Source organism: Helianthus annuus, chromosome 11 (genome assembly GCF_002127325.2).
Source record: "Helianthus annuus cultivar XRQ/B chromosome 11, HanXRQr2.0-SUNRISE, whole genome shotgun sequence".
Lineage (NCBI taxonomy): Eukaryota > Viridiplantae > Streptophyta > Magnoliopsida > Asterales > Asteraceae > Helianthus > Helianthus annuus.
This window is the reverse complement of record NC_035443.2, coordinates 139,842,147-139,914,235: the sequence shown is the minus strand read 5'-3', so window position 1 is coordinate 139,914,235 and position 72,089 is coordinate 139,842,147. Positions and strand designations below refer to the sequence as shown.

The 72,089-nt window shown below is 39.4% G+C and overlaps 3 protein-coding genes and 1 non-coding gene across 4 annotated transcripts; all 4 read right to left on the bottom strand.

Moving 5' to 3' along the window:
* Window positions 1-48,454: 48,454 nt before the first annotated feature.
* Window positions 48,455-48,535, bottom strand: TRNAL-AAG. The gene has a single exon. It is a non-coding gene; the product is annotated as a tRNA-Leu (tRNA).
* Window positions 48,536-49,245: 710 nt separating this feature from the next.
* Window positions 49,246-50,910, bottom strand: LOC110892168. The gene is made up of 2 exons (XM_022139456.1): window positions 50,363-50,910; window positions 49,246-49,966 (listed from the first exon to the last, which is right to left on the bottom strand). Exons 1-2 carry the CDS (start codon window positions 50,842-50,844, stop codon window positions 49,393-49,395), a joined length of 1,056 nt encoding a protein of 351 aa, XP_021995148.1. The 5' UTR covers window positions 50,845-50,910; the 3' UTR covers window positions 49,246-49,392.
* Window positions 50,911-57,097: 6,187 nt separating this feature from the next.
* Window positions 57,098-57,766, bottom strand: LOC110888480 (dirigent protein 22). The gene has a single exon (XM_022136006.1). It carries the CDS (start codon window positions 57,764-57,766, stop codon window positions 57,098-57,100), a length of 669 nt encoding a protein of 222 aa, XP_021991698.1.
* Window positions 57,767-59,312: 1,546 nt separating this feature from the next.
* LOC110890593 (F-box protein FBW2) lies at window positions 59,313-61,843 on the bottom strand. The gene is made up of 2 exons (XM_022138204.2): window positions 61,304-61,843; window positions 59,313-59,922 (listed from the first exon to the last, which is right to left on the bottom strand). Exons 1-2 carry the CDS (start codon window positions 61,654-61,656, stop codon window positions 59,424-59,426), a joined length of 852 nt encoding a protein of 283 aa, XP_021993896.1. The 5' UTR covers window positions 61,657-61,843; the 3' UTR covers window positions 59,313-59,423.
* Between the last annotated feature and the right edge of the window lie 10,246 nt (window positions 61,844-72,089).

Genomic DNA, 72,089 nt, shown 5'->3' with positions numbered 1-72,089 from the left:
ACGCTCTGGTTCCAGGCGATTTTCCGCAGATTTCCGACGTCACTACCACGTTTAACAACATCAAGGTTTGATTCTATCATCTTTAGTAGTTAGATTAGTTACTTGCATGTAGTTAAAACATCAAAAAATTGGGGCAAAATCTAGGGTTCTTCGTGTTCATCCGGATCGAACTTCAAATTTTTGATGCAATCTGTTAGTAGTAGTTTAGATTAGTGTAGTAGAAAGTAAATAAACATGTATTGTTGATAGATTCGTTCGATTTCCTACTAAAACCTCAAACCCTTGTTTTTGAACCGAAAAAGACGAAATTGGAAGGGTAAACGGTTTGTTTTGGGAAAAACGACACTTAGGGTTTCATTTTCGGGGCAAACCGCAACTATTTGGCTAAAAATTTTCAGGTTTTCGGAACCGGGACGAAAAATGAAGTTTTTGAGTTACAGACGCCTGGACACGGGGCCGTGTCCGCTGAACACGGGGTCGTGTCCAGCCCACTGTTTGCAGTTTCTTTAAAAGTCTCTTTGTTTCGTACTAACTTTTGGTGTATTCTTTCAGATGTCAAAGTTCACAAGGTTCAATGCAAGCGAACTTGATGCTAGGGCGCGATATGAGATACTCCAAACAAGACCCGAGGAGTACCCTAGGCGAGCATGTACAGACTTGTTAACCATGGTGAACCAACTAGACCGATTCAACAACATCGTGACAGGGCCACTAGCAGTTGCATTGAACACTCGGCTTCGGTCGGTGCCTCAATGTACAATGGAGTTTTACAGTACTTTCGCTTTCAATTCGAGGTGTGAACCGTTTGACAATGAAGGGGTCGCATTTCGGTGTGGCAGGACAAAGTACTCAATCTCCATGGCACAGTTTGGATCTATAATAGGACTATACGGTGGAGAGGAATCGGGAAATGAGGAGAACACTGGGGGATTACGAGACTTGGACGAGACCGAACGTCAAGCCGCATGGGCTCAAATCGGTGAAGGAATCTACAACCCTAGCAGCACTAAGAGCACCAAACTGAGGGACCCGCTATACCGCTACATTCACAGGCTCCTCACCTACTCGCTGAACCAGCGTCACGACAGTAGTGGCGTTGTGGGGTTGAAAGATTTGGTTGTCCTTCACTGCATCCACAACCGAAAGCCTCTTGATGTTCCATACCTCCTGTTGCGAAACATGCATCTCAATCGCCTTACTCGAGCTCCAACACCTATCTTCTTTGGGGGATGGGTGTACCGTCTTTTCAAGCACTTCACGAACATTCCAAGGTCCTTTGAAAGAAGTCTATGGTCGGGACGAGTTGACTACCACATTTGCCGAGCCATGAACTTGCTTTATGAGGCGGAAGACGGGACGGTGAGCTTCCAAAGAACACAAGGCTATGCATGGAACCCACAGGAGGCCCTAGTTCTTCATGCACCACCTCCCCAATACCAGTATCAACCCCATGGCGATCCGGGTCAATCCTCCTCACAAGGAGGCGGTTTTCCTAACTTTCAAAGTTTACATGATCTTTTGCAGGAAAACCTCATGTGTACCAGGAACACCTACAATCTCGCCAACAAAACATACCACCGGGTCGGAGCTATTGAGCGCAACATCAACGATATACAAGATGATATCGGTAGCATCCGGGAGTATATGGCGGGGCATGGGGGTGGAGGTGAGGATAGCGATGAAGACATGGAGTAGGAGGCTTGAAGGAACAAGGAGCAGGTTGGTGGTGAGCCCACAGGTTTAAGTACCCTTCTCTATCGAACAATTTATGGCCTGTGTGCCACTTGTTGAACAATTTACTTTCCTTGACTACTTTTTATTTCCGTTTTATTTTTCTTTTACTTTATGCTTGGAGACAATTAACTATGGTAATGTAGGATGTTTTATGTTTGCTTGGTGTGGTATTGAGTGATGAAACAGGTACAAATCAAGGGTTAGAGTGCTAAACCTTAGCACTTACAGGCCCAAAATGGAGAAACCGGGAGACGAAACCTGTTTTTCAGGCTCACAGACTGTCCCCACGGGGACGTGTCCAGCCGACACGCCCCCGTGTTCATCTCCCAGACTTGCTGTTTGGTTACTGTCCTGCAATTATTTGCCAGACACGGGGCCGTGTCTAACCAACACGCCCCCGTGTTCACCTTCTGTAAGTTTTCGATACTGGCAGTTCACCACGGGGTCGTGTCCAGCGAACACGGGGCCGTGTCCAGACTGCCAGTAACATAAATCTTTGCTTTTTAACACCACATTACACATCCAATCAACCTAAAAATTTATTTTTGGGACACATTGAGGACAATGTGTAATTTAAGTGTGGGGGGAAGCTAACACTTTGAAATTTTGCAAGTCCTAACAACAAGCCTTACACAAAACTCTATTGGAACCACTAAACACCCCAAATTTTTTACAAAAAAAAAAAAAAATTCATTTTTTTTACTTGTCTAAAGTTTAAGTTAGGAATTCCAAGATTAATAAGGTTATATTTTTATAAAATTTACAACCGAGAGCGTCGTGATAACAAGAACCAACATAAGAAAATTATGAAACGGCATAACAAGTCTAGTTAAAATTTGATTATATATACTTGATCACATTAAAAACCCATTCCCACAAAAGTGAGCTTTGAGCCTTTATTGAGCATACAAATTTACATCTTTAGACTAAATGCTCATCTTTCGTTTCTTGTGTGAATAGCCGCTTGGTTCTTACAATTCTAGAACTTGCCACGACGATTCATTCCCGGTCCTTACCAACTTAAACCCAAGTAACTAAATGATGGAGGCATTAGGACTAACCATTTTTCTTTCTACACCATTATTTTTCATTTTTTTTCCACCTACCCAAAAAATCCCCCTAGTTAACCCCTTTGAGCCTAAACCTTTCGTTTCTTTACCCTAAACCCTTTTCACCCACCAAAAACCCTTCTTATTTTTCACCCTTTATTTTAGTAACAAGCTCGGTTTTTCGCAAGCTCGTTCTTTTATGTGACTGAAAAAAAAATATGATGATGAAGTTAAAAACAAACAAGGTATGCAAACAAAAGCTTGTTTGGAGAAATACTTCAAAATAAAAGGTCACTAAAAACAAAGTGTGTTACGAAAACCGATGCTTTTTATGCTTTTCGCCCTTTTACTAACCACTAACCCAACCACCCACCTTTAGCCCAAGCCAAACCCTTCACCCAAAAAGTACTCTTGATATTTACAAAGGTATAAAGTTAAAAAGGAGGAGGATTGATTGCTTGGCAAGCCTATGGAAGGCATAAGTTCCATGCCGCTCTCGAGTGATTCACAAAAAAATACACCTTCGGCCGAGTGTTGAGTGATTTCTCCCGTGAGGTATGTGAACTTGTATATAAATGGAATTTTAAAAAGGCATGTTATGCCCAAATAAGTAATTTATCCTATGAAACGTTCTAAATAAATCATAACGAATAAGATTGTAAATAAATAAAAATAAAACCCAAAAAGATCTTGGATTCCTGACACTCTATGACAAGCCAAAAACCTTCTCTTCTACCCATTCCATTTGGGAGTGTAAGCCACATTTAAAGAGTTTTGCTTGAGGACAAGCAAAAGTTCAAGTGTGGGGGTATTTGATGTGTGTAAAATGCAACATATAAATTACATCAAATAAGGCATAAAACTAACCCTTTTTAAGTACTAATGTCGGAAAAAGAGTGTTTTTGTCTTCCTTTTGTATTTTCAGGATGAAATAAGCTCAAATTCACAAAAGAAGCAAAAAGACAGCTAATTCTAACATAAATACAAGAAAAGGAGTAAAGGTAGACTGCCCGAACCCCCAACGGTATCCTCCAAAGCAAAGAAGAGAAAACAGAAGCCTGTAGAAGCTTCTATTGCCCACCACGGGTCCGTGTCCAGTGAGCACGGGGGCGTGGCGAAAGTACAGCAGGCGCATTAATTGTAATTGCGAACTACAATTAATGAAGAGAGAGAGTGTCAGACGGGCACGGGGGCGTGTCCAGCGGACACGGGGCCGTGCCCAGCCTTCTGTTCAGCCTATAAATAGGAGTGCTTGGCTTCATTCCAAATCATCCCTTGGCACACCACCTCTCTCACACTTCATCCACCACCCACCACCACCATAACACCATCATCCACCACCATCATCCATTGTCCATCGTAGAGTGTGTGAGTCGTCTCGGGATCCAAGATTGATAGTAAGAGTTCTTGACAATCAAGGCCATGTTTGCCTAAGTCTCTTACATCACTTGGTGAAGGCAAGTGTTTAGTATAATACTTTTTATTTTTAATCTTTTGCACTTTTTATTTGGTTTTGTATTAATGACTTTAATAACCAGTTGCTTATGTTGAAGGTGATCTTTCCTTATCGTTTGTCCGTGGTGTCTTGGCATTATTTTATTGTCTATATAAAATAAAAGATTTTCACCATTCATATCTCCACGGTCTATACGGAGGTATGTTGGCTACCTGGTCGGGGGTTAAGGGAACGGTTTGGTAAGGGTCTTGCCCTTGTTCAGCGTTTAGAGGTCCTGCAAGGGACCTGGGTCAAATTTAGTAGGATCTCCTTCAATGCCCATAGGTATTGGATGGCGGGGATCCAAACTCTTTGACCCCCTCATAAGTTAACTACTATTAATACTATAACCCGGGTATTTAGGACTGTATCCCTGCTGACTCAGACTACTTAGCCGAGGGTAACGTCACCGCCAAAAGCGGGGCCTACCATAATTTGCATTAATAACTTAATTCATTATCTTCCAATAATCCAACCCTTTAGGATTGTATCCTTGCTGACTCAAACTACTGGGTTGAGGGTAACGTCGCCTTCAAAAGAGGGGCCTACTACAATAACTAAGATAATCTGTTAAACAAGTGCAAAAGTGCGAAAATAATCAAAGGTTATACTAATACACGAGTCGGATCCAAGTGATTCATCTTGTCTATCTGTTTTTATTTTATTTTTATTTTTCAGCATTTAGTTACTTTTTATTTTCTTAGTTTAAAAACATTTTTCTAACTTTTTGATTTGATTAGACGTTGAGGATAAACCGGTACTAAAAGCTCTTGTGTCCTTGGACGACCTCGGTATCTTACCAACACTATACTACGTCCACGATGGGTGCACTTGCCCATATGTGTGTTTAGTGTTAGTAAATATCGTGTTTTATAAATTTAAAACTTGGCTAAAGGTGTAAAAAAGGGCTTAATTATACATTAAAAATATATTATACTACACACGCATCACCACCCTCTGGAGCGACTTCAAGGATTTGATTAAGGAAGAATTCTGCCACCTGGACGACATTCTGAAACTTGAAATAGAGTATTATGGTTTGAAGATGGAAGGATCAGAGATTGAGGCGTACACAAAGAGGTCCAACGACTTGGCTGCCTTATGTCCTAACATGTCACAACCCATATCTAGGCGAATCAAGCTATACCTCAGAGGCTTAGTCCCGGAAATCCAAGGGTCTGTGAGTGCGGCCAACCTTCCCACAATCCAGCAAGTCGTTCGTTTGGCGCACCAACTCACCGATCAGGCGGTGGAAGAGGGCAAGTTGCCCAAGCGTAGCTCTTCCAATGCAAATGATCTAATGAGCAACAAGTATATTTGGGGTGAGTGCCAAGGTGAGGGTCCTAGCTCTATACGACGAGAACCGCACAGGAAACTCGGGCTGAACTACCAAAATCGGGGGGGATACCTGGGAATAAACCGAGATGCCCCAAGTGCCAACGGCACCACAGCGGGTCATGTGCGGAATCGTGTTGTCATCGGTGCAAGAAGTTGGGACATATGGCTAGAGACTGTAGGAGCCCATATCCTGCAAACCGGAACCAACGGCAACACCAGCAGGGTAATGAGAGATGTTACCAGTGCGGTGCTGAGAGTCACTTCAAGAGGAACTGTACGCAGATGAGACAGAATCGTGACAACAGCGGCAACCAGGGCAACGGGAACAATAACGGAGACAATAAGGATAACCGCAGGACTGGTAAGCATGAGCTTCTGAATGGACAAGAGGAAGAAGGAAACAACCTCAACGTTGTGGCGGGTAAGTTCTATTTTAGTTAATTCGGGTACAGATATGTGTCCCTAAGAGTTAGTCAGGTGCTTAAGCGTACCCCATTACCCTTAAAACATCAAACATGTTATAGAACTAGCTAATGGTGAAAGTCTTAAGGGCACACACGTAGTTAAGGGTTGTAACCCCGTCTTAGCTGGTCAGACCCTCTTTATCGAACTTATTCCTATGGTTCTGGGTAGTTTTGACGTTGTCATTGGGATGGATTGGTTATCTCGACACCAAGCGGAGATTATTTGCAAGGAGAAAATCGTCCGTATCCCTCGTTCTGATAAAGAACCCCTCGTGATTTGTGGCGACAAGAGTGGTGCTGTTGTAGGCATCATATCTTTCCTTCAGGCCCAGAAGTGTTTGCGAAAGGGCCACACCGCTATCCTAGCCCTCGTTACTAATGCATCCGCGGAAGAAAGGAAGATAGAAGACATTCCTATTGTACGCGACTTTTCCGAGGTATTTCCTGAGGAACTACCTGGCCTTCCGCCTCATCGACAAGTCGAGTTTCAAATCGAGCTAGCCCCTGGAGCAGCACCAATAGCTCGTGCGCCTTATCGACTTGCTCCATCAGAACTCGAAGAACTGTCTACGCAACTACAAGAGCTCTTGGAAAAGGGTTTTATATGTCCTAGCTCTTCGCCCTGGGAGCTCCAGTCTTGTTCGTAAAGAAGAAAGATGGTACTTTTAGGATGTGTATTGACTATCGCGAGCTTAACAAGGTGACTGTGAAGAATCGTTATCCTCTTCCACGTATTGACGACTTGTTCGACCAGTTGCAAGGGTCGAGCTATTACTCCAAGATTGATTGAGATCGGGATACCGTCAGCTAAGGGTCCGAGATGAGGACGTCTCCAAAACAGCATTCAGAACTCGTTACGGCCATTACGAGTTTCTGGTTATGCCATTCGGGCTGACGAATGCACCAGCGGTCTTCATGGATCTCATGAACCGAGTGTGCAAGCCTTACCTGGATAAGTTCGTTATTGTGTTCATCGACGATATCCTGATCTATTCTAAGAGCCAGGAGGAACACGAGCAGCATCTACGACTTATGCTGGAACTTCTTCGAAAAGAGCAGTTGTATGCCAAGTTTTCGAAATGTGACTTCTGGCTTCGCGAAGTCCACTTTCTAGGCCATGTGGTAAACAAGGATGGAATTCATGTGGATCCATCTAAGGTTGAATCGATCAAGAACTGGCCTGCACCCCGCACACCAACAGAGATCCGCCAATTCTTGGGTTTGGCAGGATATTAAAGAAGGTTTATCAAAGATTTCTCTAAGATTGCGCAACCTCTCACTTCACTGACTCAGAAGGGTGCCACCTATCGTTGGAGTGATGCACAGGAGTCCGCATTTCAGCACTTGAAGGATAGACTTTGTAGCGCGCCTATCCTCTCATTGTCTGAAGGCACAGACGATTTTGTGGTTTACTGCGATGCTTCCATCCAAGGACTTGGTTGCGTGTTGATGCAACGTGACAAGGTCATTGCCTACGCATCACGTCAACTTAAAGTTCACGAAAGGAACTACACTACTCACGATCTGGAACTGGGAGCAGTTGTTTTCGCGCTTAAGATATGTAGACATTACCTGTACGGTACCAAGTGCACCATTTACACCGATCACAGGAGTCTCGAACATATCTTCAAGCAAAAGGAGTTAAACATGCGTCAACGCCGATGGGTAGAGCTCTTGAACGATTATGAATGCGCTATCAAGTACCGTCCGGGCAAAGCCAATGTTGTGCCCGACGCCCTCAGCCGAAAGGATACTATACCTAAGCGTGTACGTGCGTTACAGCTTACCATCCAATCTAACCTTCCAGCTCAGATTCGCGATGCTCCGGTTGAAGCATTGAAGGCAGAGAACATCAGAGCTGAGTCCCTAAGAGGATCGAGGCAACGGCTAGAACAAAAAGAAAATGGCGCCTACTATGTTAACGGACGCATCTAGGTTCCACTGTATGGAGACTTGCGCAAGCTTGTGATGGATGAAGCGCATAAGTCTCGTTACTCAGTACATCCTGGTTCGGACAAGATGTACCATGATCTCAACACTACATACTGGTGGCCTGGTATGAAAGCCAGCATAGCAACCTACGTCGGTAAATGCTTGACTTGTGCCAGGGTCAAGGTCGAATACCAGAAACCATCAGGGCCACTCCAACAACCAGAGATACCTAAATGGAAATGGGAGCAAATTTCCATGGATTTCGTTACTGGTCTGCCCAGATCTCAACGCGGAAACGATACCATTTGGGTGATCGTGGATCGACTGACCAAGTCTGCACATTTTCTGCCTATCAAAGAAACGGATAAGTTTTCTACTCTAGCAGACATCTACCTAAAAGAAGTGGTATCAAGGCACGGAGTGCCAACCTCCATCATTTCTGATCGTGACGCTCGTTTTACCTCTGAACTATGGCAAGCTATGCATAAGTCTTTTGGCTCACGATTAGACATGAGCACCGCTTATCATCCACAAACGGATGGGCAATCTGAACGCACCATCCAAACCCTAGAAGACATGCTTAGGGCATGCGTAATCGACTTTGGCAATGGCTGGGAAAAACACCTCCCGTTAGTGGAATTTTCGTATAACAACAGTTACGACACCAGTATCCAGGCCGCTCCGTTTGAGGCATTGTACGGACGGAAGTGCCGATCACCTCTCTGTTGGGCAGAAGTTGGTGACAGTCAAATCACTGGCCCAGAACTTGTAGTGGATACAACCGAGAAGATTTCTCAGATACAACAATGAATGGCGGAAGCTCGTGATAGCCAGAAAAGCTATGCTGATAAGCGAAGGAAACCACTCGAGTTCCAGGTTGGGGAACGGGTGCTACTCAAGGTCTCACCTTGGAAAGGTGTAGTTCGTTTTGGTAAACGAGGCAAGCTCAATCCGCGTTATGTCGGACCGTTTGAAATCATTGAGAAAATTGGCAAAGTCGCTTACAGGCTGAATCTACCTGAAGAACTCAGCGGAGTTCACAACGTATTCCACGTGTCAAATCTGAAGAAGTGTCTGTCAGACGAGACCCTCATAGTTCCTCTCAAGGAGCTCACTATCGATGACAAGCTGCGATTCGTCGAAGAACCAGTAGAGATTACAGATCGAGATGTTAAGATTCTCAAGCACACCAGGATATCTCTCGTCCGAGTTTGTTGGAATTCCCGTCGTGGCCCAGAGTATACCTGGGAACGAGAAGACCAAATGAAACTCAAGTATCCCCAGCTGTTTAAGAAAAGTGCAACCACTACTGAGGCTGAAGCTATTGCAGAATTTCGGGACGAAATTCCAAATCAACGGGGGGATGATGTGACACCCCAGGAAAACCAGGAAACCAATGCAACATAACTAGCTTCCTCAGTAACCCCGCACTAAATTTCGGGACGAAATTTTCTTAACAAGGGGAGAATGTGACAACCCTCGTAATTACATGTATCCGTACGATTATTTAATAAAAATTAAAGTGTTTGATGACTGTGCTGAATTATTTAGCTGCTCTCTGATTACTGTGTTATACTTACATGTGCGTGTTAGCATACTAGTAGTATGCAGAAAACTTGACTAAATGGTCCTGAATATTTTCCTATGTGTTAGGAATAAATTGTGTTACAAAAATATATAAATAAGACGCCTTGCGGAATAATTAAACACTTTAACAGAACAGTATCCGACCGAACAACCGGACATTACCCGGGACACCAAATATTTGTCTAACACACTGTGTTATTATTTCTTGACTAGTATGATCCCCGTGTACCATAACACCCACCAAAAATCATCACACAAACATATACTATCAAGATACTTGCACTCTAACTATCAATTACCATTTAGTTGAAATTTTACATCAAGACCCCCCCCCCCCAACCGAAATTTCGGTCCCCCATGGACCCACAAATCATTCTCCATCCTCCATATATTTGATTAGATTTTATGGCAATTGTTTATTTGATTTTTGCTTGTGTAAGTATCCATAATATTTGATTCTTGCTTGTGTAAGTATCCATAATATTTTATTCTTGCTTGTGTAAGTATCCATAATATGTGAAGATGATTATAAGGCATGGCCATAAGATCTTACAATCAATTCAAGTCTTACACACCCTCGCATTACTACTCCCTCTCTCTCATTCGGTTTCCCCCAAAACCGAAATCCATCACCACCACTATCATCATCCATCTCTTCTATTTTTACAAGTTCCATTCAAGTTTGAAGGTGATCTATGGAGGTGGCAACTTGAAGGACTTTCTAAGGAGTTTGTTCTAGTCTTTTTCACCATCATATTCTCAATAGATTCTACCCTAGCTATAAGCTAGTAGTAAGCTCTCGTTTAACCCTTGATTATCTTACTTTTATGGCTAATATTTGTAGAATGATGTTTATTTCACAAGGTTTAACCAAGAAGATGAAACATGATGTACTTGTGTTAGTATGAAGTTGTTTTGATATGTACTGAGTATTTGCTGATTTACTTGTTGATATTGATGTGGGATGTTGTTACAATCACTAAATATGATTAACGGGATCAACCGAACACAAACTAGTAAGCTAGAGACTAGAAACAGCAATCTGTCCATACTTTACAGCCAACTTCAGTTGGCTGTAAACAGGTCATAAACTTAACGAAAAACCGATATTTAGAATCTAAAATATGTTATTATGAAATACGGTTCTAATGGCACCGGAATCGTAATTTCTGGACTCCGTTTACTATTTTTAAAGTGTTAATTTGTAACAGCAACTTAAGCTGGATTTTGACAGCAATAAATGGGTGTTATACTTTCGGTCATAACCTGAGTTTTTTGATGAATCGGACCATGAAATTTGTACAGTAGATGACAGCCAATGCATGTGTAATCACCCCACTGGAATTTCATAAATCGGACACTCGATGAATTTTTAATAAATTGTTCCGTGAACTGTGGTCAGAAAATACATAAATCTGAGTTCAGTCCGGAAAATGATTTTTAATAAAATATTGGCGGTGAATTAGATCCCGAGATTTTTACACAATAATGTTTGGGTCATTTAGCATCTTCTGTAAAAATTTGGGAATTTTTGGAACAAGTTAACTATTTTATTAAAATCCCCGAAAACAGCCCGCTTTTGAATATTTAAGCTGAAACTACATAAGTAGTGATTTGCGTGTCTAAATGTCGAATATGTTATCTGTGAATGATCTAACATGTTATGTGTCGATAAAAGTGTTATGTGCAATATCGTATGTTTAATTGTGAATGGGAATAGATGGGGAGGTTACATGGGCATAAACCGTCAAAGTAATGCATGTTATGTGATAGATACGTGTAGAAACTTTGTGTTCTATTAGAAAGCCACTAAATGACTAACTGGTAAATTATATTAGGACGTGATTGACCGACCTTGACTGTTAGCTATATTTGAGAATCTAACCGAGCAAACCGAGGTGAGTTCACACTTTTCTACAAAGCATGGTAAATTCCCGGTGGGAATGGGAATGGGTACAGGAATAGGGATTCCTCGTCCTTTGAGACGTGTTCAGGAATGTAAATTCCTCGTCCTGTTGGGGCGTGTTAGACTTACTGGACTAGAACTCTATCAGGGAAGTCCCTCCCTTTTTGTATCGACTTAATCGCCGAGGCTATGGCGAGCGGGTCATTAGTTAATAGCGCTATTAGGTTTAATAAACCTCACACCGTGCCAGTCAGACGGGCGTGTACTAATGGACTATGGCAAACCATCAGTGATGATAGACACTGATGTAGGGCACAACTTACTTGCGTAGTAGTCGATACCATACGGTCTAGTAGTTCACATGGGGAAGCCCCCACTAATCATGGAAATGGTTCGGGTAATAAAGAATGAACTGGTTAATCTTACTTTCAACTACGGGGTAACCCCCACGGCAATTACGCCAACGAAAGACAAACCACGTTTTCAGAAACAACTTAAAACTAAACAACTAAATGTGAACTCACTCAACTTTGTTGTTGACTCGTTGTTACATGCCTTACAGGTCGTTAAATGCTTGGAGCTTGCACGAGGAAGGAGTCGTTGTGGGATACGGACTGTCATGTTCCGTAATAAACACTTAATCCTTATGAACTTATTAAATCTACGTTTTGGATTTTAAACTTATGGACTATGAACTTATATTTTGGTATCACGTATTATGCTTCCGCTGTTTAATTTAAAACTTGGTTAACTGGCTTTTGGTCACCAATTGTATTGTGGTTGGTTTTATTTACTTAAATATGTTGCTCAATATGATTGGTGGCTCGATCCTGGTCACGTCACGCCTCCAAGCAGTGGTACTCCGCATGGTGGATTTTGGGGGTGTGACAGATTCTCCAAAGGGGGCAACCCCACTGGAACATAAAACTTTGACCGCCGCCGTAAAATGCCCATCCCTGACCTTCCGCAGGCATTGCTTGATATTGGGGTCCTTTTTAATGTCTTCGCCCCTTCCGGAATCTCTCCTAGGAACCCCAGCGTCTCCCCCACTATTCAGGAGAGAAGAGACCAAATCTGTGAAACCAGACCCATCTTTCCACAATGCAAGCGCCTGCAAGATGCTGCTACACTGTCACACCCCAACCGATGGCGGAATCATCGGGGCGCGGCATTGAGCGAAACAGATTGTTCAAAGAAATTCCATAACAACTATTATTACCGAATAGTTTAAATATCACGTCCCATACCGTGACCCATAAGATAAATTTAGTTATTACAGACATAGGTACTCTTCAAACAAAGCATGTTCCGACAACTCAGATTTAAATACATAAATATAAATTGTCTTGGTTTCTAGACTCTTTCCTAGCCTCGATTTCACAGCAGATAGAGCAAGTAAGAATCCTAAACACCTGTTACATACGCTAAAATAAAGTCAATACATATAATGTAAAGGTGAGCATACAAGTTTGATAATAGCATATAGAGTTCGAATAGTTTACGCATAACCAGCACGTACACAGATAGCAATGATGCATGTAAATTATCGACATGGACCTATCAATACCAGTGACTGCGGGTTGACTGTCCGAGACAGTTCGCAATACATGATTACCACCGTAAATCATGCAAGTAGATTGTCCTTAACAACCCCCGTGTGAACGGGCGCTGAGTCCAAACTATAGTACTACGTTGCTAAGGCAGGTAGACAGCTTTCCACGTGTAAACATAATAACAAGCATACATTCATTCACGTAATACATGCAGTCGGTTAGCGTTCAAATAGTTTGTGTAGTGTGTTCGATTGTGATTTTGATAAGTACGTATGTAACACCCAAAAGTGCTAAAGCAGAAAGGGATCGAGTATACTCACAGTGATTGGTTGTGGATTGAAGGGAGCGCTGAGAGTAAGATTAGTCTGAATAGGTTCGATAGCATAACGATAAGTAACGCAGAAAAGTAAACAAGTATGGATGGATCGAATGGGCTGGTCGATCGAACGGCAGGTTCGATTGGACGGCCTGTTCGATCGGCTGGTATATCCGATTGGACAGCCCTGTTTGATCGGCCGGTTGGCTCGATCGGCTGGACCATTCGAGTGGATTGTTTCTTCCTTTGGTGTGTTTGTGTTAGAGGATTTGAACTTTGGAAGTTTTTGTTGCAGTATTTGAGAACACTTAAGTGTTCCTGCCTTGCAAGTCGTTCGATCGAATGGTTCGTTCGATCGGCTAGCTCACTCGATCGGCTAGCTCACTCGATCGGCTAGGATCTTCAAGTTAGTCCCCAACTGAATGTCACTCAATCGAATAGTCTGTTCGATCGGCTGGCATTCTCTACTACGAACAAGTTGTGAAAACGATTAAGTGTTGAAGCATAGTATCTCATGATCCGAACAGTAATGTTTACCCATCGAGTGACCTATTCGATCGAACATTACTTCGTCAATACTATACTTCAAAAGTTTGGAAAAGTAGGACCATGTGCTAGCCGATTGGTTGGCCCGGTCGATCGGCTGGCATGTCCGATCGGCTGGGCTGTTCGAACAGCCTAGCCGTTCGGCCAGCGTTTCTGACCTGGTCGGCTCTCCGTCTAACACTTGGTTGTTTGTTTATTTGTCATTCTTTCAAGGTGTCTTGACAACGTGTTGAACTATGATAACCTTCGTTCCCACTTGTTCCCTTGGCTCGAACAGGAATCACCCAAGTCCGGCCGGTTGAACGGTTTGGAATGTCGGTTTATAGTTTAACTCGAAATCGGTGAACCTTGCTCATAGAACCCGAATCTTGAACCTTTTAACCGTTTGAATGATTAGTTAGCCGGTTCAAGCTCCGTTTCTATCGGTTTGAAAGCATTGAGTGTAAAAGAGTTGAAAGAAAGTTGGAAATCCTTCTTTCAATCCTTCACATCATGAAAATGTTTAGATCTATGATAGCTCTTAACTTGTTTATGTGGAAATCGGTTAGATCTAAGCTAATCATAGTGGAATGAGGCCAAAACATGATGTCCTTCAAGAACACCATGATGACATCACCCAAGAACACTTAGATCTTGGTGATTTCACGGTTAGAATCCAAGTTTTGAAAGATAGAAAGGTGTAGAATCAAATAATGATCAAGAACGTACAAGAATTAGAGTGAAAACTTACCGGGATTGAGAGAAATCTGGAAAAAGGTGAAGAATATGAGCTGGCCGGTCAGAACTTTCCAAAAGTGGAAATGAAGACAAGGACAACCCTATTTATAGGCTTCCAAAAGAGAAAAGTGGCAGCCGATCGGCTGGGAGATCCGATCGAGTGGGCTGCTCGATCGGCTGGCAAGGTGCTAGCCGATCGACTGGCCTGTTCGATCAGGATGCTTCCTGTTCGATCCGCCACGCACTTCGAGTATTTTGCGATGATTTTCGATGTTTGATTTTTTGATGGACGATGATACGGATACGATAGAGTTCCTAGTCAAATTACTTTTAATCCCAACCACTATATCTAACATACAATCTTCTATAAGTCACGTTTTGATGTCGGTTTCGATTGAGTTCGATTGCTTTTCGAGTTCCGATTCGATTTTCGATTGATTGCTTGAATACCACACCAAACATAAGTAAACATGCACAAGTAACACATAAGGTACACACACACGAATGACAACACCACAATTCGCATAATTCGAGTCTCGAGTTCGATTGATTGTTAGATCGGTTTGATTGCTGATGGGTTAACTTTATCGCATTGTTACTTCCTACTATTCACAGTCGTAGATCGGTTCGCTTTAAACCACATTCGATTACCTCGATTCTTGCTGATTACAACACTTACTCCACATAATACAACTAAGATATAAAATCGACTATCTAGAGTCAAAGAAAGTCAAAGTTGACTTGGACTTTGACTTTGACTTTGACATTCGAAAACACGGGGTGTTACAGCCTCCCCTTGTTTAGGGAATTTCGTCCCGAAATTAGGCTCGAAGGCTACACAACACCGTGATTTACCAATTTGATGCTTCAGATCTATTTATTTAAATAGCTGCGGGTACTTGGCCTTCATGTCGCTTTCGAGTTTCCAAGTGAACTCCGCGCCTCGTTTGCCTTCCCATTGGACCTTCACGATCGGGATGCGAGAGCGCCTGAGCTGCTTGGTCTGGCGATCCATGATTTCGACAGGCTTTTCCACGAAGTGTAACGTTTCGTTGACCTGAAGATCGTCGAGTGGTACGATTAGATCATGATCAGCAAGGCATTTTCGGAGGTTAGAGACATGGAAAGTCGGGTGGACGTTACTGAGTTCCTCCGGTAATTCGAGTCTGTAGGCGACTTTTCCGATTCTTTCCAGAATCCTAAAAGGTTCAACATATCGAGGCGCGAGTTTCCCTTTCTTGCCGAATCGGACTACACCCTTCCAAGGTGATACCTTTAGGAGTACGTAGTTACCAACTTCAAATTCAAGGGGCTTGCGTCTTTTATCGGCGTAACTCTTCTGTCTGTTCCAAGCTTTTACCAAATTGTCTCTTATCTGGTGGATTTTGTCAGTCGTTTCTTGTAGAATCTCGGGACCGGTTAGTTGCGAGTGACCGATCTCGTGCCACACAATAGGCGATCGACATCTTCTACCATACAAAACCTCGAAAGGTGCCATTTGAATGCTGGCATGATAGCTGTTATTGTACGAGAATTCGACCAATGGCAGGTGTTTGTTCCAACTTCCACCAGAATCTATAACACACGCTCGGAGCATGTCTTCAAGAGTACGGATCGTTCTTTCAGTCTGTCCGTCGGTTTGGGGATGGAATGCAGTACTCAGATTAAGCGACGTACCAAGGGCCGCTTGAAACGTTTCTCACAATCGCGAAGTGAACCGAGCGTCACGATCTGAAATGATGTCACGAGGCGTACCATGATTACAAATGATCTCGTCGGTGTAGATTCGGGCTAGTCGCTCCACCTTGTGGTCTTCTTGTATAGGCAGAAAGTGGGCTGATTTCGTTAGACGATCAACTATGACCCAAATACTGTCGTGACCTGATGGCGTGGGCGGGAGCTTCGTTATGAAATCCATAGCTATACTCTCCCACTTCCATATAGGTATCGGCGGTTGTTCGAGTAAGCCAGAAGGTCTTTGATGTTCAGCCTTGACTCTTGCACAAGTTAAACAGCTTCCAACCTACAGAGCGATATCCCTTTTCATACCCGGCCACCAGTACTTATAACGAAGGTCCTGGTACATCTTGTCTGCACCGGGATGAATAGAATACCGGGATTTGTGGGCTTCGTTCATGATAATCTTTCGCAAATCGGTCCGCTTAGGGATCCAAATTCGGTCCAGATAATAGAATATCCCATCTGGTTTGCTTACTAACTGAGCTCCATCGTGATAGATCCTTTCTCTCTTCAATGTACGCTCGTTAAAGCAAGCATGTTGGGCTTCTCGGATGAGGGTTTCGAGGTTGTGCTGTGCTTGGATGTTTCGGGTACTGAGCACGTAACTCTTTCTGTTGAGCGCGTCAGCAACCACATTCGCCTTGCCTGGGTGATAACGAATCTCACAGTCGTAATCATTGAGAAGTTCTACCCATCGGCGTTGACGCATATTAAGCTCTCTCTGATTAAAGATGTGTTGTAAACTCCTGTGATCAGTGTAAATTGTACACTTAGTGCCATACAGGTAGTGTCGCCAAATCTTCAATGCAAAGACAACCGCGCCTAGCTCGAGGTCATGGGTTGTATAGTTCTTCTCGTGGATCTTGAGCTGACGAGATGCGTAGGCTATAACCTTGTCTCGCTGCATAAGAACACAGCCGAGGCCAAGGTTAGAAGCGTCACAGTAGACAATGAAGTTGTTGCTTCCGTCGGACAGCGTAAGAATCGGTGCGTTGCACATCATATGTTTGAGAGTTTGGAAGGCAGTCTCTTGTGCGTTTCCCCACACAAAAGGCTTGTCCTTATGGGTAAGAGCGGAAAGCGGCACAGCGATCTTGGAGAATCCTTCAATGAATCGTCGATAATAGCCCGCTAGTCCGAGAAAAGAACGAACTTCTAACGGGTTCTTAGGCGTAATCCAGCTTTTGACAGCTTCAATCTTCGCAGGATCGACATGGATACCTCGACTATTCACTATGTGACCCAGAAATTGAACCTCCTCCAACCAGAATTCGCACTTAGAGAACTTGGCATAGAGTTGGTTCCCCTGAAGTAACTCGAGCACCAAACGTAGATGTTGCGCGTGTTCGGCTTTCGATTTGGAATAAATCAAGACATCGTCGATGAACACGATGACGAAACGGTCAAGATAAGGCTTACACACGCGATTCATGAGGTCCATAAAAACCACGGGTGCGTTGGTTAGACCAAAGGGCATAACAACAAATTCGTAATGGCCATAACGGGTTCGAAAAGCAGTTTTAGTAATGTCTTCCTCTTGAATCCGCAACTGATGGTATCCTGAACGTAAATCGATCTTGGAGAAGCAAGCTGCACCATGTAGTTGATCAAACAAATCGTCAATTCGGGGCAAGGGGTATCGGTTCTTGATGGTTAGCTTATTCAACTCCCGATAGTCAATGCACATCCGGAATGACCCGTCCTTCTTTTTGACGAAAAGGACTGGCGCGTCCCAAGGAGAGTTGCTTGGGCGAATAAAGCCTTTTTCGAGTAATTCCTGGAGTTGGTTCGAGAGTTCCCGCATTTCGGATGGAGCGAGTCGATAAGGGGCTTTTGCAACGGGGTTAGCTCCAGGAATGAGGTCGATACGAAAGTCGATATCACGACTTGGTGGTAGTCCAGGAAGATCGTCAGGGAACACCTGAGGAAATTCACGAACCACTGGAACATCTTTAACTTCAACTTTCTTTTTCTTTCCCTTCTCCGCTACTACGATGTTGGTGAAGAAGGCTCGGTATTCCTTGCGGAGATACTTGCTGGCTTGAATACCCGACATAAGCTTGAGACCTTTCGACGTTGTTTCACCGTATACACATAAGAAATCACCATTCGCGAGCGAGAATCGAATCATCTTTTCAAAGCACACAACTTCAGCATGGTTTTCACGAAGAAAGTCCATGCCGTGACATCAAAACTTCCAAGTTGCATCGGAATAAGGTCGATCGGAAAGATGTGATTGTTCAGTTCGAGAGTACAATCACGGAGTACTGAGTTAACGGCAATAGTTCTCCCTGTAGCAACTTCGACTTCGAATGACGAGGATAGATAAGAGCGCTTACGGCTAAGGAGCTTCTCGAATTCAAATGACACAAAGCAGTTATCGGCTCCAGTATCAAACAAACATGATGCATAAATACCATTCACAAGGAACGTACCATTAACCACGTTGTTATCCGCCTGAGCCTGGCGGGCATTGAGGTTGAAAGTTCGGGCATGGGCTGCTTGCTGCTGCTGCTGAGGCTGCTGTTGTTGTTGCTGCTGCTGGGGCTCTTGCTTGACTACCCTGTTCGGGCATCGGTTGGCAAAATGGTTAGGGTCACCACATGCAAAGCAGACTCGAGCATTGACTGCAGGTGCTGGAGCTGCTGGTTGGCCTTGAGGAGCAGGGAGTAGAGCTTGGTTGACAGTAGCTTGAGCTGGGGCTTGTCGAGGACCATAACGGCAGTTCGCAGTGAAATGACCGTAGAGGTTGCAGTGAGCGCAAAAACGACAAGCTAGGCCCACTGGATGATGATACGAACATGTCGGGCAGAGTGGGTGAGGGCCTGTGTATGCACGCTTTGCTGGCGGTGCATTGATCACTGGAGCTGAACGCTGGTGCTGCTGCTGTTGAGCTGGTACAGATTGTAGGGGAGCAGCGGTGGTTGCGGCAGCACAGCTCTTGTTGCTGGAGCTGTTGTTGTTGTTGTTGTTGTTGTGCTTCTTCTTCCTTCTCGATGACTTGGAGGATTGAGCAGATGTGTCGGTGGGCGTTGCAGTGGCTTGATGCAGAGACTTAGTTTGCTTATCCCAAAAACCAGACTTGACTCGCTTATCATTGATCTCAGCGGCGAGTAGGTAGGTTTCTTCGATCGTTGCTGGCTTGGCGGCGTGAACAAAATCGGCCACACAGTCGGGTAGGGCTCGGATATACTTCTTGATAGCTTGATCTGAGGTCTTAACTTGATCAGGACAAATGATGCTAAGCTGCTTGAAGCGAGCAGTGAGAGCAGCGTTGTCTTCATCCTTCTGCTTAATTTCCCAGAACTCGTCCTCCATCTTTTGGCGCTCATGAGGAGGGCAGAATTCTTCGATCATGATCGCTTTCAACTCCTTCCATGATAGCTCGTAAGCTGCATCATTCCCACGCTTGTTACGTTCGGCCGTCCACCAGTCTAGAGCACGGGACTGGAAAACGCCTGTAGCATTGAGAGTACAGAGATGCTTAGGACATCCACTCTGGCGCAGAGTGACTTCGACCGAGTCGAACCAGTGAAACATGGCTGTCGGACCATCTTCGCCAGTAAACTCCTTTGGCCCGCATGCTTTGAACTGCTTGAAGTTAAAAACAGCCTTGCTTGAATCCTTAGGGATTTCAGCTCGCGATTCTTCAGACGACTTGCTGGCGTTCTCATACACCTCACTCACAGCTTTCGCCACAGTTTTGGAGATGATAGCAGCGAGACGTCTGTCCCTCTTTTCCTGACGGGTAAGTGGGGCTCGGGGTCGGGATCCAGACGACGACATGGTCTGCATTAGACATCGTCACGAGACTCAACACAACGAAATCGAATCTCACCTCACTCGTCTACTACTATCTAAAGCTTAGAATCACGTCAAAACACGTATCACATAAACACATAAACACATAACCACAGATACACGTAAGCACAGAAGCATATAAGCACAAAGTTACATAAACACAAAAGCACGTAACCATTTAATCACAGAGGCATTCAGAAAATAGAAACCTATCCTTCAAAGCTCGCGTGTCGTTCGTATAGCGATTGCATATGGCATATCATGTAGCACAGTATAGTATATCCTAGCTTAGTTGTATAGCATATTATATCGTAATATAGTCTAGATTGCAGCAACTGGGGATCGATTAGGGATAGAATAACGGTACAAGTCGTGTGTGTCGATTGAAATGATAGTAGAATCGAATAACATCCCAAAATTTAAACACAAAACAGAGAAAGCACACATAGACACATAAAAATCAACGAGTCATCAGAGTACGCGGTTGCGGTTCTCAGAATCGAAACACATAAAATCGAGAGATAGACTGTCTGCGGCTACTAGACATCGACTACCCAAGGCGATTCGACTATTCACAGTAGTCTTGTCGTCACTTTCGACTCTAGTTGGTCGTGTTTCTACCTCGATTCTCGGGCATTCCACACACGTTCCCTAGGTCGTACTTGTGAGTTCAGGTCGTTGGAGTCCATCGAGGCCTTGGTGAGATAAATAAGGTCCAGAACAAACTGCCAAGGTCAGGGTTTCACCCCGGACTAGGTCGTGTCTGCCTAATTCCCTATAGTTATGGCTCTGATACCAATCTGTCACACCCCAACCGATGGCGGAATCATCGGGACGCGGCACTGAGCGAAACAGATTGTTCAAAGAAATTCCATAACAACTATTATTACCGAATAGTTTAAATATCACGTCCCATACCGTGACCCATAAGATAAATTTAGTTATTACAGACATAGTGTCACACCCCGAATTTCCACGTGTCACCGGTGGGCCCGGTGGGGGAGTATCGTGACGTAGTTGATATCATCATAGTCAAACAACACAAATTATAATGCACAGCGGAAGCAAAAGAAATAGATTTATTTCAACCATCAAATGTAATATTAAAGTATCACAAGTAGTCGAAATAGATCCACAGGCGGATCGGAATAAAAAGAGAAAAATTGTTCAACAGATAAATGCATCCCAAAGCTTGCGAGACTCTATGATGCTAAGGAGAGACCAGCCTATTACGTATAGCACCTGCACTTAATCTTTTTGGGGAAAATACGTCAGTTTACACTGGTAAATACAATTTAACTGACTCATTTTGAAAAGGTTTTAAAAATTGATTTAAATGCTCAAGGCACAAAACATTTTATAACTTGGGAATAATTAATCAAAGTTAAACTTGTAAAAGATTTACAAGTTTGTTGTGCGTTCAGTCGCCCAAGTCATGTCGGGTTTAAGGTTAATTGACACACCACTTAGTATAAGTCCGCGGCGGGAAGCCAACGTTTATACCTTAATAATGGACATAATACCGGGTGTACGCCTACACCCGGGTGTCAAGGTCGTGGCCAAAAATGATGCCGAGGATATCCGGGACATGGTCAATAAGCTCCCAAAGGAGTAAAAACAAACAAAACCAAGTTTTCAAACGGGTCACATTGATAATACCCAACTACTAATGAGTTGGGGTCAATTGCCCGACAAAGCGGTATTTTATATACTGTACCCCCAAGCCCGTATAGGGAAAATAAGTTAAAAGTATTTACCTGAGCAAGTATAACCACAAAAGAAAAATGCACGTGTCTTTTACTGGGCTCCTATTCTGGAACGAAGGTTATAATAACCTATTAGAATCCTAACGGGTCTTTTAACATAGCCTAAGCTTAGACCGGTTAGTTTCAAAGAATAAATATGGTTTAATCGCGAGGAATGCGAAAACCGGGATGAAATGTGTTTTAGACCCTACAAGCTTGGATACTTGTATAATATGGGTAAACTAAACACATTCTGAATTTAGAGACTAAGATGATACGGTTTGACCCGTTTCGGCTAATATGCGTGAACTAGTCACATAAACCGATCCGAACGCGAAAGTGCGTAACGAGTAACCATATAAGTCATATGCAAGTTTCCTGAGATCATATGCACCAAATATGTTGTAATATCAGTAAGGTATGTCCAATTATGCCCCAAATGTTTTTAAATGCCAATTACGCCTCATAAGGGCATTTTGGAAATTTTACATAAGCTAAAAAGATAAAAACGGGCAATCTGAGTTTTCATCTCTAGTTTACTGTTAAAATATGAAATTCTTCTAAATATATCAGTAGGTATTAAACCTTTTATATAAAAACTAGTTTTGACATATACTATGTCGTAAAAATGCCAAAAAGGGCGATTTGGAGCCATTTCCGGGTTTTAAAAGAAAAGCTGATATTTTTATAATTCCAGAAGGCTCAAAATATTATATTTAGCATAAAAAATCAGTAGGAAATAGTTTGGGGTCAAAAGGTTTAGTAAAACTCATTTTATAGATGGAAAGGGTAAAACCGGCATAAGCCGAATTAAGCTTAGCACCTCAAGTTATGCTCCGCCTAAAAATAATTAAAAATCTTTAAAATTCCCAAAATATTATTACATAACAGTGGGTATAAGGTTTTGGTATAATATTCGGGTTTAGATAGGTTATGCGTTAAATACGCTAATTATTCATTAAGAAAGCTTCTAATTATGCTAATGAGCATAACTTTTAATCTAGACCTCAAACTGATGTCAAATTTTGGGGACTAGTTTATAATTCAATAACTAAGGTGTCTACTCTTATACATTTTCAAAAATCATGATTTTTGGACATTTGGGCATAACGGTCAACATATGGGCATTTAACGGAAACATGCATACGAACAAGATATCTAATGAACCACATTGTATAATCACAGGAGGATATACTAACATGTTATTAGGTCCAAAAGAAGCTCTAAGGCAATCTTAATCTTAACTAAAATGGGTCAGAACTGAAAGTCAAAGCGAAAGTCAAACTATGCGACTTTCGGTTCCGAACCGGGTCTAAACAGAAAATTGTCGAGTTGAACATGTTGGAACATGTTCTTATACCTATTACCAAGTTATATTAATGTTCAAACAGGTTACATGCAACCTACATTGCTAATTATGCGTTAATTTGAAATTAAGCATTCTGTTGACTTTTTATGATTAGCTTTGACTCGACAATTGACATGCTTAGAGTGGGAATCTGGAAACACCCTTTTATGGGTTTGTTACCCACTTAATTACCTTCCTAAAGGTATCTTTAATTCGTGATTTGACAGAGCACATTATGCTTAATCACGAAGTCAAACCTTAATTACGACGGTTTGACTTTTACTTAATTAACTAAGCTAGAAAGGATTAAAGAGGGTTAAGGACACTTACAAGAGTCCTAAGAAGAATTATAGAGCCTAAGAAAATGAGTTGGTGACCAGAGGAGCTCCAGAGAGTCTTTAGCCAAAGTTCCAAGTGAGCAAGTTTCAAGTGAACATACTTAAGTCCTTTATATAGTGAACTAAGATGCATAGGATCTTGCCAAGATAGTCTAGGATAGTTAGGAGATGTTCCCAAGTGTCCCTAAAGGCCTAAAAACTGCCTAGCAAGCCCATAGAATCAAAATGTTACGTTTTAAGTCAGTTAAATGCATTGGACATGCAGCTGTCCAAAACTCACTGCCAGTGACGGTCTTACGGACCGTAAGCTTGAGGCCTTACGGTCCGTAAGGACCTCTTGCGGACCGTAAGCTACAGGGGTTACGATCCGTAACCGACCTTACTGAAACATGGTTCAGGTGCCTTCCTTACGGACCGTAAGCCTAAGGCTTTGCGATCCGTAACCGATCCTTGCGGAACATGACCAGGTGCCCTGCTTACGGACCGTAAGCCAGGGGCCTTGCGGTCCGTAAGCGATGGCCAAAAGACAAAAGTTTGAAAACTTTTAAGTCTTGACCATGCAATCCAATTATTCCGAATCAGACTTTCTTTTTTCAGATGTGGGCCATCTTGACCAGCCATTGCATGGCTAACTTGCTCTTACATGTTCCCCACTCAATTCAACTTATAAGGGTCTTGAAAATTTGACGGAGATTACCAAGAATGAATCTTGGATTCTCATAGAAGTTGGCCAAGGAATAAGTAGCTATATCAACTCTTATTTACAAGAATTTTATTTAGATTAGAAGTAGTAACAACCTATAATTCCATAGTCCTTTGATAAGGATGCAACTTTATTTATTTGAGAGCAACCGGTTATCATATGAGATGATCATTAATTGATTTAAGGATCTTGGGATTTATAAAAGTTCGGGTCGCTCAGAGGTGATTTAATAACGTGTCGCCCTTGGGTCGTTCAGAGGTATTTTAAATAACATGACGCCCTTTTTATTAGAAATCCTACCACGTATCTTTTTATTTAATCCGGTTTCTCTGACACGTCTGTCATACATGACACGTGTCTTTATTCTAATGGACAGGAATTTTCGAGGTGTTACATCCTCACCCCCTTAAAAGAAATCTCGACCTCGAGATTTACTGAAACAATTGAGGGTATTTTTCTTGCATTGTGGACTCTAACTCCCACGTATAATCAGGACCTCTGCGGCCCTCCCATTTGACCTTGACAATGGGTACATACTTCCTTCGAAGCTTCTTTACCTGTCGGTCCTCAATCGACACAGGTTTTTCTATAAACTTTAAGCTTTCGTCTATATGCACAACTGTATGCGGTATGACTAGCGATTCATCAGCTAGACATTTCTTCAGATTGCAGATGTGGAACACGTTATGAATACCACTAAGCTCATCTGGTAAGTCCAACTTGTAAGCCACCGATCCTACACATTCGATGATCTCGAATGGTCCGATATACCTCGGGCTTAACTTACCTTTCTTGCCAAATCTCATTACCCCTTTCCATGGTGATACTTTGAGCAAAACTTTATCGCCAACCTCAAACTTGAGGGATTTTCGCTTACCATCAGCATAGCTCTTTTGCCTATCACGGGCAACTTTTAGGTGTTCAGTAATCTGGGTAATCTTGTCCGTTGTCTCCAGGACTAATTCTGGTCCTGATAACTGAACGTCTCCTACCTCTGCCCAACAGATGGGTGTTCTGCACTTTCTACCATATAATGCCTCAAAAGGCGCAGCCTTAATGCTGGTGTGGTAGCTATTATTGTAGGAAAATTCGATCAGAGGTAGGTGCCTATCCCAACTTCCTCCTAGGTCAATCACGCATGCCCGAAGCATGTCCTCCAAGGTTTGAATAGTACGCTCACTTTGCCCATCCGTCTGAGGATGATAAGCTGTACTAAAATTCAATTGCGTACCCAGGGACTTTTGGAAACTCTCCCAGAAATGAGATGTGTATCTGGTATCACGATCGGAGATAATGGATACTGGTACGCCATGCAGGGATACTATCTTATCCACGTACAGTTGAGCTAGCATGTCAGAGCTGTAAGTCTCTTTAATGGGTAGGAAATGTGCTGACTTAGTCAGTCGATCAACTATCACCCAAATAGTGTCATTTCCTTTCGGCGTCTTAGGCAACTTGGTGATAAAATCCATCGTTACCATTTCCCACTTCCAGGTGGGAATCTCAGGCTGTTGTAGCAAACCTGACGGTTTCTGATGTTCAGCTTTAACTTGAGCGCATGTCAGACATTTAGCCACATGGGTGGCTACAGACTTTTTCAAGCCTATCCACCAGTAATTTGCCTTTACATCCTGGTACATCTTATCCGCTCCAGGATGGACGGAATATTTGGAACTGTGGGCTTCCTTAAGGATGACGTCACGAAGACCTCCAAAAACAGGAACCCATATTCTTCCATTTAGCCTCAGGATTCCGTCTTTACCATAGGATAACTGCTCTTCAGTTACTCCTAGCTTTTCATTGGGGTAGTTAGCTTCTAATACTGCCTCTTTTTGTGCGGCTAACAACCTTTCATTTAGACTGTTCCTGACCTCAATGCTTTTGGCATTGATTCTGATTGGCTTTATCCTTTCCTTCCTGCTCAGGGCATCTGCGACTACATTGGCCTTGCCTGGATGGTATCTTATTTCACAATCATAGTCATTTAGAGTTTCCATCCATCGTCGCTGCCTCATGTTCAATTCTTTCTGGTTGAACAGGTGCTGAAGGCTTTTATGATCAGAATAGATCACACATTTAGTGCCATACAAATAGTGCCTCCACAACTTTAGTGCAAATACAACGGCACCCAATTCCAAATCATGAGTGGTGTAATTCTTCTCATGCACCTTTAATTGTCGTGAAGCGTAGGCAATGACCTTGCCTTTCTGCATTAACACACAACCCATCCCAGTGTGTGATGCATCACAATAGACTACAAATTCATCAATTCCATCAGGTAACGTCAACACGGGAGCGTTACTTAATTTCTGCTTCAAAGTATTGAATGACTCCTGCTGCTTAGGTCCCCAATTGAACTTGCTATTCTTGCGAGTCAGCAAAGTTAGGGGTGCTGCAATTCTTGAGAAATTTTCGATGAATCTCCTGTAGTATCCAGCTAAACCTAGGAAACTGCGGATTTCCGTAGGTGTCTTTGGCTCCTGCCAATTCATGACAGCTTCAACTTTTGCGGGATCCACTTGAATACCACGCTCACTGACCACATGTCCAAGAAATTGGACTTCTCTCAACCAAAACTCACATTTGGAAAACTTCGCATATAGCTTTTCTTGATGGAGCAGCTTCAGAATACAACGGAGGTGCTTCTCGTGATCAGCTTGACTCTTGGAATAAATGAGAATGTCATCGATGAAGACGATGACAAATTTATCCAAATAAGGCTTGCAAACGCGATTCATGAGATCCATGAATGCGGCAGGTGCGTTTGTGAGCCCGAAAGGCATCACTAGGAACTCGTAGTGACCATAACGAGTCCTAAACGCAGTCTTGTGCACGTCTTCATCCTTAACCTTCAACTGATGATATCCCGATCTCAGATCTATCTTGGAGAAATAGCTTGCCCCTTGAAGTTGATCGAATAGATCGTCGATCCTGGGTAGAGGATACCTATTCTTAATGGTAACCTTGTTAAGCTCTCGGTAATCGACACATAAGCGCATCGAACCATCTTTCTTCTTGACAAATAGAATCGGTGCTCCCCAAGGAGACGAACTAGGCCTAATGAAACCTTTGGCTAGCAAATCGTCTAGCTGCGTTCTCAATTCCTTCATCTCCGTTGGCGCTAGCCTATAAGGCGCTCTAGCAATAGGTGCAGCTCCAGGAACGATATCGATTTTGAATTCCACTTGCCTGTCTGGTGGCAAACCAGGCAGTTCTTCTGGAAAGACTTCAGGGTATTCTGATATAATGGGAATGTCTTCAATTTTGGGCTTTTGCTCATCAATTGTTACATGTGCCATATAGATGACACAACCATTCTTCAAGCATTGGGACGCCTTGAGCATAGACACCTGCTCAGGCAATCCATGACGCGTATCACCCTGAATGGTGAGAGACTCACCAGATGGAGTCTTGATTATTACTTGCCTTCTACTGCATACAATCTGGGCTTGGTTATGTGATAACCAATCCATGCCCAATACTACATCAAAACCGGCTAACTTGAAGGGTAGCAGGGATAGAGGAAAAGAGTGGTTCCTAATGGATATAGCACATCCATCTAACACAGTCGAGACGGTTTCTAAGGTACCATCTGCTAATTCTACCTCATACTTTGCACTAAGGGCTTTAACAGGCAATCCTAACAGCTCACAGAATTTACTATCCACAAAAGATTTATCTGCCCCGGAATCAAATAATACTCTTGCGAAAACGTCATTAATGAGAAACGTACCAGTTATGACGTTATCGTTCTGGATGGCCTCTTGAACATTCATTTGAAAGACCCTGGCGTTGGTCTTCTTTCCATCCTCCGTCTTTTGGCATTCTTTGGGCAGTTGGTCTTTATGTGCCCCTTTTCGTTGCAACTGTAGCAAGTTGCATCTTTCAACTTCTTGCACTCAAGAGTTCTGTGCTCAGAAGACTTACATATCCCACACATCTTGTGTTGGGATTTCTGTTCGAACCTGCACCTCCCAAAATGGTGCTTCCTACAAATCTTGCACTTGGGCCTATCGCCCGACTGTTGCTCGCTTCTCCTGGCCTCAGATCCCTTCTTACTGTCACGGTTTCCCCTATGTTTCTTGCTTGATCGACGTGAATTATCATCTTCACGTTTCCTCTTGTCAGATTCCGCACTTCTTAACGCTCTCTGTCTCGCTGCACCCTGAGTGAGAGACAGAGATAAGTCGGTGACAGATCGGAATGTAACAGGTCGCGAGGCCTTCACACTGGCCTTGATTTCTGGGGCCAAACCCCCAATAAAGCGCGCGATCCTTTTAGGTTCAGAGGTCACTAGGTAAGGTACCAATCTGGATAAAGTATTGAAACTGGTGAGGTACGCCTGGCAATCTAGGTTCTTCATAACCAAAGATAGGAATTCGGACTCTATACGCTCAACCTCGTGCTGAGGGCAGTAGTTATCCTTGACAAGAGCAACAAATTGCTTCCAAGACATATTGTACAAGGCAACCTTTCCAGAAGCCTGGATCAACGCTCCCCACCAAGCTAGAGCCTCCCCCTTGAAAGACTGGGATGCAAACTTAACCATATCCCTCTCAGCACAACCACTGATGTCTACTACTGTCTCTATCTCGTCAAGCCATGTCATACAGTCTACAGCCCCTTTTTCTCCAGTAAACTCTCGAGGTTTACAAGTTACAAAATATTTATACGTGCAACCCTTAGCACGGGGGGCTTCATCAAACACGATCTTCTTGGGGTGAACACTGTTTTCATTCGAGGAGTGTCGGTCATCATCTTTCTTAGATTTGGGTGGAGTAGGTGGTGGTTTGTTGTGAGCTTCAGAATGATTCTTCGGTTTAGCCTGCGGTGTAGGTAAGGTTCTACTACGGGTCTCACTGTACTCACTGTACTGTCGTTCTAAGGCTTCTGCAACCGCATCATTCACAATTGCTTTTAACTCAGCACTAGTTACTAAGAATTTTGCATCATCACGGTTTCCTACCGGATGGCTATTGACTTCCTCTGATCCAGCCATGTAGCTTCAATTGCTACATATAAATGATGGTCAAGGTTTTAACTCAAAGGCTCTTATAGTATTTTATGTTTTATTAACCAAGGTTTTAAATTGCTATTTTAGGTTAATTTGTTAAAACATTAGGATTTTACTATCATCCTATGATACTTTATTATTGGCACATAAGGCCTAGTCACAAGGACAGTTAAAATATTTAATAACCAAGATTTTACAGTATCTAGGTGTTTTAGGTTGAATCATAGTTCTCTACCATTAATCAACAGGGAGTCATAAGCTACCACTGTCCTTAGTCACGGAGGACATTTAATTATTGCCCACAGGCACTTCACTTCAAAGAAGTGGTTAAATAATTAAGGGAATTTAAAATTAACCCTTTATGAGAGATGGCCTGTGTGACTTTGCTGGTTCACAGTTTACCAAAATCATTAACATACTAACAGATGTTAATAATTGGAATCTATTGTGTGGGTTGTACCATCTTGGCCAGGTTTGCAATAACACAAAGGCTAAGTTTTACCTTCAAGATTCTCTAATAATCAACGCAGAACAGTCCTAGATTGAGATGTTAATTTATGGATCTTAACCTAATTATGGAACTACCATCTTGGCCTTGTTTTGTACCCAAAAGGCTAGGTCTTGGTTCTCTTTAGATTTTACCAAATTTAATATAATGGCAGATCTTTTTAATTTTCATTAATTTTTCATATTTCAAGCAGATATTTAATCAAAATGAAAACTTAATTAAACCATCCCATGAATTGTCTTAAACAAGTACGACATTTGCCCAAACTGGACTTCTACAAAAACAAATACCCACGCAGGGGCGAATTCAAGAACAAACCCACGCAGGGGTTAACTAACCAAACATGCTCACGAAGGAGCAGAGTACAAAATAACAAGCTCACGCAGGAGCTGAATACTGAAGCAAAAAGTCCACGCAGGGACTGAATTACTACTAAACAAAAATAACAAGGATCTTCAATAGTCCCTCCTCTTGGACTTTCCCTTGATCAGATCTGATAGTCCTTTGAAGAATCCTCTGTTGTGTCTGCGCTCAGTCTGAATTTCCCGTTCACAACGGTCTAGTCTCTCAAGGACTTTTTGCTGGCGTTCTGGAGGAATTATCTGTGGCTGTGGCGGCTGGTACACCGGTGGAGGAGGTGGCGGATGCTGGTACCCAAAAGTCGGGTAGCCATGAGTCCATAAGCCACCATAAGGCCCCTCTGGGTGACTAGCGTTGTAATCCCATGCTTCCTGATATGGATCCACACTAGCGTAGTTGTAGTTGTAGTGGGTATGCGCCGGCTGCTCGAAGGGGTTATACGCCGCTGAACCGGCGTAAGCAGGGATTGGGTTATCGAAACCCAACGGTGGTGCCACAGGTACTGAGTTGATTTCTGGAATGGGGCTTGGTGGATCCCCCAATTGTGGTTCCTCTTCTTCCTCCTGAAGTGGCGGATAATGGCTGCCACTTGATGGTTGGGGTGTACTGATACGGACACCCCCTCGCACGGACATCCGTGCGTTCGACCTTCTCCGCCTCGGCGGCTCCGGAGGCGGTTGCTGCTCTACTGGCGGTGGCGGTGGTGGCGTGACTGCCCTGAATCGTGAACCCTCGGATGGATCCTGTTGAGGTTGTTGCTGCTGATGCTGCTGGTGGGACGACGAGTGCTCGGACGGGGTGAAATACCAGTCAATGTTTCGGAACCTCTCCTCGTAGCTGTCTGGACCGCGATAAGGCGATCCGTGGAAAGATGATCCGTCAGATATCTCTATCGGGTGGTTGGGCGTCCCCGTAGCAGGCTCCATAGGGTCAGTATCCTCGTCCATATCGTTACCCCCAGAGAAGTGGTCTTCCGGTCCAAGTGGGTTAAAACCCACGGGTTCTGGAAAGACGTTGGCCGGATTGAACCGGCTCTGGAAGGTTGGGGTTGGGTCACCAAAGGAGTGGTGAGAGTTGGATCTCTGCAGAGGTATAAAGGCTGGTGGTTGGTCGTTGGGCTCATTCTCCGATTGGGGCCCAAAGGAGTGTTGGTAAGAAGGTGAAGAGCTGAGGGAAACTGACCGTCTCCCGGGTTCAACATAGAGTCTCCATGGCTCTTGCGGGCTGGTACTCATAGTAATGGATGGGGTTCGCCGGTGCGAAGGCCCGGCTTCGTGATCATGACCTGTCACGGGTCCCTTGCCTCTACCGCGAAGGAATCTTGGTGGCATGATGACCTGCATACAATGTTTAGATAACAACAACAATATAATTATAAAAGACTCAAAATAAAACAAAACAGAGTTTGTCCTATGTTCGATGTCTAGACTCGGAACTCGAAGAATGTGCAATTTGTGCACTGAGATTAAACACAAAAGGCTAGTATTTAATTCACTCAGTGTTGGCTCTGATACCAACCTGTCACACCCCGAATTTCCACGTGTCACCGGTGGGCCCGGTGGGGGAGTATCGTGACGTAGTTGATATCATCATAGTCAAACAACACAAATTATAATGCACAGCGGAAGCAAAAGAAATAGATTTATTTCAACCATCAAATGTAATATTAAAGTATCACAAGTAGTCGAAATAGATCCACAGGCGGATCGGAATAAAAAGAGAAAAATTGTTCAACAGATAAATGCATCCCAAAGCTTGCGAGACTCTATGATGCTAAGGAGAGACCAGCCTATTACGTATAGCACCTGCACTTAATCTTTTTGGGGAAAATACGTCAGTTTACACTGGTAAATACAATTTAACTGACTCATTTTGAAAAGGTTTTAAAAATTGATTTAAATGCTCAAGGCACAAAACATTTTATAACTTGGGAATAATTAATCAAAGTTAAACTTGTAAAAGATTTACATGTTTGTTGTGCGTTCAGTCGCCCGAGTCGTGTCGGGTTTAAGGTTAATTGACACACCACTTAGTATAAGTCCGCGGCGGGAAGCCAACGTTTATACCTTAATAATGGACATAATACCGGGTGTACGCCTACACCCGGGTGTCAAGGTCGTGGCCAAAAATGATGCCAAGGATATCCGGGACATGGTCAATAAGCTCCCAAAGGCGTAAAAACAAACAAAACCAAGTTTTCAAACGGGTCACATTGATAATACCCAACTACTAATGAGTTGGGGTCAATTGCCCGACCAAGCGGTATTTTATATACCGTACCCCCAAGCCCGTATAGGGAAAATAAGTTAAAAGTATTTACCTGAGCAAGTATAACCACAAAAGAAAAATGCACGTGTCTTTTACTGGGCTCCTATTCTGGAACGAAGGTTATAATAACCTATTAGAATCCTAACGGGTCTTTTAACATAGCCTAAGCTTAGACCGGTTAGTTTCAAAGAATAAATATGGTTTAATCGCGAGGAATGCGAAAACCGGGACGAAATGTGTTTTAGACCCTATAAGCTTGGATACTTGTATAATATGGGTAAACTAAACACATTCTGAATTTAGAGACTAAGATGATACGGTTTGACCCGTTTCGGCTAATATGCGTGAACTAGTCACATAAACCGATCCGAACGCAAAAGTGCGTAACGAGTAACCATATAATTCATATGCAAGTTTCCTGAGATCATATGCACCAAATATGTTGTAATATCAGTAAGGTATGTCCAATTATGTCCCAAATGTTTTTAAATGCCAATTACGCCTCATAAGGGCATTTTGGAAATTTTACATAAGCTAAAAAGATAAAAACGGGCAATCTGAGTTTTCATCTCTAGTTTACTGTTAAAATATGAAATTCTTCTAAATATATCAGTAGGTATTAAACCTTTTATATAAAAACTAGTTTTGACATATACTATGTCGTAAAAATGCCAAAAAGGGCGATTTGGAGCCATTTCCGGGTTTTAAAAGAAAAGCTGATATTTTAATAATTCCAGAAGGCTCAAAATATTATATTTAGCATAACAAATCAGTAGGAAAAAGTTTGGGGTCAAAAGGTTTAATAAAACTCATTTTATAGATGGAAAGGGTAAAACCGGCATAAGCCGAATTAAGCTTAGAACCTCAAGTTATGCTCCGCCTAAAAATAATTAAAAATCTTTAAAATTCCCAAAATATTATTACATAACAGTGGGTATAAGGTTTTGGTATAAAATTCGGGTTTAGATAGGTTATGCGTTAAATACGCTAATTATTCATTAAGAAAGCTTCTAATTACGCTAATGAGCATAACTTTTAATCTAGACCTCAAACTGATGTCAAATTTTGGGGACAAGTTTATAATTCAGTAACTAAGGTGTCTACTCTTATACATTTTCAAAAATCATGATTTTTGGACATTTGGGCATAACGGTCAACATATGGGCATTTAACGGAAACATGCATACGAACAAGATATCTAATGAACCACATTGTATAATCACAAGAGGATATACTAACATGTTATTAGGTCCAAAAGAAGCTCTAAGGCAATCTTAATCTTAACTAAAACGGGTCAGAACTGAAAGTCAAAGCGAAAGTCAAACTATGCGACTTTCGGTTCCGAACCGGGTCTAAACAGAAAATTGTCGAGTTGAACATGTTGGAACATGTTCTTATACCTATTACCAAGTTATATTAATGTTCAAACAGGTTACATGCAACCTACATTGCTAATTATGCGTTAATTTGAAATTAAGCATTCTGTCGACTTTTTATGATTAGCTTTGACTCGACAATTGACATGCTTAGAGTGGGAATCTGGAAACACCCTTTTAAGGGTTTGTTACCCACTTAATTACCTTCCTAAAGGTATCTTTAATTCGTGATTTGATAGAGCACATTATGCTTAATCACGAAGTCAAACCTTAATTACGACGGTTTGACTTTTACTTAATTAACTAAGCTAGAAAGGATTAAAGAGGGTTAAGGACACTTACAAGAGTCCTAAGAAGAATTATAGAGCCTAAGAAAATGAGTTGGTGACCAGAGGAGCTCCAGAGAGTCTTTAGCCAAAGTTCCAAGTGAGCAAGTTTCAAGTGAACATACTTAAGTCCTTTATATAGTGAACTAAGATGCATAGGATCTTGCCAAGATAGTCTAGGATAGTTAGGAGATGTTCCCAAGTGTCCCTAAAGGCCTAAAAACTGCCTAGCAAGCCCATAGAATCAAAATGTTACGTTTTAAGTCGGTTAAATGCATTGGACAGGCAGCTGTCCAAAACTCACTGCCAGCGACGGTCTTACGGACCGTAAGCTTGAGGCCTTACAGTCCGTAAGGACCTCTTGCGGACCGTAAGCTACAGGGGTTACGATCCGTAACCGACCTTACTGAAACATGGTTCAGGTGCCTTCCTTACGGACCGTAAGCCTAAGGCTTTGCGATCCGTAACCGATCCTTGCGGAACATGACCAGGTGCCCTGCTTACGGACCGTAAGCCAGGGGCCTTGCGGTCCGTAAGCGATGGCCAGAAGACAAAAGTTTGAAAACTTTTAAGTCTTGACCATGCAATCCAATTATTCCGAATCAGACTTTCTTTTTTCAGATGTGGGCCATCTTGACCAGCCATTGCATGGCTAACTTGCTCTTACATGTTCCCCACTCAATTCAACTTATAAGGGTCTTGAAAATTTGACGGAGATTACCAAGAATGAATCTTGGATTCTCATAGAAGTTGGCCAAGGAATAATTAGCTATATCAACTCTTATTTACAAGAATTTTATTTAGATTAGAAGTAGTAACAACCTACAATTCCAAAGTCCTTTGATAAGGATGCAACTTTATTTATTTGAGAGCAACCGGTTATCATATGAGATGATCATTAATTGATTTAAGGATCTTGGGATTTATAAAAGTTCGGGTCGCTCAGAGGTGATTTAATAACGTGTCGCCCTTGGGTCGTTCAGAGGTATTTTAAATAACATGACGCCCTTTTTATTAGAAATCCTACCACGTATCTTTTTATTTAATCCGGTTTCTCTGACACGTCTGTCATACATGACACGTGTCTTTATTCTAATGGACAGGAATTTTCGAGGTGTTACACATAGGTACTCTTCAAACAAAGCATGTTCCGACAACTCAGATTTAAATACATAAATATAAATTGTCTTGGTTTCTAGACTCTTTCCTAGCCTCGATTTCACAGCAGATAGAGCAAGTAAGCATCCTAAACACCTGTTACATACGCTAAAATAAAGTCAATACATATAATGTAAAGGTAAGCATACAAGTTTGATAATAGCATATAGAGTTCGAATAGTTTACGCATAACCAGCACGTACACAGATAGCAATGATGCATGTAAATTATCGACATGGACCTATCAATACCAGTGACTGCGGGTTGACTGTCCGAGACAGTTCGCAATACATGATTACCACCGTAAATCATGCAAGTAGATTGTCCTTAACAACCCCCGTATGAACGGGCACTGAGTCCAAACTATAGTACTACGTTGCTAAGGCAGGTAGACAGCTTTCCACGTGTAAACATAATAACAAGCATACATTCATTCACGTAATACATGCAGTTGGTTAGCGTTCAAATAGTTTGTGTAGTGTGTTCGATTGTGATTTTGATAAGTACGTATGTAACACCCAAAAGTGCTAAAGCAGAAAGGGATCGAGTATACTCACAGTGATTGGTTGTGGATTGAAGGGAGCGCTGAGAGTAAGATCAGCCTGAATAGGTTCGATAGCATAACGATAAGTAACGCGGAAAAGTAAACAAGTATGGATGGATCGAATGGGCTGGTCGATCGAACGGCAGGTTCGATCGGACGGCCTGTTCGATCGGCTGGTATATCCGATTGGACAGCCCTGTTCGATCGGCCGGTTGGCTCGATCGGCTGGACCATTCGAGTGGATTGTTTCTTCCTCTGGTGTGTTTGTGTTAGAGGATTTGAACTTTGGAAGTTTTTGTTGCAGTATTTGAGAACACTTAAGTGTTCCTGCCTTGCAAGTCGTTCGATCGAACGGTTCGTTCGATCGGCTAGCTCACTCGATCGGCTAGCTCACTCGATCGGCTAGGATCTTCAAGTTAGTCCCCAACTGAATGTCACTCGATCGAATAGTCTGTTCGATCGGCTGGCATTCTCTACTACGAACAAGTTGTGAAAACGATTAAGTGTTGAAGCATAGTATCTCATGATCCGAACAGTAATGTTTACCCATCGAGTGACCTATTCGATCGAACATTACTTCGTCAATACTATACTTCAAAAGTTTGGAAAAGTAGGACCATGTGCTAGCCGATCGGCTGGCCCGGTCGATCGGCTGGCATGTCCGATCGGCTGGGCTGTTCGAACAGCCTAGCCGTTCGGCCAGCGTTTCTGACCTGGTCGGCTCTCCGTCTAACACTTGGTTGTTTGTTTATTTGTCATTCTTTCAAGGTGTCTTGACAACGTGTTGAACTATGACAACCTTCGTTCCCACCTGTTCCCTTTGCTCGAACAGGAATCACCCAAGTCCGGCCGGTTGAACGGTTTGGAATGTCGGTTTAGAGTTTAACTCGAAATCGGTGAACCTTGCTCATAGAACCCGAATCTTGAACCTTTTAACCGTTTGAATGATTAGTTAGCCGGTTCAAGCTCCGTTTCTATCGGTTTGAAAGCATTGAGTGCAAAAACAGTTGAAAGAAAGTTGGAAATCCTTCTTTCAATCCTTCACATCATGAAAATGTTTAGATCTATGATAGATCTTAACTTGTTTATGTGGAAATCGGTTAGATCTAAGCTAATCATAGTGGAATGAGGCCAAAACATGATGTCCTTCAAGAACACCATGATGACATCACCCAAGAACACTTAGATCTTGGTGATTTCACGGTTAGAATCCAAGTTTTGAAAGATAGAAAGGTGTATAATCAAATAATGATCAAGAACGTACAAGAATTAGAGTGAAAACTTACCGGGATTGAGAGAAATCTGGAAAAAGGTGAAGAATAGGAGCTGGCCGGTCAGAACTTTCCAAAAGTGGAAATGAAGACAAGGACAGCCCTATTTATAGGCTTCCAAAAGAGGAAAGTGGCAGCCGATCGGCTGGGAGATCCGATCGAGTGGCCTGCTCGATCGGCTGGCAAGGTGCTAGTCGATCGGCTGGCCTGTTCGATCAAGATGCTTCCTGTTCGATCCGCCACGCACTTCGAGTATTTTGCGATGATTTTCGATGTTTGATTTTTTGATGGACGATGATACGGATACGATAGAGTTCCTAGTCAAATTACTTTTAATCCCAACCACTATATCTAACATACAATCTTCTATAAGTCACGTTTCGATTTCGGTTTCGATTGAGTTCGATTGCTTTTCGAGTTTCGATTCGATTTTCGATTGATTGCTTGAATACCACACCAAACATAAGTAAACATGCACAAGTAACACATAAGGCACACACACACGTATGACAACACCACAATTCGCATAATTCGAGTCTCGAGTTCGATTGATTGTTAGACCGGTTTGATTGCTGATTGGTTAACTTTATCGCAATGTTACTTCCTACTATTCACAGTCGTAGATCGGTTCGCTTTAAACCACATTCGATTACCTCGATTCTTGCTGATTACAACACTTACTCCACATAATACAACTAAGATATAAAATCGACTATCTACAGTCAAAGAAAGTCAAAGTTGACTTGGACTTTGACTTTGACTTTGACATTCGAAAACACGGGGTGTTACATACACTGCAGGGATTTTCTATTTCCTGATCTCCGCTCTTGCCTGGAAGAAGGCCTGACAACCCTCAGCGTACAACACGGCAACAAAAGCAACTGAACCCAGTTTTCAACCGAGCCTGGAGACGCCACCACTTTACGTAGGGCACCCGTTAAAACCTGAGTGAACGCCATTCGGCAACTATGGGGGGGATGCATTTAACGGTTTTAAAACGGAGGGAAAAAACACGCTCGAGATGGGCAACATCGGTTACCACCCCTTCCGAGGAGAGTGTAAAAGTGTCGGCTTCCACTTGACATTGGAGCAAAAGAAATCGTCCACGTCCCCCGAGATTGGAGCAAAAGACGCCATCTCATCACCATGCTTGCACCCCCTGCTAAAGGCATGCATAGCCATGCACTCCCCACATAACCATTTACCTCCTGCTCTCAGGACTTCCCCCACATCTAGAAAAATGTCCAAATCCTTAGTGATAGCCTCCTTCACATGAATCTTTCTATTTTCAGTCTTAAGGTGGGTGCTTTGCATGTGTTCAAGAAGGCGAAAAAACCCACTAGACCCCGGTTTACCATCCTTGCATTCATGGAAATGTTTAAGGGGGCAAGCCCTTAACCCACTATCACACGCTGACACCAGACCGACAGTCTTGATGTTTCTACCTCTACGCGCGGGGGCCATGCGCAGAGTCAAACGTAAACAGAAAAACGACACAATAAACGACACAATCACTCCAAACCCTAATACAAACTTAGCGCCGCACAACCACTTTCTCAGCCTCTTCTCTCTATCAAAAAAAAAACAAGAAACACAGAACAAAAACCCTAAAACTTTTAACTTGAAGCGGTCCCTATTTGTCTCTCTAAGATGATAAATGTTAAAAAAAAAAAAAAAAAAAAAAAAAAAAACTAGATCTGCTTCTACTGTATTCTTTTAGATGACAACTGTAGGTTGGTGTGTGTATGGTGGTGAATGATTGTTGTGGATCGAAGATGACGGTATGCGTGTGTGGTGGGAGATGGTGCAAGGTGGTGTTGACCGGAACGGTTGTGGTGGCTCGAGGGTGGTGAAAAAGTGCAGATGTGACGCGGTGGTTGAATCAGGTGATTTACGGTGGTCAGAAGGTGAATGTTTGACTGTTGTTTTGTGTGGAGTGGTGGTGGATGACGGTGTATGGCGGTGAACGGAGGTGGATGGTGATGCGGTGGTCTATGGTGGTGTTAGAAGGTGGTCCAATGCTGAGAAAATAAAACTGTTTCTACTCTTTCTGTGGTGATTATGCTAACTTGTATCACATTTGTATCAACATTCACCACAACTACAAGTTGGCCATAAAACTTGTTGGAAGCGTTCGTACATAAATTAAAATACAATAATCAACTGGAAAGCAATAAAAATTACATGTTCTTTTACAACTGAAATAAAAGAAATACAAGAACAAGACAGAAAAAGGTCTTGGCTAAGAAAATTAATATTGAACAAAGTTCCCTTAAATAATAGATAGGTTAATTCCAAACACAGATTTCAAATTGATTGGTCTAACAACTTCATTATCACAAAAGAGGGTTGAATCAACCATCACAACCCAAGATTCAGGGTTCCCAAAAATTGAAGCCGTGCGTTTACCCTAGGCCTGAACTATAGGGTCTGTTTGGTATGGGGTAATGGAATGGATGAAGTAATGAAATGGACGAGGTAATGGAATGGACGAGGGAATGCAATGGATCATTACCATTCCATGTCTTGTTTGGTTACCATGTGAATGGAATTAATTATTATTGTGTAGTGTTCGGTAGGCAAGAGTAATAAAAGGTGAGTGGTGGTGGTCGTCGGTGGTAGTGATTGTGGGTGGTTATAGGTGGCGGTGGTGCGTGTCGGCAGCGGCGATGGGTGGTGGTGGTGGTTGTTGTGAATGATAATCAAAGAAGATCAAAAGAACTGAATTTCATTGATTAATTTCTTACATTCAAAACCTAGAAACAAGCCTTTATTTATAGGCATTACAAGAATGAATAAAAAGGAAATATTTAAATATAGAGATGATGTTGAGGATCCATTATTTTTCTAAATTATTTTTTTTTCTTTTTCAAACACTCCCTCTCAAGTTGAATTATGGGATTTCCAAAATTCAACTTGGCCATTTGGGTTTTGGCATTGGTTTTGATTTGGGATTTTTTGGGTTTCTGGTTTTTTGGGTTTTTGGTTTTGGGTTTTGGTTTTGGGTTTTGGGTTTTGAGTTTTTTGGGTTTTGGTTTTTGGTTTTTGAGTTTTTGAGTTTTTGGGTTTTGGTTTTGGGTTTTTTTTTTTTGTTTTGATTTTTTTTAGCGGAAACATAATATTTTGACAGGAGCACTTCGCATTTTTTTCAGTGCCACGTCCATCCACCCTGATATTCAGCCTCAGATGTGCCTTCACTTTGAACACTAATTATTTCTTTAGAAGCATTACTGCCGCCATCCTTCTCATCGCTGTTGTTACCTATGGCAATGACAACCTTCCCCTATTGATTCGGGTTCTTAGTTTTGTGGTTGTCACTCCACCAGTTAGGGAAACCCACGATTTTAAAGCACTACTCTTTGGTGTGTCCCCTCATATCACAGTGACTACATTTCAGTTTGGATTTGTCGATTCGGGATGATGATTTTCCAGTGAAGTCTGACCGCCGTTGCCCCTTCGTGATTAACCCCTGTCCGTCGGTTTCAGTTGTTCCGCCGGCGACAAGCCCCGCCGCCCCGCCGGACTGTGAAGTTTCAGAGATGGTACCAAGGATTCCTTGATGTGCCATCTCCTTCCTTACAGCCGCGTATGCTTGCTCAGCCGAGAGAAGAGGATCCCACCGAAGGATTTCTCTTTTGACTGGGTCAAACTTCCTGTCAAGAGCATTTAGAAATTGAAATAATTTTTGTTCAGACCTGATATTGTTATATGTTGCTATGTCAGCAGAGCAGGTCATTGGATTCGATCCCTTCGATCTATTTCTCCCCAAATGCCTTGTAACTTGATCCAGAAATCTTCTAGGGCCGAGCCGTTTTGCTTGAGTTCGTTTGCTTTGACGTGTAAATCGAAGGTTTGTAGTTTATCTTTCCCACTGCTATATGTAACCACCAATGCGTCCCACAACGCCTTCGCAGTGGGAAACTCGGTGAGGTTACCGGCTAACCCTGGTTCAATGTTTTGTATGAGCCATGAGAACACGACTAGATCGTCATGTTCCCACTGCTCGTATTGTTCATCTGACGGGTTTGGTGGGGCAGGTTTTCCTGTAATATGGCTCAATAGGTTCTTAGATTTCCCCTCTATAGCGACTCGAATCATTCGAGCCCATAGAGCGTAATTTTGACTATTCAGCTTGATACAGATCTTCAGGGTATCGGATAAGGTTTGTTTTGGTGTTTGAGATTGGGTATTAAGGTTGGTTCGAAGAAGATTCGCAAGTTGAATTGCGAGATCGTCATTGTTTGTACGGTTGTTTGGGCTATCGTCTGCGGACATGGCAGCTGTGTAACCACTGGACACTTGAACTGGCGTTCAAGATTTAAAGTCGGTTCATGGGGATACAGGTTCATGGAAGGTTTAAGGGTTTAAAGGTTCGTAGGGAAAGAAGACTGAACCTGACTTGAATTTGACTTAATTGACGAAGACTGAATCTTCGTCGATTGGGGACTGGTAGCCTGCTTAATAATTATTTTGACTTTTTGACATGCCTACTAGCTTGCTTCCAATTCTCTTCTTCGTGACTATCACCCTTGACTTTTTGACGTGCCTACTAGCCTGCTTAACAAAACAATAATAATATGCCTTTTCCTTTTCTATGCAATGATAATAATGGAACCCTGCTGCCGTCACTTTTATCCTTGCTGCCGCCAATACTTTGTGCTCCCCACTTTATAGGTTTTCGAAAATAATAATAGGGGTGCCTTTGTTGTTTTTCGATGTGTAAAGCAACAATGTTTGACGAAGAGTAATGTTTGACGAAGAATAAAACCTATAGGGATGCCTTTATAGGTTTTCGAAAATAATAATAGGGATGCCTTTGTTGTTTTTGGTTTTGGTTGTGATTGACTGTAGAAGATGAGCAAGATGTTTCACGGATCAGAAACTCTGCTCTGATACCATGTTGTGAATGATAATCAAAGAAGATCAAAAGAACTGAATTTCATTGATTAATTTCTTACATTCAAAACCTAGAAACAAGCCTTTATTTATAGGCATTACAAGAATGAATAAAAAGGAAATATTTAAATATAGAGATGATGTTGAGGATCCATTATTTTTCTAAATTATTTTTTTCTTTTTCTAACAGTGGCGGCGAGTGGCGGTGCGTCGGTGACGACGAGTGGTGGTGGCGACAAGGTGGCCGTTGGTGGTGGGTGGCAACAAAGGTGGCGGTTGATGGCGGCGGCGGTGGTGGTGGCGTCGACGGTGGTGGTGGGCGGCGGCGACGAGTGGCGTTGGTGGTTGGTCGCAGCTGTGGATGATAACGGTGGCGAGTGGGTGGCGGCGGTGGCTGTCGGGGTGAGGTGGTGGCCGGTGGCGGTGATGGCGTCGGTGGTGGGTGGTGGTGGTGGTGGGTTGTGGCGAAGGTCGTGGGTTGTGGTGTTGTTGATGAATGGTGCAAGAGGGGATGTAATGGAAGAAAAACATGGGGGGTGAAAGGAATGATTTTGAGGGAATGGAATGACTTTTGGAATGGGTGATTCCATTCCATTGACCAACCAAACACTATTTTCTTCATTCCCTCATAATCACTCATTCCATTCCACCTCTCATTCCTGCATACCAAACACTACCATAGTACAAGTAACCCAGGTTTAGGCTTAAGACCAAAAAAATAGATTTAAAATTATACCACTTTACCCGGTTACCATGAAAAACGCACATGACATCACGGGAGCAGACGACTATCATAGAGTTCAAACACCATAATACACGCGTAAAATACTTGTACAAACTGATTTACCATGCTTTAAGAGGTTATCCAAACAACTACCGTAACCGAAACTTTCATAGAAAATTTGGTAATTAATAGATGGTTTAATTTGTTATGTTAGAGAATTTTAGTCACAATATTTTCTATTGTTTTTATAGGTAGATCTTTTTTTTTTAAATATACTTTGTAGAAAAGAAAAAAAGCTTAAATTAAGCACTAAATGTAATTAAATCTGTTAAATATCAACAAATAACTATATGTAAGTCGGTGAAAAGTTATTAGAAAATGAAACTTAACTTTGGTGACCTAGTCTTGCATATATCAATTGCTGATGTGCTTCTACGAATTGTAAAAGAATTCTATTACAACCTCTAAGTTTAAATATTTGTATACTAGGTTAAAACCCCGTGTATTACACGGGTTAAATAAATGTATTTTTATATAACAAATAATATAAATATATATATATATATATATATATATATAGGCTAATTATAAGGAGAAAACCCACTCCAGTTGACTAAACATAGAAAACCCAATTGTGTGGACTAGAAGCATCCACGCCACTTATGTAAAATATGAGATCAAGGGTAATTTGGGAATTTTGCACTAGACATGAAAAGCTTTTTTTGTGCAAACATTTAACTTTACCACATCTCATTCTTCTCTCATCATAACCACAAAATCACACACTTCTCTTTCTCTCTCTCTGGATAACCAAGATCATTCATAATCAACCATCAAAATTCTTTTTCTTATCAAATTCATTCATAATCAACCACCAAAAACTCTAGATCTACAAGCGTAACAACCTGGTGACGGTGTAGTTCAAGATCCGGTTTCTTGGCGAATGAAATGTCCATCGATCCACCACAAATCATCACCAAAACCACTGGTTTTCTTAGCGGATGTTGAAGATGATGTTTCAAGATCCGATGGTGGTTTCAACAGATCCGATGTTGAAGATGATGTTGAAGAGATCCGATGGTGGTCAACAGATCCGATGTTGAAGATGATGTTTCAGATGACGGTTCGATATTGAAGATGATCCAAAAGATGTTTGATGTTGAACGTGATGTTCCAGATCTAAAAGATCCTCCAGATCCATAAGTATGTTTGTGTTTTTGTAGATCTTCATTTTTTGTGTTTTGTAGATATCCAATTTTTTTGTAGTTTTCATATTTGCAATTTTTTGTGTTCTGGATCTAAAAGGTCCTCCAGATTTTCAATTTTTTATGTTTCGTAGATCTTCATTTTTTTGTGTTTTGTAGATCTTCATTTTTTTGTGTTTTGTAGATCTACAACTTTTTTATTTTTTTTTTTGTTTAAGAAGATGAATGTTATTAAGTTCTTGTTTCTGGATATGTTGTTACACTTTTTTAGATTGTTGGAAAAATAATGCCAGATACATTTTTTTGTGTTATATAAATAATGCCAGATAAATTTTTTTGTGTTACATAAATAATGCCCGTTACATTTTTTGTAACAATCAAAGCAAAAATGTCTGTTACATTTTTTTGTGTTACATAAAAAATGTAGCAATCAAAACAAAAATGACTGTTACATTTTTTGTGTTACATAAATAATGCTGGTGTAGTGATGTAAGTGATTATGAAGATGCGTATCAAGATTCTTTGCAAACATTGGATAAAAATAACTTTATTGCTTGTAATTATTTACATATATAGTTCAAGTTTTTATTATGTATATACAATAAATGCATTAGGTTTTAAATTTTGAATTAAGTGTTATATTTCTAGATGATTTAAATTTTGTAAGTACCCGACGACTCAATTGGTGATCAAATATGAGATTCATAAATGAAAAAATATCGTAACATACATGTTGTAACATTTTGACAAGAACTATAAGTCATAACATAAATAGGTTCGTGTACATTTATATTTACATTCCCTATTTATGAAAAAAAAAACACTTACTAGTTTTCTTTTAAAAAAATGTTGAAAATTTGTATGTTACATTTTTTTTGGACATATATATTATGTAACCTAAAATTTGTAACATTAAAAAAAAACTACTCGGTGTTTTTTTGTGTTTCTTTTTTAAAAAATGTTCAAATATTTGTATATTACACTTCCTATTTTTTTAGAAAGGTTTTTATGTAACACAACGTAAGTGGGTTTTAGCAATGTAACAAATCCTATATTCATATATGTTTTGCTAGTTACATATTTAACAATTCTAAAAAAAACAAATTGTTTAATGTACGTAACATTTATTTTTGAAGTTCTAGATAAAATCATCTAAATTAAAGGTTGCATACATTTAATAACTAAAATTTATATATGTAACATATGTCTTACGTTTTGTAATATATAATAAAAAAATTTTAAGGGTTAATATATAAATGAAAGATAGAGAAATAAAATGTGGATGTGAGAGGAATATAAGAGAGACTTTTCTGTGTTTCAAGATATCACTGGAAGAGAGAGAAAGTTTGAGATTGTGTGTTTCAAGATATTAATGGAAGAGAGAGAAAGTTTGACATTCTCTTTTTAATATGGGGTGGCGACAAGTATTGTGGTGTAGACATTTGATGGAAGTCCATCAACACAAGGCTCAAATAAGTTGTCAAAAAGACAAAATTACCCTTGATGTACCTTTCCCTCATAATTTTCATCAAAAGCATATACAGTCACATTCACAACAAATCTCCGCCAACCATTCACAAGATCAATGGTAGATATTGAGTTTTCAGGGTTTTTTCAACTCACATGGGTTTTCGATTTATCCTTGCCCTATATATATATATATATATATATATATATATATATATATATATAGGGTAGGAGTTGGCTACAAAGGCAACTTTTCCTACAAAGTGTAGGAAGCCATATCCTTGTAACATGTGGCAATTAGATATTTTCATCAAAAGGGCATGATAGTAATTTGATAATTATTTTAATTATGGAATTTAGTATATCCTAAACTAACTAATGAGAATTTTAAGGAAACTAAATATCTCTTTGATTTCAAATGCAAATTAATGATTATAATACAATCGTTCAACATATTCACATTAAATTCGTATTTCATCTAGTTCGTCACATTGTGTTTTATCACTAAAACACACTTCTATGAACACATCTACATTGTGTTTTAGTATCCGGTAACTGATTCGTCACGTTGTGTTTTAGCAACCAATAACTGATTCGTCACGTTGTGTTTTAGAAGTCAGTAATTGTAACTGGTTTTATCACATTGTGTTTTATCATAAACAAATTGTTGACGTTGTGTTTTAGCAGTCATTCACTAGTTCATCACTTTATGTTTTATCAATAAAACACAAGACTATAAACACATCTAGATTTTATTTATCGTTATTTTTGGTATGATTTGGTGTTTCCGGATGTGAGGGATTAGAAAGATGGAGGGAGAGAGAGAGAGAAAATCGCGACAATTATGGAGGTGGTTTATGATTGACAATTATTTCCTTATTTAAAATAAATTAAATGACACATATACCCTCATTCAATAAAATTAGCCTACTTTTAAGAAACATATATTACTAAAATGCCACCAAAACGATCTCAACCATCAAACACACTCATCCAATGATCAAGATCACTTCCTACACTTTGTAGGAAAAACACACTTTGTAGAGGAACCCCACCCTATATATATATATATTTGAAAATCTTGTTTATTATACGGGTTGAATAAATATAATTTTATTTATCAAATAATAAAACAATATATAATTAAAAATCTCGTTTATTATATGGGTTAAATAAATGTAATTTTATACATTAAATAATAAAAAAGTGTTGTATTTTTAGAAACCACGTGTATTGTACGGGTTGAGTAAATTTAATTTTATATATTAAATGATGAAAAAAGTTACATTTTTAAGAATCTCATGTGTTATACGGGTTGAGCACATGTAATTTTATATATCGAACAATAAAAAGTTATATCTTTATAAACTCTATGTATTATATGGATTGAATAAATCTACTTTTATATACTACATAATTAAAAAAAAGTTATATTTTTAAAAACCCAATGTATTACACGAGTTGAATAAATGTAATTTTGTATGATAAAAAGTAAAAATGTTATTTCTTTAAAAAACCACATTTATTACACAGGTTCAATGAATTTAATAAAAAAATATCCGGTGACTACTTTTCTTGGTGTACGTAATTATTTTTCACATGATTTGCCTCCTAAGATTTTTTTGACTCGTTAACATTAATTAATTTTACCTAAGTTATTTCTAATCTCTATATTCTTAATGATATTTCCCTAACAACTTATCCATCTTTTTTCTGTCTATAGTTCCGTTTTAATCTCCAAAATAACATCTTTAATTTTACTATATTATTTTATAATATTACCCACTCCTTTAGAGAAATTATTATTATTATTTTTATCATTAAATCTGATAAATATTTTAAAATATTAGATTATCTCCTATACGAATTGTTTAAATTTATATTATATTTAATTTTATAATTATCTTTTAATTAATGACTTAAATGAATAGCATGTGTTCCTTTATTGGTTTCTTTTATTATATAGTATAGATTACTGTCTCTAAGCTTAAAATTTTTAGTTGCGTCACTAGTTGGGCCTAAATAAAAATAATTGTTCGATGGTCCATTAACCTAAATTATAATAATAACAAGGATCATCATTAAAAAATTCTAAAATATAATTTGTTAAGGTTAAGAGTTTTTTTTTTTTTTTTTTCGATTCATACACGACACTTGACTTTTTAGAACCGGCTGTGCCCCTTCCCACTTGTGTATGCTTCACACATCTAATTGCCACCGTTATCCTTTACACAAAATTGTCCTCATTCTGCCATCACTCTCTTTTAAAAAAAATACCACCGCTCTACCATAGTATTAAAGAAATTGCTGAAGTTTAAATCAATTTTTCCTTCCCTTTCATCGAAACCTAGATTGATCCTCACATGAAATTACTACGTGAACCTTAAATGAGTACCTGACTTTCATCTAAATCGATCTCTCACATGAAATCGTTGACCCTTTTCGAACCATGAAGTGAGTCTAAGGGTCGGCCAACCCGTGCCATTGCCCGATGCCCAAATTTTGAAAGGGCCGAAAGGTTTATAAGCTTATATATATAATTATATATTATATATTTAGTACATGCATCCGTTTATTATACATAAAAATGTTGGTAGTGGAGTCGAAAAAAACCATCTTAAGATAATGCAGAGTAGTGGCGGATCTAGAAAATCCGCATAGAGGAACGTTTCAAATAAAGGGTAACGAAATCGAAAAAAGGTCAAATTTTTCCAAAATTTACACTACCGTCGGAGCGTCAAGGGGCAACGGAGGTTACTGTCCGCCCCTAATGCACTGGTCTCAAGTTTAAGGCCTGACTTTTTTAATTCATTTCCCCTTAACCACAATTTTGGGCTTGGTTTTGTATGTCGCACAGGGCTTAAATATTTTTTAGAGTTCTTGGGGACTTCTTGCAGAGCCGGCCCAATGGGCTTGTGGATCTACGCAAAAGTCTAGAGCCTCTAAATTTTAAGGGTCTGAAGATTTTGCATGATCATAAAGTGAACTGCATTCTAAAGAAAATATTTAAAAGAAGATCTAATATTGTCGAGAGTGGGATTTGAACCCACGCCCTTTCGGAACAGAACCTTAATCTGGCGCCTTAGACCAACTCGGCCATCTCGACTTTCTTGTTTTGTTCCATACCGAAATTAAAAGATCAATCTACAGAACCATTAATCATGAGTAACACATCATACAAAAAAAAAAGATTATATAAAAACACAGGTGGAGGTAGCAGAAACAAATTTGATACAAGATTACAACTTACAATAGAACACTGAACAAATATTCAAATACAATACTTGATTTTTTTTTTTTTTTTTTTTTTTTTTGCAAAAGGGCCACCACTTCGTAGTTCGATTAGGCCTCCGAAAACATAGGAATGGCTCTGACGCCTTGCATGAACGTGGTTCCATATGGAGGCACCGCTGATATTCGAAATTCGTATGTCGTTCCTCACAATGAATATTCTGACCTGGTTATCACGAAATTAACCAATTATGTGCCTTTTGGTGCTGTGTCAAGTGTTATCTTCTATCACATTTTAGTAATTGGGTTAATGATTCAAGCTAGAGGTGTAATCTCTGAAATTAGCACAAACCACTGATAAAATAACTGTTGATACACATGAAATCACTGTACAATTTTTTGTGACAAACAACACATTCTGAAAATAAAAAAACAACACGTTGGGTTAAATCGAGTTTGTTCACAGGTAAGCAGGTCGGATATCTGAACTGGGTCGGATATAAACAGGTCAAATGGGTTTGGGTTATAAGCACATTTTATATTCATCTCTTGTAATCTTTTTAAGGTTCAATATACACATAAAACTCTTCCCAATAGTGTGTGTAATGTGTATTTCATAGAGCCTAAACCAACATATTGTTTATAACAAAACTACATATCTATATATCATCGACATTTACAACCGTTTGAGTCTAGAAATCAGAATAAACAATAAGATCCATTGACGAATGTCTACTTTAAATCCATTGGCTCAAAATCCGAACGAAAGGAGAAGATTTCATAAGGCCAGCTGCCATTTAATACCACCTTGTGGATCATGTTATTGCCTTGTTGATTAAACCGGCGGTAAAACAATAATGTCTCAATATCCACCATAACGCTTGTATCCGAATCATATAACGCCTTTAGTTCCTCCCTTTTACTCTCGCATTTAGCAACCGCAACACCTTCTTTCTCCAACAAACCATCCTTTGTTAGAACCTGAATCTCCCAACAACCATTTGTATTCGGTGGGTTACAAGCCAGCCCCAATCTTCCCCCATACTTAACCAACTCAACTGATGTCCTTGATTCATCATACGGAATAGGAGACGAAAAGACTTCCCATTTTTCAGAATACGCGTCAAATTTTAAGATGTTATTATTTGTTAATAACATGTATATGGAACCGCTCTTTGTGACTGGTTGCTGGTTGGTCAAGAAAACACCGTCAGCCAGCGTTACATGCTTAAGTGATCGCCATTTCCACGTCACTGAGTCGAATATATCACAATGATACGTCAACTTTTTCCCCCGTCTCAAATCACTGCAACAGTTAGAAAAAAAAAAAACGTAAGTCACTTCACATTTATGTATATCATACATGCTTAATATTCTTCATCGTCATTTACAGTTGAAGAAAACAATTATGAAACATTTATTCACAAAACTATTCATAAAACTTAAATTTTTACGATCTTGTTAATATATTAAGTTGGTTAAAAACAATAAATTCTATATTTAAAAGGCTCAAACTATTGGCACACTGCTGCTGCCTATTTACCACGTATAGAGCTATACGCCGGGAATAGGGTAACCATGTGCGCTGTGTATAGCTCTATACGCGGCGTAGGTAGAGCTAGGGTTTGGTGTGCAAATAGACAGCTTGGTGTGCCAATATGTACACCCATTTAAAAACATGGGAGGAGATTGAAAGACTCACGGGCACTCAGAAAATCTGATGATCTTGTAATGTAGTGGCTTCAAACTCATCACCACAATCGCAAACTTTGCATATGTATGCTTTTCTTTGGGTCTCGGCAATGTCAAAACCTGTTTAGTCGCAGGTTTACAAACATGGTACAAATCTTTCCTGTAATCTTTCAAATCAGGATTTTTAAACACCATGAGTCCTTGCTCCGATGTTGCAAGAATTCGAGCATTATATGGAAGAAAACCAAGATCAATATTGTTTGATTCAGGTGACGGTGCAAACTCTTTGATGTGCATCCAACCATTTTTCATACATTGTACGAGAAAACCCGACACGATCTTGTTTCTTTTCTTGTGTAGATCAAGAAGATACGACTCGTATGTGAGCGCGTTAAATTCTTTGTTTACGCAACGCATGATGTCAAGAGTTTTTAACGATGCTCGCGACATTATCTCCATGATCATCTCGGAAGAAAGCTGCTCGGAATCCATTCGCGCAAACTGGGGTTAACAATCGGAGGTTTGGAGGGATGTATGAAGAAGATTGATGTGTTTTAGAGGTACGTAAATATGAATATGAATGGGGTCATCAACTCTTATATATTGTGGTATTGGCCTTGGGGGCTAAGTTATTTAAGTTACTTTTTTAAATTTTGAATATACAGTTAACATAAATAATCTGTTTGCTTTTGAAATTTGAGCTTCTTTTATATATTATTATTATTAGGTTTTTTTCTTTCTCAATTTTAAACTTTGAATGCAAGTTACTTCCTAAATTAGTTCTAATTTTAAACTTTGAATGCAAGTTACTTCCTAACTTAGTTGTAAATAAATATGCAAGGACTCGTTTGAGATAATGATAAAAAAATATCTTGATATGATTTTACACTATCAATGGAGAATTATAAGAGAAAGATTTTGGATAATTTGGAGATAAAAAAAACGTTATAGTTTACAAAATACTAATACATATTTTTTTATTAAATTTATATTTATAACTAGGTAATATTAGAAATAATGTATAAATTACTTATTTGAATTGAATAGCAATTTTTACGAAAAAAAATCTAATTTGGAGTGTTTATAGGACTCGTCTTAATAAAGGTGTTGACACCTTAAGGCCGGTGGGTGTGGTTTCGCACCCCTCGCCACCTCATTAACTTTAGCGTCCTATGGCGCCCTACACCACCCCGCCTTCGCCAATAGGGGGGCTATCATTGGCCTCCACCAAAGGAATAGCGGGCGTGAGAGTAAAAAATCAATGGGACCCACCTTCATCAACCAATCAGATTTTTCAACTTAATAACGTCTAATTTGGAGTGTTTTACTCGTCTAACTAACGTCTAATATGGAGTGTTTATAGAACAGTATATAATTTTTTTGTTAATTAAAAATTATACATAATTCATTAGTTAAAAGGTTATTTAATATACAAATTAGTTTATTTTTATAGCTTAACATGTTATCTAAATAACATATTGAAGTTGTACAGCTTCAATATATATCTCACGGAGCGAATCTAAGTGAGGCTTGGGTGGGCGCGCGTCCCTTTTAAAAGAATTTAGTGTATTGTATCGACAAAAATTTCGATTACACCCCTTAAAATTTTGACACTATATCTGAAATAGTTAATATTTTATAAATTTTATTTACTAATTGGTGACCTCATGCGTTGCCACAGATCAAGCCTAGTTAACAACACAGATGGAATTATATCATAATAACAAAACATCACGGTCTTGGTGGTGCCATAACACCATAGGTTACACATTTCAAAGCTTTGTTTAAAACATGATTAAAGCTTTATATTAAATATAAATTAGATTGTTAACGCACCATCGACCATCTCTAACCCAGAAAAAAATTCATAAAGTTGTACGAATGTAATACTTATGTCGCTTTACATTCAATAATGATCTTGCCATGTCATTAATTGTTTACATTTGCTTTGCCTATAAGGCTGGAGGGTGTGGTTGGAGCCCCCTAGGGGCTTTATCAGGCCACGTAGGATCCACGTCAGCTATGAAGCCCCCCTTTAATTTGCAGGGTGTGGATTGCGCCCCCTATTAAACAAAATAAAAAAAAAAAAATTTGATTGGACTAACACTAGTGGGCCCCACCTGAATTGTTCAACCTTGGCGTTACCATCTTCGCGAGCCAACTATAGCGACCCCGGATTGATTTGGGCGGTGTGGGATGGTGGCGCCATAGCGGCGCTATGGCAGCTGATGTGGCCTGGTAGCGCCACCACACCCTTCGGCCTAACAATAAGGCCAGGGGGTGGCTTAACGTCACCTCAGCGATTTTAGCGCCCCGGGGCGCCATGGACCAGACCGCGGTGGTTGTGGGGGTGGGGGGGGCTATGGCCCTTCCGCCATCATGCTAACGAGCAGAATTGGAGGGAATCGATGTGAGTTTGGTTTAAAGGGGGGCGCTATAGTTTAAAGGGGGGGGGGGCTTTAAACAACACCCTGCAAGTTAAAGGAAGGAGATTAAAACCCCCTGTGTGATGTAACGGTAAGGTGACGTGATAAAGCCCCTAAGGGCTTTATACCACACCCTGTAGCCTAAGAGTAGAATACAATTTTATCACATTTGACAAAATGTTCAGCCTCATTGATTCCATATCCAGTTATGCATGTTATAGTCATCTGAAAATCATGTATAAAGCGTAAACAGGGGCGAAGTATAGAAGGGGCGGGGAGGGGCGCCTGACCCCCCGAACTTTTCGCTCAGTAGTGTTATATATGTAGTTTTCGTATAGAAATTTTTGGGTATATAAGTTTTCGACCCCCCGGTTCTATAGAAATTTTTTGGTATATACGTTTTCGACCCCCCTGTCATTCGGGTCAAACTTCGCCACTGGTAATTAAAACCAAGTTTATTGTCCATAGTTATACTAAAACTAAGTTTATAGCTCATAGTTATATGTATAAGTGTGTGTGTGTAAACTAACGGAAAAAGTATGACACTTGACCCGTATGACTGTTTCCTATTTGACCCGTTAACATCTTCGTGTCAAACACATATCTTTATCTTTTTAGTAAAGCCTTGAAGCTTATAAACCTATTATCTACCGTGTAAACCATCCCATGGTCCATGTATTATACATTTTTCCTGTGAATAAAACAAAAACAAACGGAAACTTTAAAGTTTATACAAAAAATGGGTATCCATATATGCTAAGAATAAGAATAGAAACAAAGATAATAAAGATAAAGCTCTACCGTCTTAGTTTGGATGGTTGTCTCATATGTGAAAATATTGAAGTTATGGGGTTCCACTCTAAAACCAATTGGTGGTAGAGGGAGTAACCCAAGATCTTATTAATACAACCGGAAGGTCTTATTCTTTCGATGTGGGATAGGGCTCCTCCAATACCCTCTCGCACGTGTAACCCGGTCTATCAAGAGGTGTACACGTGGCCTTAACCAGAGCTGACATACTGATACCATATTGAAGTCTATGGGGTTCCACTCTAAAAACAATTGGTGATAGAGGGAGTAACCCAAGATCTTATTAATACAACCGGAAGGTCTTATTCTTTCGATGTGGGATAGGGCTCCTCCAATAGAAAACCATCATTATGATTTATGATGCAATATTTGAAGATTTCATGATTAATTCAAGAAAATATGTTTCAAAAACTTGTTTTTTTTTGTTTTAAATTGTCTCACCTTATCACCATTAAGAACCATCTGGTCCAAGATCTTCTTGCAGTCTTTAGGTTGTGATCGAGTCCCTAGCTTAGCGTATTTCTTGGTGGCTTTCGGTGGTTCCATTTCCTTTCTAGCATGTGAACTTGTGTTTAAATTGGTCATGCCATGACCATTAGCCATCCACATACCAAGTTCTGACTTATACAAAACAGTTTATAATGAGCTGATCATTTCCCATGTAGAATTCATTATTTTACTGCTTTTAGCTGCTGAAAGACACACGAGGTGAACTACCAGAAATACCCTCCGAAAGCTAATTAGTCCCAAGTTTTGAGAACAACCCTTTACTTGGAATAGGGACAATGTAAAGTCTATACCATCATGCTTCTTTAACTTGTGAGAGTTGAAGTTGAGTTGAGTTGATTTTCATTAACAACCTGCATTCAGTTTCCACCTTTTTTCTACATAATTTCTGGGAATAAGTTCTTGATTCCGGTCATACAAATCACTAGGGATTCTAAAATCTTGGAGTGAGTCAAACAAATCCTGGCCATTAAACTGAGTAGGCACCGAGTTCCCTGATTTTGGACCTCTTGATCCCTTGATCAAAACTAAAGGAAAATTTATTGGTTGTAACCAAGTATCCAAATGATTATGATCAAGTAACATGGGTTCAAACTTTGATCTCAAAAAGCATGACTATGTTGAGCAAGCCAAAGAGCATGTAGAACCCACTATGTCTTTAAGAACTCTGATATGCATATAAATATACATGTTTTTAGTATCAAAATAAGCCTACTTTTAATGGTTTTCTTTCTTGGAAATAATTTTTTCCAATATGTTGCAATTGGTGATTTGTTGTACTTGATGATTGTTGTTCTAGATGATTTGCAATTCATTTCCCAACTTGATCATTATAGTCTTGATTCATCATTTGATCATGGCACCTGATAAGTCTTTTGTATGATGGGATCTTAATGCTTTGTGAATCACTAAGTGTTAAAGTGACATAGAGTATGTGCGCATCCTTAATCAGCAACCATTAACACAACTTATAAATTCAAGACTAATCAAAATAAACATCTTATGGGATTTAATCAAATTATAATAATCTTTTCTTAATCCTTGTTTTCCGAAAAAATATCCCCCTTTTTATTAGTCATAAGGATGAACATATTAACAATACTATATACCTTAATGATTTACAACCCTCTTTTGTGATTATTGGTAAACCACAAAAAGTTAATCTTCACCTCCACATATTATTTTCCCATTCATATTTCTCATTCTTTTTCTTCATCTTTTTATATATAAACTAGCATCAAGATCCGCACGCGTTGCGCAACGGGTACTGTAAACATTGAATGGATTAGTCCAAACGTTATGTAATGCATTAACTATATGAAAACACACGTTTTGACGTATCCAATTGAACTAAATGCAACATGCATGGGCATTGTGATTGGATCAAAACATAAAGTAAATCAAATTAATAACGTATTATATGTGACCCAACTCATACATAGAAAACGTAACTAGTATGAAGGAAAAATTGACACGTGTAATCAAAAGGGATCAATTAGAGCTTTCTAAAATAGGGAAAAAAAGAAACCATAATTTGACACCACTTAGTTCGAATTTTTTTACGAAACATACATAAATAAGCAAACAAACATATTATATTTGACCTGAATCAACACGTTTCAAATTGATAGTTTTGAAGCCAAACAAAACAAAACCCAAAGTTAATACCCAGAAAAAATACTACAAATTAAGCACATGATACAACTCAATACAATATAAACAAACTAATAAACATGTGGTACAAACCACATATGCACTAACATGTCTCAAATTGATTGATAGTATATAACTTATTTTACAAATTTATACACACTAAGCATCATGTACAACACTACACAACTATGCAAAAAAAAAAAAAAAAAAACTTACTAAGATCATATACAACACAACTATGCATAAAAAAACTCATTAAGCAACATGTACAAACCCACTATGCACTAACATGTTTCAAATCATGTACAACACAACTATATGCAAAAAAAAACTCACTAAGCAATATGTACAAATCCACCATGCACTAAGATGTTTCAAATTGATAGTATATAATTTATGTTTAGGACCCCTTTTTTCTATATGTACGTCCTGTATGCAACCAAAATTCTTAAAGAGGACCCTGCCTACATGTACCAGGGGCCATTTGCCCTTTGGAAAACATATACATAGAATAACCCTCTTCCGTTCTTCTCTAACACAAAGCCCTTTCGTGACGACAACAAAACAAACACAGATTGGTGCTCTCTTGCTAAACCAGGAATCATCAATTAATAAACAGATTATCGTTAACAGTTTTGTTGGCACAATGATCAGCATTTATTGATAGAATAAAAAATAGTCAAATATTGCTTTGATCATGTCATTGATTTGATATCTCAACAAACTTGTGTTTGTTGTGTGGTTGGTTGTTAAAACGTCACAAGAGAAATCACATAGTCAAAAGAAACTTTATTCTCTGGTATACCGGATTACTAAACAATTAATAAAGAGTATTCAACTTGAAACAATAAGTAACTAGTGTACTACAATTATTGTTTAATATATAAAAAAAGCAATTATTTTAGAATCCTGGTACAATACGCTCAAGGCCTAAACCTTACAAACAAAGCTAGTCCCTTTTATATATCATTAAAACTATTTATTTATTATTTCTTAGACATTGCATTGTTTTTATCTAATGAATCTTATGCTCTCTAGGTCAATTTAATGGTGTTCAAATCACCTTTCTTATTGTAATAATCACAACAACAAAAAAATCAGTTTGCACAACAGCAAAGACCAGTGACCCATTGACCTTTGACCCGAAACACCAAGCCCGGTCAAAAGTCGTGGGACGAGCTCAAGATCTCTATGCTTTGTCATAGAGCATGTGTTATACTCCTCATTCGCCATTCTTCACCATTACGTGTCACCTCAACACCACATCATCACTCTTCTTTATCATTCGTCCCCACCTTTCAACCTATGTTATACTCATCATTCACCGTTCATCTTTCTTTTTTGACGTTTTAATACATTAAAAAGAGAGAAGAGAAGAGAAAAAGAGAAAGAAGAGAGAGAAAGCGCGAACGCGCAGCAGGAGAGGGAGTAGAGCTTGCGGCGACTTCTCCATTATTGTAATGTTTCACATAAACATTGTATTCAACAATGGCATCACTCGTGGTTGGATCAGCCCAAACCGTATGAGCTAAAGCGTACCCGTTGGCATACCGAAACTGCCCACTTCCGCCTATTATCGGCATCTCCCTCACATCATCCATGATCGGATTCCGCCCTAGCACACTAAGACTACTTCCACTGAACTCTCCTTGAGTGAACTCAAAAGTTAGCACCATAAGAAATACTGGTTGATTCTGGGCTGCAAATGTATACATTCCTTGTGCTCGTCCAACCACATCCGACGTCGCCTCTTGGTGTTCGGTCAATGCGTTATCCATCACATACACGTCACCAAACCCGCCAGAATTTGGGATTCCAATGATCTTGATTGCCGTTGGACTTTTACCGCTGTGGAGATCGTGGAAGAAGAAATGGAGGTGCGTCGTTTTCTCCACTCTTATCATCGATGAAGCTTTCGAAACATCCTCGGAGTATGCTCCATTAGAGAGATGCAAAAGGGATGAAGAGAGTATGAAGTAGAAGGTGATTGTGAGTGTGTTCTTGAGAAGAGAAGCCATTGTTTTGGGTATGGTTGGTTTAGAAAGTAGGAGTGGGAGATGGTTTTATAGGATTATAGTTTAGAGTTCAGGGTTTAGGGTTTAAAGAGTTTACGAAATGTGAATTGTTTTGTTATCAAGGTCAACTTTATTTAGCTGGTGGTGGTCAAGTTAGGTATGTGATGTTTGCTTTCGATTAAAGCTTAAGCAAAGAGTTTGTTGATATGTCTTGTCTTAATAAAGAAAACAACACTTGAATAGTTAAATGACAGTTGTTTTTTTAGAAGTATAAGTGGAAATATCAATGACTAAACAAAGAGTTTCTTCTAAAATTCTTATTCCCTAATCAAAGAGTTAGTAACGGCTCTTAACAAAGCCGTTATTTCTTCTAAAATTAACTCGACTTAGAAGAAATTCTTTGTTATTCCCTAATCCAACTTAAAGGAGTTTAAAGTAAAATTCTTCTAAAAAAGCTTAAGTCGAGTTAATAACGGCTCGGTTCGCCGAACAGCCCTAGGACCATTAACATATCATTTCATCCCCAAGATCCACCATCAACTAGCACCATGATTTATAACCCTTATCATATCTATCATTGTCTCTTAAAATCAAACCTAAAAAGTAAATAGGCTTTTTGAAAATCAAACATATACAAAGGGTGAAAGTTAATCGAGGTCTTACCAACAATAAACTTGTATATAAAGATGTTATAGTTTGTCTAAAAAATTATTAAATATAATGTAATCTGTTAACTAATTATATTATAGATATTTATTGTTATTAATTTTGAAGGATTAAGCTAATTCATAAAGACGTTAAATGTATACTATATATGTAGTAAAATACTATGAAAAATTGAAAACACATAAAAAATAGAAAGGCATATAAAATTGCAAACCTTTTAATGTGATATAAATGTTACAAGCATCAAAATCATAAATGCACATTCAAAGCAACACATCCTTCAAAATCTCAATCTTTTTTTAAAACCGCCAACATAATAAACGCCGAGTACTTCGTACGCGGCACCCAATGGCTGAAAGGCAACCCGCGGTGGCCTCTATTCCACACGCACGAAGCCCCTAGCCCACCAAGCTACCAGTTCCGGAGAAAACCCGACCCTACACCCGCCCGAAGGCACGACAGTGCAGGACCGGTAAAACCCGGTCAGAATCAGGAATCGAACCGGTGACCTTTCGGCCAGTGGTCTTCCATCACTTCCCATGACCGTTGAGCTATAAGCCCAGGTCTTCAAAATCTCAATCTGAAGAACATAAACCAACCAAAAACTCAATGAAACTTACCAAAGAGTATAGACCAAAGCGAATCAGCCGGTTTGGCCGTTTTGACAATTTAACAGTTTGGTTTGGTTTTGCTTTGAAACTTCGAACCGTAAACACCATACGTGGTGAGTTCCAGCCCCGTTTCGTTACTTGTATCATGCCATACTGAAATTTCATCTAAATCTAAACAAAATAAGCGACCAAAAACACATATACAAATAACCAATGAGCCACTTTAAACATTTCAACAGAACAACATATCCCTAAACCAGTGGACATTAAAATATTTTGCAAAGAAAAGCACTTGAAATCTTTTTATCAATTAAAATATATTAGCCCATAATATATAACAATCTCAACATCATAATATATTAATATCATCCAAAGCAACCAAATCAATCTGAATCGGAATCTGTGAAATTCGCATCACTGCATTCGCTCATGTCAGAGAACCGATGATCATCATCAACCCACGGGCTATGAAAATGCTGGAGTCGTTCACATATCTCAGCAAGATCACCGTTCAACTCCACATTCCAACTCCCTTGAATGACAAGATGAGTGAGCGCCTTACATTTTGCGAGGATTTCGGAAACACCCGAATCACCAAACCGACCGAAACAAAGCTCAATATGCTGCAGATGTGGCATGGTCTCGGCTATGGCTTTGGCTTCAGAATCATCAGGCAACTGGTCTTCGAATGCAGGCATGTTTCTTTTCAAGTGAAGCAACGACTTGCATTGGTGACCGAATGTTTTAAGGCCTTCGCTTGTGATGTTGACGCAATGGCTCACATCCAAGACGGTGAGATTTGGCAGTGGCTTTATGTGCTTCGATACGAGTTTGTCAGTGATATCAGTCATCGGCATTTGCAGCACTTTCAGAAAATTTCCACTGAAAAAAAGTCATAACATGGGACGGTTTCAATGGTCAAATACACAGTTTTGAGTTCAGAATCACATGGGTCAACTTTAACTTAATTATTAACGGGTCGGTTACAGTTGTATTTTGTCGGCAATACTCAAATGAAGTAAAACTGTAAACTTAGCTAAAAGGAAACTATGTATATTTTAAACTCACTGAACAATATAGATTTTATAATCCTGTTTAGTTACCATGTTTATGAAACTAAAAAAAAAGTGGATAAGTCAATCTAACCTAATCCGACCCGTTTGAACACACATAAAAGATTACCCCTTCAGATCCGACCCGTTTGAACACACATTAAAGATTATCTCTTCCTGTCCGACCCGTTTAAAACATATAAAAAATTACCCCTTCCAACTTAACCTGTTTCAACACACATATAAGATTACCTCTTCCAACCCCGACCCATTTGAACACACAAAAAGATCACCCCTGAGATCCGACCCGACCTGTTAGAACACATATAAAAGATCACCCTTTTCGATCCAACTCATTTGAACACATACAAATTTAAAAAAAAAAATGATTACGCTTCTGACCCAACCCATTTGAACACACATAAAAGATCACCCCTTATAATCCAACCTGTTTGAACACATATATAGAATTAAAAAAAATAAAAAAATATCACCCCTTTCAACCGAACCGTCTGAACACATATAAAAAGTTACCCCTTCTAACCCAACCCGTCTGAACTCTGAACACACTTAATAGATTACCCCCTCCGACCCAACCCGTCTGAACGCACACAACATATTATCCTTCAGTCTGACCCGTTTGAACACACATAAAAGATTACAGCATTTCTGACCCAACCCGTCTGAACGCACACAACATATTATCCTTCAGTCTGACCCGTTTGAACACACATAAAAGATTACAGCATTTCTGACCCAACCTGTCTGAACACAAGCTAAAGATTACACCCTTTCCTACCCGACCCATTTAAACAGACAGAAAAGATCACCCATTCAACCCATTTAAACACACATAAAAGATCAACCCATTCAACCCGACCCGTTTGAACACACATAAAAGATCACCCCTCCCAACCCGACCTGTTTGAACACACACAAGAGATCACCCCTTCCAACCCGGCCAACGCACATAAAAGTTTACCCCTTCAGACCCGACCCGTATGAGCACACATACAAGTTTAGCCCTTCCAACCCGGCCCAACCCGTTTAAACACACATAAAACATTAACCATTAGAAAGAATGCGTACATTTAGTACCTGATCATGAAATAAGAACATATAACACAAACCAAAAACAAACTATATTCCAACACAAAAAACAATACCAACAACTAAAGCCAAAAACAAATTAACAAACACATCTTACTCACCAATAAGCCACATGGAACCACCCTTTCTCTCCCATGCCATAAACACACAACCGTTGAACCCTAAACTTACTCCTCCTTACCACCTTCTTCACCACCATATCCACCGCATGACCGTCGTTCCGACGGCGACACCACGCCTCCAGATCAACCTCGGACCAGCAGTACGGCCCGTACACCACTTCCATCCAACCCTTACAAACCAAAGGCACAATGCTCACCATTTCTTCAACCGGTATTCTTACAAATATAAGACCCAGAATCTCCGGGTTTAAACCGTCCCAATTCCGCCATTCTTCCGCCACCACCGCCACCGGATCTTCATCCGCCGGTGCCACCACCGTTTTCTTGCTCATTTTTTGCTGAATTTTTGCGTATGCAAAACCCAAAAAAGTGACAAACCCTGATCGTTTGGTTTCGTCAGTTTTTTTGATGACAGAGAGACAGAGAGAGAGAGTAATGGGTTTTTGACACGTGGCGTTTGCGTTTTGATCCGACGACTGGGAATGAGAAATTTTATCTTCTTTCGTAAAAAAAGAAAGAGTAACCTCCCATTTTGGTCCCTGTGGTTTGGTTAATTTTGACACTTTAGTCCAAAACTCAAACTTTTTGCATCTAGGTCCCTGTGGTTTCAGTTTTATTGCCATTTTGGTCCAAAAATAAATGAGGTCATATTTATCTTATAAAATCCTGTTAGTTTGTCATTTTCCGTAAGGGCAAAATGATCATTTCTTTTTTTATAAATAAATACCATATTTTATAAGACAAATATGACCTGATTTGCCCTTAAGGAAAATGACAAAATTACAGAATTTTATAAGACAAGTATGACCTGATTTCATTTTTGGACCAAAATGGCAATAAATCTGAAACCACAGGGACTCAAATGCAAAAGGTTTGAGTTTTGAACTAAAGTGGCAAAAGTAACCAAACCTCAGGGACCAAAATGGCAGTTTACTCAAAAAGAAAATTGTTTGTTTTTACTTTCTTTTTAACAGCCAACAAAACTTTTATATAAAAACTCAACAACAAACAAAATAAAACGACAACCACCAAACAAGGATCATTAACCCATGCTTTCTATCCCACAATATAAATGCTAAACACTAACTTAGTTTACTTTTTAAGTTAAGTTGATAGAGAGTATCCCATAATTCTTATCTTTTGATTTAGTTGGTCATTCAAAAAAAAATGCTAAAATTGTAAAAATCGTCTCAGGGCTTTAGCCCTATTTGATAGTTTCATACAAAATGATTTTTTTGTGCCAAATAGCCCTTCACCTTTGATATTTTTTGTCATTTTCATCCAAACCACTAACTTGATTTACTTTTTAAGTTAAGTTGAAGGATATTTGAATGAAATTGGCAAATATATAACCTCAGGGACGATTTTGACAATTTACTCAAATTCTTTTTAATTTCTTTTATTTAATTAATTTTGTCACATATATATAAAACAAAATATACATGCACTTTTTATAAAAAAAATTAATAGTTTTGTCATATAATTTTTAAAAATTTTCATCCAAACCACTAACTCAATTTATTTTTTCTGTTAAGGTGAAGGAAGTTTTAAATTTTATAAATTAAGACAAAAATTAATATCCAGTTTTTTATGTAGACCACATAAATAAATAAGTCCTAAGTCGAATTAATTATTATTTTCTACGTTTTATGTTTCGGTCAATTTTTTGGGAGTTAACACGCGACAACGCAAGTGCATGGTTCGACGTTTTTACGTATACTTTTTGTTCGATTTACCGATTCCGCCACAAAACGTTGGTCCTAAATACTAGTTATTATTAAGTTCTAAGGATTAAACCAATTCAAAAGAAGTAAGGGACTAAACTGGGTTGTGGCCAAAAGTAACTAGCCTGTAAGTTAAATTTATATTTTTTAAATAAGACAAAAGCGTTTGAAGATTAACATATTATAAAAACACTTGAAAGATTTACAATCTATACACGTAAACGCATAAAAATGCAAATCTTTTAATAAGAAAATTGTCATGTATACGTTAGGATCAATGTTTTAAATAACGGTACGAACTGGCCGGTTATACCGGTTAAATCGAATATCGAACACGAGTGCGGTACGATAAAGGCCGATAAAACCCGAATACTGTATGTCTTATTTACCGGCGGTAAATCTGGTTCTACCGATTCAAAACATTGTACCATTTTGCATTATCTTAATATTTGATTTCTTAATTTTAATAAAATACAATATTAAGGTAATATTGATCTTTCATATTTCCGGTAATTAATCTAGTGTCTTCTATTCCAAAATTTCATCGTTGTTGAAATTGTTACTTACCTCGCAATGCAATATTGTTTATAACTAATAAAAATATTCTTAAATGCTTAATAGTTTACAATAAAAAATAGTTGTTTTTAGATAAAACTATGATAAGTTACATAAATTCTAGTTGAGATTGGATTGTTTTTTAGATGAACTTGTATTTTATGGAATTTATAGGGTTAACTAGTAACCCGGTTCAAACGCCCGATACAACCCTGTTCAACAGGTTAAACCATTTTAGAGGCCAACCTGGTATGACTTAAAAACTGGTTTTTAAAACATTAGTTAGGATAATTAAAAGATTTACAATCTACTATAATAATCATAAAAATACAACTAAAGGGCAAAAAAATAATTGAAAATTTATGAGTCAATCACCGGGTTGATACAAAGTCAAGCTATGATCAGCCATGCAAATGATAGTCATTAGAGTTAAGAATGAGAGGGCTTAAAGAACTCAAGATCAGAAGACACATGGCATCTTCGTTATTAACAAAAAAATGGATTTTATTAAGAGTTTAGTGACATCCTATTATGTAACGCTATTATCACTTATCTACTCTGGCAAATCCATCTTTTAACAAAACTAAATATTCATATGCTCTACATATATAGAAATAATTTGGTGTTGTAGGAGGTTTTGACCAATAGATTTTAAGGCGGTTGAAAAGAATACTAAAGAGTGTACCATAGAAAACGTATCGAGTTCTATGAGTGAGAAGGTCGGGCATGCATTTTGCAACAATGTAAGCAACACCAAATCAATGTTGCTATTTAGGGTAGCTATGTCATATGTTCTGCTTTGAATACACATATTAAAAAAAAAAAGAACCTTATAAAGAAAATCTAGAGGAGAAAAAAGAGCTTCAAAAATAAGTTTGAGATGTACTGAATTAAGTTTCTATCCATGAATTCTTTAGTTTATTTAGTGCTAAAATATTCCCAACCCGCAATTTCGCAAGCCAGTTTCTTAAGTATTTGATAAGAATGCTCTACATTCAAAGCTTTGTCAAGCTCTATAAGGTGTATTTGCTTACATTAGTGAGCTGATCATGAACTCTGGGACCAGTGGCGAATCTTGACCTAAAACTCAGCATGGGCCGATGTTTTTTGGAGATAAAATCACCCTGGGCCGAACCAATACACATTTAAAAAATTCTCGAAAACCTGAAATTTAACACTATTGGGCGAAAAAATCACACGGGCCGAGACCCAATCCGGCCTCCTCTAAGCTCCTCCCCTGTCTGGGACTACTTGTGAATAATTTTATCATAGCCCACTCTCGTATCAAAGAATTATCTCAGTCTCAGTATTATTTATTTTTTTTTTCTAGTGGCAAATGTTACATTACATATACTGGCAAAAGATCAAATACAAATAATCTTAACATATTAAACATACAAATTGAAGGAAAACCCAAAAAGACAAGGTGGCATTTTTGTAATTACCACCAACTATAAAAGTTACAACCAAAAATACCTAAAAAAACACAATTTTTTTTTAACATTTTTTATTAAAAACTCGCTACATTTCGTTAGCAAAAAAAAAAAAAAAAAAAAAAATTTTTTGGCTGCTACTAAAAGTAGCGATTTTTTAATAAAAAATGTTAAAAAAATAAAATAAAATAATTTGTGTGTTTTTTTTTTTATTTTTTTAGATTTTTTAGGTTTTTTGGGGGGTTTAGTTTTTAGCATTTTAGCTTGGGTGGGGGGGGGGGGTTAGGTTTTTTTAGGTTTTTGGGGGTGGGGGGGGTAGGTTTTTTTTTAGGTTTTTTTGGGGGGGGGGGGGGTGGGGGGGGTTAGGTTTTTTTTAGGTTTTTGGGGGGTGGGGGGGGTAGGTTTTTTTTAGGTTTTTGGGGGGTGGGGGTGGGGGGTTTAGGTTTTTTTTGGGGGTGGGGGGAGTGGTTAAGTTTTTTTAGGTATATTTGTAGAGTAACTTTGATAGTTATTGATAATTACAAAAATGCCACCTTGTCTTTTTGAGTTTTCCTTCAATTTGTATGTTTAGTATCTTAAGATTATTTGTACAAGAACTTTACCCTACATATACTTTACTTTTACACCAATAAACCTAAACTACTCCCTCTTGCCCAAGTATAAATCTGGAACCTCCCATATTCTTTTTTTTTTTTTTTTTTCTATTTTCATATGATTCTTGAGACATAATTTCTTAAAATAACAAAACAATAAATGACAAATTTTTAAACTATATAAGTAGAGTAAAATGCACGGATACTCCCTGTGGTTTGTCAAAATAACACCTTTAGTCCCCAATTTTTAAAAATTACACCCATGCTCCCTGTGGTTTGCTCGGTTGTTACTCAGATAGTCCCTAGAGTAGATGAAGGTTAGTTTTCTCTGTTAAGTTAAAGTGAAATGGCTAAAATGCCCTTATCATTCACCACCCCCTCCCTTTTCTTTCTCTCCTCTCTCGTTCACCCTCCAGCAATCTAGGGTTTCATTATCCTCCATAACTAACTGCTGCACATGATTACCGCTCAAATCAGTCACCTCTAAACCGCTATACTCACCATCAGATCTCACCTCTAACAACTTACCTCTTCGCATACACTCATCCGCCATAACCTCAAAAGATTCGAATCGAATCGGCACCTGATTTTGTAACACATCAGGCGTCACCGTCTGATTTTGCGATTGATGTGAAGAGAACGGAGACTCTATCGCCACCGGAAACAGAAACGTGTAATTTCCGGTGAAGTTATACACCGGAGGCGATTAAGTGAGATTGCCGGATAAATTTGACAGCGAAGCACCTGTAACCGTCGAATTAGACGGAGAGCGTCTTGTATGATGTTTGTACTCCAAAATACCTCCTAATCCATGTACGGCCAGATGTGTACAACATTCCAGAAACCACAATATCAACATCTCCAACTGTAATTGACGGTGTTTGACGCTGCTCTTTACAACCTCCTGTAACCGATAGTGGTGTTAGGAGGTTGGAGGTGGTGGAGGTTTTATGGTAGTAGTGGAATTCTGGTGTGAACGAGAAAGGAGAGAGAAAAAGGAGGGGTGGTGAATGATAAGGGCATTTTAGTCATTTTACTTTCACTTAACAGAGAAAACTAACCTCCATTCACTCTAGGAACTATCCGAGTAACAACCGAGCAAACCACAGGGAGCATGAGTGTAATTTTCAAAAGTTGGGGACTAAAGGTGTTATTTTGACAAACCACAGGGACTATCCGTGCATTTTACTCATCTATATTATATAATAAAAGAAACCAATAAATGGACACTTGTCATTATTTTAGACCATCATTAATTTTACATAATTATTATTAAATTTAATATGTTTCAAACATTTAACAAATTACGGATAAAGTTCCATAAAATATCTTATTATTTATTTATATTAATTACTAGATTAGAAATTATATCTTAATTCCTTAACAGTAGATAATTATTATATAATTTAAATTAGAGTAAATTACCATTTTGACCCCTGTGGTTATATCACTTTTACTCTTTTAGCCCAAAAAAGAATTTTTTAACATCCGAGCCCCCAACGTCTTTTTTCTAATCCTTTTGGCCCTAACGTCTTTTTTCTAACTCATTTGGCCCCTAACATTTACTGGATAGGGTTAGTGTTAGAGGCCAAAATGGTTAGAAAAGAAGACGTTGGGGGCTCAGATGTTAAAAAATTCTTTTTGGGCTAAAAGGGTAAAAGTTATATAACAACAGGGGCCAAATCGTAATTTACTATTTCAACATTTTTTTAGAACTAATAAATTAAGACCACTATTATTTAGATAAAATTTGGGTTATTAAATGTATGTTCACATAACTGTTAAAACTCGTGAGAAAGTCGATGATACAGTTTATCTTCTAATCGATGGTTCCAATGCTTTCACATTTATAAACTTGACAACCATCACAAGTTTTGATCATACATGACACAAAATTTTGTTTGGATGTCAGAAAACCGTCTTAAAAATATCGTTTTATCATTGTTAAATCTTCGTTATTAACTATTTGATTTTTTTATTTACTTAACCCGTGTAATACACGGGGTTATAACCTAGTATAAGTATATATAAAATCACCATCCACTCTAGGGACAAACCACAGGGACTATCCGTGCATTTTACTAAAGGTGTTACTTTCACTTAACAGAGAAAACTAACCTCCATCCACTCTAGGGACTATCCGAGTAACAACCGAGCAAACCATAGGGAGCATGAGTGTAATTTTCAAAAGTTATGGACTAAAGGTGTTATTTTGACAAACCACAGGGACTATCTGTGCATTTTACTCATATAAGTATATATAAAATCACCGTATTGTATGTCGTTATGAGTCTGGACCTCAACGGACAAAATATACATAATCTGGGTTGAGCACTTAATTAAGTTGGGATGCATTTTAACATAATTGCATTCCATATTCCAAACAGTGAGTTTTGATTTATAATCCAAACTTCATGGAGTGAAGAACACGATCAAGGTCAAGAACAAGAGATCCAACATGATAGTATAGTTGGTGTGTTCCTTAATTGTAAACATCTACCACCAACTTCATATATGCATGTAACTTGTAGCTGTAAGATTAAATATATTATGTATTAATATTTAATCTATAGCTATCATAATCATTTACATTATAGAGATCAAAATATATTAGAACCTATTAAGATAATTAGTTGGTAATTGTTGATGGACCATATTACCCTTATTAACTAATTAGGTTTCCTCCTGGGTGCTTATATAAGGAGAATTATGTGGAGGTTAAGGGGTTACTCAGTTACACAATTACACACACCCCATTAGCCATAACATCAATAAGTTCGGCCTCCTCTCCTAAACCGATATCCCTTTTCGGTTTTTCTTAGCCCCATCATCAGTTAGCATCCTAAGGAGGAACCAGATCACCTTGACAAAGATGTCGAACTCCATGTCGTCTTCTCTCACTGGATTCTCCTCTGCACTGTCTGCGGTGACAGGTATGTTTTATTGTTTTCCTTCATGTATAAACAGAACTGAACCAACATGTGGTATCAGAGCATATGTTGATTAGTCAGTTCTGTTTTGTATCCATAAATCTGGAATAAAACTGGAAAACAGGATTTGAAAAACCATAATAAAATTTTCGGTTTTATCATCCGAGACGTTCATCTCGGATCTGTTAAACAAATCACGGATCATGTATTGATTCGTTATAAGTGTTCCGAAATCATCAGTTTAAGAAACATGTTTAAATGTGTAAATAAATTCCAGATTTCGGATGAATGTTTAAGTATTTTATGTTTTTAGGGTTCATCATGTTCTTAGGAAAATTCGAAAAATTCTGTTATATTTTGGAATATGATTCGGATTATTAAGTGTTTTTTCCTGTTTTGATCTGATTTTGTCTTCTAAAATTTCCGAAAACTTTTAAAAGATAAACAGATTATGATTTACGAAATACTTGATAAAATTAGATCATTTTAAAACAGGAAATAATATCACAAAAAAAAATCCCTTAATTTCGAATTTTCAGTTATGTTATCACAATTAACAGCTGTTGACAGGAAGCTTCGAGATCATCAGATTATGACTCGAGACCATCAGTCTCGACTCGAGACCATAAGGTCTCGACTCGAAATCATCAGGTCATTAAAACCATCACAACTCGAGACCAACAGATCTCGACTCGAGACCATAAGGTCTCGACTCGAAATCATAAGGGTTTAAAGGTCTCGACTCGAGACCATAACGTCATAACTTGAGACAAAGGTTGCGACTCGAGACCATAACGTCATAACTCGAGACAAAGGTTGCGACTCGAGACCATAACGTCATAACTCGAGACCGTGGTTGCGACTCGAGACCTCATCACGACTCGAGATCTCATAACTCAGTCGAGACCTGACTCGAAACCTCATTATTTTAGGCTGTTTAATGTGAACTAAGATTTAGTTAATTAATCAGAATCAGATAATGTTTTGCAAAACCAAAATAGCTTAACTTGAATGAGCTTCTGATGTATCATTTCTGGCCAAAGCTGACTTGATACATCTACTTATCGTTCAAGTATTACGAAAGCTATGTTAAGTGTGCATCATAAGCATGAAAGTTTTAATATCTGGCCAAAGCTGATTTAATTCTTTCATAGATGGCATACTTAGCAAGTGCATAACTAAAGTGATTGTTTCAATTTCTGGCCAATGCTGATTTGTTACAACCACTTTGCACATATGCTTAAATGATTACACTTCTGGCCAAAGCTGTTTTGTTTTCGTTTAAGTAGAATTTTTAACTAAGTCTATTATTTTGATGTTAGTAATAGACATTATCACAGCTTCATAATCTAAAATGGTCATTATTTATGCCTGCCTTAGTTTAACATGCCCATAGATCACATTAGGACTTCTTCCTTAGTATCATAACTTGCTCATCTTATTTCCACTATCAGCGCCCAATCAGGGAATTCCATCTTTGACTGGTGATAACTTTGCTGCATGGAAGGATGCTCTCATGCTTACGCTTGGGCTGTTGGATTTCGATTACGCTCTTAGGGAGAATAAGCCAGCGGACCTTACCACTCAGAGTACTGCTGCTGAGCAGATACTTCATGAAAAGTGGACTAGGTGTAACCGCATGTGTCTCATGTTTATGAAGCAGTCCATAAGCAATGCTATCAGGGGAGCTATTCCTGATTCTGAAGATGCTAAAACCTACTTGGCTTCTGTGGAGGCGCAGTTCAAGGGGACGTCTAAAGCACACGCTAGTACTCTTATTCTCAAGCTAGTGACAAGTAAGTATGATGGGAGGAGCGGCATTCGCGAGCACATCATGATGATGAATGACATGGCCAATAAGCTGAAGGGGCTGGAAATGGAAATCAGTGATGGTTTCCTTGTTCATTTCATCATTACTTCGCTTCCTTCGTCTTTTGAAGCATTTAAGATCAACTACAACACTCAGAAGGAAAAATGGACGATGAGTGAGCTGGTCGCCATGTGCGTACAGGAGGAAGAGCGTATGAGGACGGATCGCCATACTGATGTTGCAAACTTCACTACCTCCAATTCTAAGAAAAGGAAGAACAATTATCATAGGAAGGATGCTTCAAAAGTCCAAAGGCCTAATCCTAATTCTAATACAAGTGCACCTTCCAGCTCTAAGAACTCCTTAGGCAGTATCCGCTGCAAGTTCTGTAAAAAGACAGGACACATGCAAAAGGAATGCCCTGACTTTAAGGAGTGGCTGGCTAAGAAAGGTAACGATTATTTTATGATACTTGAGTCCTATAATTTAAGTGTTCCTGCTAATTCTTGGTGGTTTGATTCTGGTTCTATGGTTCATGTTACCAATTCTACTCAGGGATTCCTTTCAATCCGGAAGCTGGAAAGAAACCAAAGAACGCTTAAGATTGGGGATGATCGAGAATTAGAAGTGAAGGCCATTGGAACATTACAATTAGTTATGAAAACTGGTTTATGTATTAAACTTTATGATACCTTATATGTTCCTGAGGTAACTCGGAACCTTGTATCAGGACCAAAGTTAGACATGGACGGTTTTATTGTTTCCCATGGTCATCGCAAACTCTCTATCCATTATGATTCTGTTCTTTATGGTACTGGTATTCTGGATGGTGGTCTCTATAGATTAGAACTAGAAGATAACTTTTTCCAAATCTTTGTTGTCATATAACATTAATGAATCACTCACAAAGATGAAAGAGAAACGAGACTTAGAGACTTCATCCATGTTGTGGCATCAACGTTTAGGCCACATTTCAAAAGAACGATTAAATCGTCTCGTAAAGGATGAAGTCTTACCTCCTCTCGATTTCTCTGATTTTGGAACATGTGTCAAATGTCTTAAAGGTAAAATGACATTAGCGAATAAGAAAGGTGCCACTAGGAGCTCTAATTTATTAGAACTCATTCACACTGACATTAGTGGTCCCTACCAAATCGCTGGCATAACAGGACATACTTCATTTATCACTTTCATTGACGATTATTCTCGTTACATGTACTTATATCTTATTAAGGAGAAATCTGAATCTCTAGCAACTTTTAAAGATTATAAGGCTGAAGTTGAAAAGCAATTAGATCGTCAGATTAAAGTTGTGAGATCAGATAGAGGCGGTGAATATTATGGAAGACATACTGATGTGGGTCAAGCTCCTGGTCCATTTTATGAGTTTTGTAAGGGCCAGGGGATTGTGAACCAATACACCATGCCTGGTACACCTAAGCAGAACGATGTCGCTGAAAGAAGAAACCGTACCCTTATGAACATGGTGCGCAGTATGTTAGCCAACACTAATTTACCATTATTCCTCTGGACTGAAGCGTTAAAAGCAGCTGTTCATATACTCAATAGAGTTCCTTCTAAGTCTGTCCCTAAAACTCCTTATGAACTTTGGACGGGAAGGAAACCAAGTCTTAAATATATGAAAGTATGGGGCTGCATTGCTGAAGCAAAACTTTACAATCCTTTCCTAAGGAAACTTGACCCTAAAACAGTTACCTGT

Excerpts from the sequence above, each read along its gene's own strand:
- LOC110892168 (XM_022139456.1), bottom strand. The coding sequence starts at position 50,844 with ATGGATTCCGAGCAGCTTTCTTCCGAGATGATCATGGAGATAATGTCG. Across the intron at positions 49,967-50,362 it reads ATCAGATTTTCTGAGTGCCC|TGATTTGAGACGGGGGAAAA; the intron begins GTGAGTCTTTCA and ends TAACTGTTGCAG.
- LOC110890593 (XM_022138204.2), bottom strand. The coding sequence starts at position 61,656 with ATGAGCAAGAAAACGGTGGTGGCACCGGCGGATGAAGATCCGGTGGCG. Across the intron at positions 59,923-61,303 it reads TGGTTCCATGTGGCTTATTG|TGGAAATTTTCTGAAAGTGC; the intron begins GTGAGTAAGATG and ends ACTTTTTTTCAG.
- LOC110888480 (XM_022136006.1), bottom strand. The coding sequence starts at position 57,766 with ATGGCTTCTCTTCTCAAGAACACACTCACAATCACCTTCTACTTCATA.